Source organism: Athene noctua, chromosome 3 (genome assembly GCF_965140245.1).
Source record: "Athene noctua chromosome 3, bAthNoc1.hap1.1, whole genome shotgun sequence".
NCBI classification, from domain to species: Eukaryota; Metazoa; Chordata; class Aves; order Strigiformes; family Strigidae; genus Athene; species Athene noctua.
In genome coordinates this window covers 24059118-24119905 of record NC_134039.1, presented here as the reverse complement: position 1 = coordinate 24119905, position 60788 = coordinate 24059118, and the positions used below count along the sequence as shown (strand labels likewise).

Below are 60788 nucleotides of genomic sequence, written 5' to 3'. Positions count from 1 at the left end.
TAAGCGTAAGCATGTATTTGGTCCTACTGACTTAAGCAGGTTTTGTTAGGTTTTGTCTCTTCACTGCATTGAGATTAATTAATGTGCATGTTTTAGTGTTTTGCTTAGTTTGCTTAGGTTTCCTGCAGGATGTATAACTGGATAACTACTCACAGAAGTTCAGCCTACAGTTTATGGACTCAGAGCCAGGGACAGCACAGAGGGAAGGTAGCTGTGCATTCATCTGAAGGGGCTTTGGAGGTAACCAAGACTATGGCACAGATGTCTAGACTTCCACTAGAAACTTCTGTGGTTTCTAGTTGAAACCCTGAAAAGCTGAAAAGAGCTGGAAACCACCAGGCTACTTCACATGTAATCATATCTGTTATCACATTACATTATGCACTGCACCATTCCCATGTTGAAGAAAGTAGAGGTTAGATAGTCAGGAACTACATTATCACATGGAATGTGGCAAATGAGTATCACTAATTGGTAGCCTTCTAGTAAGAAGATTCAGCCATAAAACTGCAGTGAGCATTGAGGCTTTTATTCTGCTATAGTATGTAGTTTTCAAAATTTACTTGAAAAAGCTATAACCTATTACTCTCAAGCAACTGGCACAAGAAAAAGGTTTTTACCTTTCCAACAACATACCAAGCATTATCCATCTTAGAGAAATCTGTAAACTGTCAAGATTTTTATAAAATAATCCATTTCAAGCTAGTCTTCACCAAGATTAAAATGAAATCTGTTTATAGAGTACAATGAACATATGACAGAACTATCAACTTCATGTGTCGAGAGTTGTTGCTGGTAAATCAATATGGATGCTAGGGCACCAGGCACTTTAAAAATCAATATAATAAACAAATAAAAGAGTTGAATTATGGTTTAACACTGTGTGTACACAGATGTGATTCATCTTGACACAAATACTACATGCTGGATAATCAACAGAGATGGCATTCTTTAAAGCACTGAAGAAAGCCTGCGATCAAAGGACTGGAGTGGAAGTCAAAAATTATTTCCAGGCCAGCTGACTAACTGGTCTAATGGCAGGTTTAACCTTCTGATGACTCAGGTTTTTTGGTTGTGAGATTAGGACAAGAAAGTATTTTGAGACTCTCTGCTATGCAAAATGTTATTAAAATTAATTATGGCTAGAAGGGGTACATTTCCCATTTATAGTCACATTTATGCAATGAATTCTGAAGCATTTACTGACTTACTTGGTTTGGAAAGCAGCCAGGAGAACTGCACCTGGGAAGTTAAAACTAGTTCTGAGCCTGATGTTACTCTTTCCTTTGTGCCTTTTTTTTTTTTTTTTTTTTTTAAGAGTTTATAAAGCATCCAGCACTGACCTAAAGGCAAGGTGAAAAATGTAGGAATAAATGAAATGGCACAGCCAGGTTTCTGATTAGCAGAAGAAGGAAAAGAGAATGGTAGAACTGTGAGGATAAGCAGGTCACACAGGCTGTATGTAGTCAGTACCCAGAGCACAGGCCTAGGAAAGCAATAAAGCACCCTGTTTTCTTCAGTTCCATGTTGTGTACCATGTTAGAATGACTTCAGTTTAGCAGGGTGTACCTACAAAAATATCAGGCATTAAGAGAAAACACATTCTCTTTTTTCCTGAGCCCTTACTTCATGTAACATCAGATCCTTCTAAGAACAAGTCTACTGCTGACCCGAACACATTCTAGCCTGTGAAGAACCCACTAGAGTTCTTATTAATTAATTCATAGTTTGTAGAGTACAGGACAGGGGGAAAAGACAAATAAATTTTTCAAAAAGGGAAAAGATACTACTCTTCGAAACTTGAGAAAGATTCCCAGTCTTCAGAAGATGTTTTCTGGGGTTTGATCTGGACGCAGGAAACAAAAGATAAAAAGTAAACAGGGTGAGTAGCAAGTTATATCTTTTATTGAATTGTTTTAAAACAGAAATTAAGAATTCCCAATGCACCATGAGGGCAAGCAAATAGGATGTATGTGTCTTTATACCAGGGCCAGAAAAATGAAGGTGCTACTGTCTTAGTGTTCTTGGTTCTTTCACATATTTGATAAATATTTAGTAGGCAGAAGTTCAGTTCCTTTAATTCTTAAACAATGTAAGCACCATGACTTCTCCAACTTCCCCTCTTAATGTTTAAAATATACTCACAGCAAACTTCTGGAAATTTAGTCAGACCTGGGTAAGTTAGCAAGGCTTCTCAGAGTTAACAACTGAAAGCTTCTGGTGGGAGTATTATGTTCAGCATTAGCAAGATTGAATCTCTGTTTAGACCAGTTCTCATTGAAATTAACATACGGAAGCTGAAGCATTCAATCTTTGGTATTTTATTTCAGCAAAAATGTCACTTTGCCCTTAATCCATAAACAAGTCTTAGTTTATCATCTACCAAACTGCCTGAGCAGAAGCAGAGAGCATCATGTATCACATGCTTGATCAGATAGTGATATCATACTACTGTGGTAATACTAACTTACAGAACTGAAGAATGTATAAAGGTGAGTGTGTTTAAAGAAATTTTTCTAAATAAAAAAAAAAAAGTTTAACTTTCAAAATGTCCTTACTTTTAAAGAAGAAGTGGAGTGGGTTAATGGAAAAAATGGGTAGGTCCAATCAGGTGAGATGGAGAAAGAAGATTCTAAGAAAGTGATGAAATCAGTGTATATGGCAGATGCAAAATCACAGGAAGTAGGGTTATAAGACTTGAAACGGGGGGGGGGGGGGGGGGGGGGGGTAGGGGGGGTAGGGAACAGATAGCTAAAAGCACTGGAAATGTACTCAAGCTATAGATCTGTAAATTCTATGACATCTGAAATTTGATTCAGATACCTTACCCTTTTAATCCTCAATAGAAAAACGCTATTAATATAGAATAACATGTTTACACTAATAATACCAACCCATAAACATTACATTTTAGTTTAAAATACAACAGAAGGAAATTTTGTTTATTGAACTCTCACAAAGATAGATTCCTGGCTGTAAGGATTTTAAACACAGGGTCTGAACCAAAGTTTAGATGGAAGAGAATGCTAAGATTAATGTTCATGAGGAATGAGAGAAAAAAGACTTAAGGAAATTACTTGAAAAATTGTTGACAGACTATTCCAAATGTTTAATCCTGTCTGAGGGGAAAGGCATGCAGGTGAGTGAACAAAGAAGAAATACTGGGATGTGAGGTGTTCAAGAGAAAAAATAGCAATAAAAGTGATAATGCACATACATAGTGAGGTCTTGCAAAACCTTTCAGTGACAAGCTGACAGCAGTTCTTGGTAAAACACAGGACACGTTTACAAGTAGATGGTTGTGGATGACAGTGGAAAGGTTACTCATGCACTACACTTTTGGAGAGGAATGTGTATGAAATTAATGAAGACTAAGCCTGTAGAACTAGCTGTTTTCCTCATGGCATTGCTCGTTCTGAGTGTAAACTATGCCCCTTTCCCCTGAGCTGGGTCTAGTTAGAGTAACAACTTTCCAGGGGAGAGATTGGCCATAATTCTGTTTGTGTAGTTCTTGTGTCTCAGGCCAACTTGATAAACTTGCTTTATAACAGAGGAATTTCTTGAGTCTAAAGCATTTCCTGTGTGGGAAGATCGCAGACAGGAAGCATGTACTTGTAGGAATGTTGGAGGTAGCATCAAAATATTTCTAAAAAGAACCGGGTAATTTTTTTTTTCTTTTCTTTATTGGTAAAACGCTGTGATATAGTCTAAGTTGTTTGGGATTTTTTTTGTTGAAAGTAACTCCCAAGGCAGCAAGATTTTCAGGATAAAATAAGGAAAAAACCACCAACATAACTGCTCTGTTCTGTTCATGAGAAAGATGGTCTTTATGAAGACGTTTAAATTAGAGCGGGCGTGTAGTGTGATACTTTCTCCGTGCCCTAAGGGACCACAAAGGCTGAAACTGGGATGCGGAGCTAGGTGGTTAGCAGGTGTACACCGCGCGGGGGAACGGCGGAAACAAAAGGGGGTGTCACGAAGGCTGGCGCAGAAACTAAAGACAAAAATTAACCACAGCAGGTAACTCAAAGCTCGATTAAAGTCAGCCATCCTCCCGGCGACTGCCTAGAGGCCGCGCGGCAGCTGCCGGCTGCATTCCTTCACGCCCCGCTCGCCCGGGGAGCGGGCGGTGCCCGGGCATCACCCGCCCTCCGCAGCCGCGAGGAGCTTTTGTTGCTCACCCCGCCGGCTGCCGGGCGCGCAGGTGAGGGGAGGCGCCCCGCAGGCCCCGCCCTCTCCCAGGCTGCTCCGCGCCGCAGCCGGGGGAGGCGGAGCCGCTTTATCGAGAGCCCAAGTGGAAATTTCCCCCTCAGTTGCTGGCTCCGCCGCGGAGGAGACGGCAGCCAGGGCCGCCTGCCTTTGTCGCCTCCCGCCGCCATGTCCAACTACATTCACGTCCCGCCCGGCTCCCCGGAGGTGCCCAAGCTGGACATCACTGTCAGCGAGAGGGAGGGGCCCGGCTACCGCCCGGGCGCCCTGCAGCTGCTGCGCCGCCTGCGGCCCCACTGGAGACCCGAGGAGGTGACGCTGCAGGTACGGCGGAGGCCGGGTGTGGCGCGGGGCCTACGCGCGGGTCCCTGGCGGCGGATGCGGCGGCCCGAGCTTGGGGAGGGAGGGGGGAAGGCAGGGAGGAGGGAAGGGGGGAGGGCGAGCGGCCATTGTGCAGGGGAGCTGCCGCCTCGCTTCCTTCCCCTCCCCCTCGCTCTCCAGCGCAGCCCCCTGCGCTGAGCCCCATTTGCCGAGCAGGCTGCCGGCGGAGCGTGTCAGCGCGGCAGCATCCCCGGCCCCGCCCCGCGCCCCCCCCCCCCCCCCGCTCCTTCCACATCGCTCGTTTTCGTCTTCCTCCCTTCGCGCCCTCCCCGCTGAAGCTTGGCTCCCCCCCCGTTAGCGGAGGGGAGTAGCTCTTATACCCGCGCTGGGCCGGCGGCCCCGCGGCACCCGCTGCTGGCCCGGGGGCCGAGGGCTGGGGGGTCGGCGGGGCGAAGGGGAAGGTCCCCTGTGAGCTTCGCCCGCGTCGAGTCGGTGCTGAGCAGGGCGTGCTCGTTACATGTCGGGGAACTTCACCCCTCTACGGGGGAGAGGAAAGGCATCCGGCCCAGGGAGGAGGCGGCGGCCGGCTGCCGCCGGTGCGCGGAGCGGGGCGGGGCGAGCGCTGAGGTGGCGGCGGCCGAGGTAACGGCGCCGGGCCGCCCGCTCGCCCGGGCGCCAACGGCTGCCGGGCCCTTGGCGTGCCCCCCCCCCTTCCCACATAAATAAATAAATATAAATACGTGCTTTGGATTCGCTACGGGGATCAGTTTTAGGCCGACGGTATCTCGGTAAGTATCAGCCCCGTTAACGTCCTGGCTTGCATGTCTTGACTCGTCGGCACAAGTCTCGCCGCTTAGTCTCTGGTGTTCTCTAGGTGAGCGATCGTTCGTATTTATGACGAGTCATCTGCTGGAGGATTGGCTGCTTTTGTGCTTCTAGAATATACTTAGCTTGGCCCCGTACAAGCCTTCGGTCAATTTACCTAGCTCAATAGCAGTTCAGTTGCAGCCTGTGTTTAGTCGAGTGTTTTATTACATGCCGTTAAACTTTGATATTCAGCAGTTATTAATATGTGCAAATGACTTACGTTAGTGAAGCTCCTCTGAAGAGAGCTGCTGGAACTACTCTATATAGAAAAAATGAGCACATTGAGGTAGTAATACACAAATTGACTGAAATTTTCAGAAGTTTTTTGATAGAAAAAGAAACTTGGTGCATGCCAGTACAGTTAGTATGATAATAAAGCTAATGATGTTTTTCTAAGTAATTTATTTGACGGCTGTAGCTATAAGTTAAGCACAGCCCCAACATCTTGAGGTGCAATGAAAACAGCTTTACAACATGTAATACTAAACAGAGTTCATAAAATATCTCGAATAGGAAGGGACCCATAAGGATCATCGAAGTCCAGCTCCCTGCTCATTGCAGAACTACCTGAAGTTAAACATGTTTCTGTTCTTCTAGTTCTCTGATGAGGGTGATTCTCAACAGGTTATTTTTCTTCATGCAGGAATGTTCATAAATGAAATCAAAACGTTTTCTTAAGGTGGGATGACCCATTTTAAGAAAGTTCTAGTAGTTTTAAGGGAAAAAAAAATGCTCCTTCCTCCCTCTTCAGAAGAAGAAATTAACAGAATAAAACCCACCAGTACTGTTGGTGTGGAACGGGGACTCATTTGCCTGGTCATGCAATAGTAAACTAATAGACTACTGTCTGCGGCTTGAGGTTCTGTTTAGAAGTTGTCTTGAGTTTTGTTTCAACGAAGTTACTTTAAGACCAAAACTTTTCAACTCGCATTCTTTCCTTTTGCTTCTTTTGAACTGCAGGAGAACACCCTATTCATGAAGCTCTTCAGTGGCCTTTTATTTTTAACTCTTCAGTCTGTGTTTAAACTGCTGTGTATACAAAACAAGCAAGAATGCATGTGATTTGAAACTAGTTGTATTGCTATCATTGCTGCAGTCTGTTATACATGCATCGCATACAGTAAGATGCTGAAAGATGCCTGTTAATAAGAGGGAGTGAAGGTCTGCTTTGTAGTCCCCTCGTTAGAAGGGCATGTATTTGAGGGAGATGAAAATCGTGTATTGTATGGAAAATATGCTTGACAGCTATATGATAGCAAAGCACACAAACCATTGATAGGTCGAAGGAACTGCTACTTCCTCTGTTGAACTCTGCTGTTAGCTACCTTTGCTCTTTGTACTTCTTGGCTTAAAAAAATTAGCAGGAAGTTGAAGGGTTCAGAGTTTGACTTAATTTTTGCAAGAGAAGTTAACTAATTTTTTTTTTTGTTGTCAACTAAATTTTGAAACAATGTAGCTAGAAAATGTTAATGCATAATCCTCACTTTCTGTGAGATTTACAGGTATCTAAAATCATTAATATATTTTAACTTTATTTTGTATCATAGCATAGAACATAAGTGGTAGGACAGAGGATTAAAATAATTTAAATCTTCAGTGCTTAATTGCTTTTTTATTGCATTATTTAATTAGAAAGTCTATAGAATGCATAACCTTTCCAATTATTTGCTGAATCACAAGCAGCTCTACTGTTATGTATCTCCTCTATCTCATGTTATACATGAATGTTATCAGTACAGAACATAACAAATTTACATTGGTAAGGAGAAACAAAATTTTCCTGATCTTCATGTAGATCGTGCAGTTGTCATCTGAAGAATGTACTAGGAGCTGTCTAGAACTGGGTGTTGTATTTTCTAGCTCTTAAATTTCTGGGGTTTGCTTTCTCTGCTTTACAGTAATACAAAGCTGTGTCATTAAAGCAAATCTGCTTTTTTGCAGTAGTCATTTTTGATTCTGTAGGAGCTGATTTTTGTAATAAAACTGGAGAGTAGTTCAGGTTGAAAGGGCTCTCTGGAGACCTCTCTTCCAACTTCCTGCTGAAAAGCTCACTGCTTGCTAAATTCAGAAATTGGCTGTGGTGAACATGAGAAATGGGGGTTTTTATTTCAATGCTCTTCAAAACTCAATCACACCCTGTTTTGAGTTGGTAAGCAGCTTGAATTGTGACAGTGGGCATTTCAGTTTTTGTATTCCGGACAATTTATTAATGAAGTAGAGAAGCTTAATTGTTTTGAATCTTTTCTGTCTTAAAAAGGTTGTGTTACCCTTCCTAATGTAAAAATACAATTGCAGTTTGGAATCTGTTGTCCACCTTAAGAATTTTTTTGGCTTTCTTTTATGGAGATCCATTTGTGTTACTCTTTGAAGGAGGATCAGTGTTTGGTTACAGTACATTTCAGTAAGTGCAGATTTGGGATTCTTTTATCCTATGACCTACATTATCTGCATCTTACAGGTCTGGTCATAATGAAGGATTCAGCAGGTTAATACATAATTTCCTCTTTGCGTTGTAATGTTATGGTGCAGGAGAAAACAGTGTGTTTCTTTAAACTCTAATCCTTAACATTGATAATAAAGGCTGCTGGCTTTTACTGGTGAAAAGGCTAAATATCAATAGTGTTAATTTACACCATTTGGATAGATAAGCATGATATCTTGTGTGTTAAAAATTCAGCTGCAAAATCATTCCGAGAATGATAAAAATGATATGCTAGCAAACAGCGCTCTAGTCATGGTCCAAACCTGAGGAGAGATGAATAAAACAGTTTTGCAAAGGAGATCAAAGTCTTCAAGGCTACGCATGCCCGCTGCCTCCCCCCCCCCCCCCCCCCCCCCAATCATCTCCAAGTCAGCGTGATTAAGTCGGGGGGGGGGGGGTGGGGGGGGTATTCTCTGAAATAATCAGAGCTTGCTTGTTTTCTGCTACCGTGTCTTTGTCGGCATGATGTATGTGCCTTTGCATTTATCAACACTTTGCATGACTTTACTGCTGCAGCATTTTGTAAATCTTTCCAAAAATTGATTTCTGTGGCTATGAAATGTGAACATACAAGACAAAGCCATGCTTATAAAGAATTGTACTTTCACCAGCAAAGCAAAACCACCCCTCTTGGGTTTTTTTACATACCAGGTCAACTTTTCTCCCTGTGTCTGCTTTTTCTTACTGACTTGTGCTCAGTAGGTTTTGAGGCAGTATTTTCTGGCTGCTGTTCTAATTTCTTTGTGTTGTACTTGGTATTCTTTTTACAATTCTGATTGGGTTCAGATTTCTGAACAAGTTAAAATATCTCACAGTTTATTTAAACAGGTTGAGTGTGGGATGTAAAGCATTGAAATAATTGAATGGTAACAAAATATAGTATCTGTGAAGGAAAGTTAACTTTTAATTTTGTATCTCAGTGTCATTAAATTTTTCAAGAGTTTTTATTGCTTATCAGTTTTTAGGATGTGGTACTCGTCCTCAGTGTGAAAGTAGTTGCCTTGTAAAGAGGAGGGACTGAGTTCACAGATTAACATGAAGTGGTGAGATCTCTAAACGGAGAAGTGATGAGTGAAGGAAAGGATTAGAAAAGTTAAGAGTTGCAAATTGGGCTGCATTGCTAATGTGCTGTGGAAAAACTGTAATTTGAGGTGTGCCTTGAATGCAGTGTCACAGTAAGTAGGAAACATAGGCAGTATCCGGTGTTATTTGAGGCTGGGTTGGTTTCTCCATTCTTACTTCTCATGAAGCTTGATAATCTCAGTCCTTTGTTGTAAGGGTTTTTTTCTGCTATCGGTGGGGGAGCAATCCTCCTTGTGGTAATGTTTTATGTAATTGATGTGCCACATCACAGTGCATGATGTAGTCCAGTTGTACGTAATACAGGTGTGTTTGTATTGATCACTCCACTTCTAATTACAGAGACTCCATATTTGCTTATGCACAGCTTGGGTCTGGCTGTGTAATGGCCTATAATTTACGCTGTGAACTTGTAACATTGGAAAGGAAGGTAGCCATCTAAGATGTTTTAGTTGTCCCCTCCCCCAACAGTTAAAGTGGCCATTTCATGTTAAAATTTTCCAGGGGGAAGAGCAGGAATCTAATACTTCGAGTTTAAAAAGGAGTCTTAAGATTTTATTCTGTTAGATTTTTTTGTTGTTTATCAGTGTTTTCATCAGTATCACAAAATATGTAAAAATATCTAAAACAATTTACCCCTTTAAAAGTCTTAAGTTACCTGATGTTGACTGTTTTCAGGTAGGAAAATAGTCTTCAGATACAAGATGAAAAAGATGTAATTTCTCTTCGGGGTTTTCTTCTGACACAAACAAAAAAATGCTTTTTCATCTTGTCACGCATTTAGATCAGAACCAATCCTTGCAAGGGGTGACATAGTTGCAGCATTTTATAATAGACAATTGAATGTAATTTTAAATGGTGTTTATATTGAGAATATGGAGAATGTGAAACCTCAGTTCAGACCTTAAGAAATAAAAACCGAAACACACACCATGGAAAAAAAATCACTGAGTTCTTCCTTGGAACTGCAGAATTGGGTGTTTGGTAGCCAAAAAAGGCTTAAGTGATACTATATAGCATAGGTAGTGGTGGTATTGCTGTCTCTATGCTGCTGTCAAGGCAGAGCACTACAAGAGTTCAGTAGAAAACTCTTAGTTTGGCCTGTGGCCAAACTTGCTGTAGAGTGGTGCCATTAACTCAATGGCTCCCTGCTAACTTGGCTACTTTTTAACACCAAATGGTGTTCTTCGTGATCATGTAGCCACCAAAATCATGTAGACAGTGGCTTTTGACCTGCTGATCCTAATGATGTACAGGATATAGCTCCAGAGCCTGGAAACCTTTGAATGTTCTTTCTCATAAGCTATTCTGAATATCAGAATTTATTGAAGGTCTGCATTTTCCAGTAGTTGTACTTTGTCCTTTTATAAATAGCTACAGAAAGATGGAGAAATAACTCCCTTTGTTTCAAGAAATTAAATTCTTGAGAGATAGATACTTGTAGATGTGCCTGTATATACTTTTGCAGAAAAAATGAATTTACATCTTAAAATACAAACTTGAAGTTTTGTGAGGATTAAAGAAACATGTATTAAAAGTCTGTTATGTTCTGGAGATTTCGGTGTGCAATCCCTGCATATGCTGAAACTTCACATCACTGTTCTGTTTCTACAGCAGTACAATCCTGTTTTCTGTGTTTCTTCTCTTACAGATGTAATAAGTTTAGAAGGAAAAAAATCTGCTTGGTTTTACATCTCTTCTGTGAGTGATAAGTGCTTTCTACTTTGCCCAGTGATGCTGTTTCTGCCTGGCCATTCTTGTTAAATGTGATGGTAATTTTGTTCTCATTCTTTTGGACACCTGAAACAATAGGATCAGATAGAAGCTTTTCTTGAACTACCTGCTTATGAGGCGGGAACATCTCCATCACATGCCCTTTTTCAGGAATCTAATAACCTGATCATTGCTAATAAGAAAAGGGTAAACTGTCTTAAAGATGCTTCATGTCTTGGTTGAGTTTTCTCTGCTTTCCTGGACTCACTTGGCTTGTCGTATTTCTACCATGTGCTGTTTTCTGAGACTGCATTTGAGTAACTCAGGCTTATTTGTAGCTTTCTCACTTTCACTCTGCATTTCAGTAAACAGTTTCTGTTTGTTCCCAAGAGCTAGAAAGCCTTGACTTCAAGCTAGATTTCAGACTGGATATGTGGGCCAGTATAACTACTATTTCCAGAAATGTGATAAGCACATATTGCAATAAATAAATTTTTGCAGATCACCAGAGTATCGGAATCTTGCTGCTGAGTTTTTTTATGCGTTACATGTTCTTGACTTCTATTGGGTCTCTGTATTTTTTATTTATTTCCAGAATTGTTTACCTGTCATTCATAACATTCTGTAGATTATTCCATCTTCCTCCATTATGGTCTTGAGTTGACTGACTTATCTGTGTCATCAGAGTCCATTCTCTGTTTATGCTGTTCAACTGATGCTTTTGTTAAAGGACTCTTGCTCTGCTGCATCTCAGGTTACCTTTCAGACAAGGCATTCTAAGGTGGTTCTTTAAGCCTTACAGTAAAGGCTTTCTGAATAAAAGAATGAAGTGTTACTTTCTTTTACTGGTATAAAACATTAGATGTTTGCTCATGATGGAATATGGAAAATGTCTACTCTGAATAATATTACCAGAAAAGTAAGCAAACCCTTCTGCCTTTTAAAAGGCAATAACTAAAATGTTCCTTTGTGTAAATGATTACTTATAGCAGCATGTTACAAATAGGAATTTTTGTTAGCATCTAAATTATCGGTTGAAGGAGTCCAATTTCCCTGTTGTAGATTTTTTAAATTAACACTAATGAGACCTGTTTTAAGGGGATAGTAGACCTGGTTGGTATGGCAAAAGCTGTACAGTGACTAGAAGTTTCTGTTCAACAGCATAAGCAAGTCAAATTCTTACCATTTCTTTTCATCATCACTATTTAATGTCTTGGTTTTTGTCATATCTCTATTTCCAATTACTTTAGAGCTTTGTCTTTTTCATAGTACAATTTTGTATGGAGAGAAAGGCATGCTTCTTTAGATGATTACTTTTATAAGAAGTAAAAAATAGTAGCACAAATTCCAGTGATTTGAAGTAGTGTTCTTGCATGTTAGGAATTACTGCCTTATTCTGTTTGTCACCTTTGCCATTCGATAAAGACAATTTCCCTCAGAGGGAGTAGTGAATTTTATACTTACTGTTTTTGATCTTTCTTAGTTCAACAGAACCTTCACTTTTCTTTTGGCCCTGCAATGACAGGGTAAGAGCTTTTTCTGGTGCTACATGCCATTAGCTTTCATTTAAGTATGGTAGACAAGATAATTTTAAACTTGATTGACAGCTTAACACAAATATCTTCTGCAAAAGTGCTTTTTAAACTTCTAAATGAGTAAAATGTTTTTCAGTGTTAAAATGTATGAGAATCAGTACTTCTCTCTGTATTGATTCGCTATATTAGTCCTGTGTCCTGTTCTCTCCCCAGTATGATAAAGGTACATGCTTACTGGAGCAAGTCCAGCAAAGGGCCATGAAGATGACTGGAGTATCTTTCATATGAGGAGAGGCTAGCACTGTTTGGCCTGGAAAAAAGAGGTCTTGCAGCGATCTTATAAATACTTGTAAATACCTGATGGGAGGGAATGAAGAGGGAGCCAGACTCTTCTCAGTGCCCAGTGACAGGCAAGGCAATAGGTGCAAAATAAAACGTGTAATTCTACTTGAACCCAAGAAAACACTTTTTCTACTGTGAGGGTGGTCAAACACTGAAACAGGTTGCCCAGACAGGTTGTTAAGTCTCCAGAATTTCTGGAGATTTCACTAAATACAGTCCTGGGCAATTTGTTCTAGTTGGTCCTATTTGAGCAGAGAGATTGAATTTGATGGTCACAGGATGTCCCTTCTGATGTAAATAGTTCTCTGACAATACACTTACAAGGGGGGAAGGTAGTGAATGAATACATTATAATAAGGTGTAATTTGTAATTTATGGATCTTACTTGAAATGCATTTTAAGTACTGCATGTTCAAATTAGGTAACTGCTCAAGCACATCATCCTTCTCTTGATACAGCATGTGGATTGTTGCAACAATATGCTTATGTACACAGAGGAAACTTGTATCTATGTAAGTGTCAAGCAAAAGGATAGTATAGATGTATTCAATGTGAAAACCAGTGTCTACGGTGCTAAACGGTATAGTTCCTTTAGTTGCACTGATTAACTTTGTAACATTTAGTTGCTATGAAGACTATTTAAGATTCTTCATTACTTGTCACCTGTTCTGGATGATTACAATAATAGCTAGTAATAAGATATGTCCATAAATTTTGAAATTATAGTTTTGAGTCAATCAAGGATGCTTCATAAGCAGGTTTATTTGAATTTGTGGTTACATTGTGTATATGAGGTATACAATTTGCTGAACCCACTTCTGCAGATAGAGTTTGTAACTTTAAGAAAGTGGAGTAACTTTGTATCCTCTGCTATTCTTCATCTTTCCTTGGGAACTGAGCTATTGTTATTTGTGATAACTAAAGCTTCCCCTGTCCTTTTCTGTATTTATTGTAGTTTACCTCATTGCATAGGGGTGCTGAGGAAAGCAAAGTATAGTACCTAAAACACAGCATCTTCCACTGTGAAAGTCTAGTTTTTTTCTAAATGGGGAGATTTGACCCAACTTCAGAATTTTTTCTTCAGGAATTAAACTGCTCCTAAGGCTTGATTTCTGTAAAACCCTGGGAGTTGGAAATAAGCTGTCACTTGTGTTTGAATGATGCTACTTTTCAAAATAAAGACTGCCTCTTGGATGAGAAAAAAAAAAAATAGTCAAAGTTTCTGAAATGCATTTTACTTTTTTAAAAAAAACACCACCCCAAAGCCCACAACAAAATAAAAAAAACAACCCAACACCCAAACTGTATAAGGTTCTAAGGAATGATGATACCTGAAGAGAACTTGCCTGTTGATGATGTGTATTTTTAATAAAAGCACTTTTTTTAAAAAAAATTAAGCTTTAGTGTAATACCTGAAATGCAACAGACTGCTCCATTTGTCAGTATTTTTGTTCTGGATCTGACTAGGGCTTGAGGATGCATGAATGGACATCAGTAAATAATTCAAACTGTTGTCATTGAACACTATTCTAATTCTGATAAACAAGTTTAATTTTCCGAGTTCTATTACAGTTAGGAATTAAATGTCTATCCAGGGTCTTCAGGTTGCCTTTAAATAAAAGCTGCTTGCAGCTTCAAGGATCTGCATACTTTGGAAAAGTTCTAATAAGGATGATAACGCTGTACTTTTATTTGTTTCTTGTATGTATGGCAGAATGAGAATTAATGATGAAAGCACTTCCTGAAGAAACATGTTAGGTTAAACTTGAACGATGTCTACCCAAGGGAAAACTCTGTATGCTAACCAACTTGAAGCTACTTCTTGCTGCTTGCTTGTTTTAGTACAGGGTCCTGGAAGGAGGTTATGTGCTTTGTGGGAGAGTTTCTTCTTGTTTAGTTAAGTTTTAATGAGGGTTTTGGGGGCAACAGTGGGAAAAGAGGCATGACTGTAAACACTAAAAAAAAAAGTATACTTGAATATAATTTACAATTGCTGTATGAACCTTGACTTTAAATTTTTATGGTGAAGACTGCAGGAGACTATTCAGCAGTTATGAAAAAACATTGGTGTTCTTGCTTGTGATGTTGCTTGTCACCTGAGAATGTTAATGGTTTGTCCTTCAGTCAGTTGCCTAAGAGTTAGAGTTAATATGGGTAGTGTTCATCTAGCAAGTTCTTAAGCATTCAGTCTGACCTGGGAGTGCAAAGAGTTTGCAAGTGCTGAACATCTGTTTTCTGAGCTGTAAAACTCCTGGATTGTAGGAGGAAATTAAGAACTGTTGTGTTACTCTTGCAGGTATTGAACAGGATTTCAAATGCTTGACTACATACAACTGTGACAGGCAGCCCAGTAACTCAGGGTCTAGTCTGCTTGTTGGGTAGCATCAGTCAGAGTTCAGCCTGTATGGCTATTTTAGGTATCATCAAATCTGAAAGGAGAAGCAGCAGTTAAGGAGTGGGTGGTTTGGGTTTTTTTGTCCACCTCCCTCCCCCCCCCCCCCCCCCCCCTTCCATAGTATCCATACCTCTGTCATTTGAAATGCAGTGAGTAGGTTGTCATTAGAGGTAAACGGTAATGCTCAAATAATACTATGTTTTTTGTAGAAAGTTACTTGCTTCAGTTGAGGAATCAGTGACTAGGCTGGTCAAAATCTAGTAAAATGCAGGAATTAAAAATTGTGTTTCTATACATCTTAATAATAAGGACTTAGTATGTTTTTTAAATACTTAAAATGATATGTACCAGTTATGAAATAGAGGTTAGTGGGTCTTGTCAGAAACTTTAAAATTTGGAATGGTACTTGATGCTAAAAACCTAGGGTCTGGAATTTTATGTAGTCTCAAAGTTGCAGAAGAGCCAAAGTGACTTTAGGAATTTTTCTCAAATCAGTAAAACCTCAAGGCTAGTGGGAAGTGATAACCACCAAATGTGAACTGTTTCTGACCTCAGTTTTGCTTTTTAAAAGGAGTAGTTTGGAACTTCAGCAGTATCTTTTACTAGTTGTGTGCTGATCAGCAAATACTGAAATTCTGAAGTGCATCAGAATTGTTTTTGTGCTACCCATATTCATGGCTGGTTTTTTTATTAGTTTAGGATTGCTGCCTTGTTGGAGCTTTGATTTCAGCCATTTCAATCCATTTTTGGAGTGGTTATGTGGAAACTCATTTTATATTATTGAGTTTCCAGTTATTGCCACTTAAATGTAGTATTTCTGTAGTTCGCTGGAGCATGTTTTCATATTTTCTTTTTCATGTGTAACTGGTAAAAATCCCTGCAATTTTCTTGACGATTTTCCAGTATCTTAAAGATTTATTTTGTTAATGTTCAATCTAATAAACACTTGTGTATTGTGAACTAAAGAATAACCCTGCGTGCTTTCCCTGCACATTGAAAATGCAGATGCAAATCTGAGTTGTTTATGTATTTTTATTTTTCAGCTGTTCACCGATGGAATCACCAATAAATTAATTGGCTGCTATGTGGGTGACATAACAGATGATGTCGTTCTAGTTAGGATCTATGGGAATAAGACAGAGCTCTTGGTAGATAGAGATGAGGAAGTGAAGAGTTTCCGTGTGTTGCAGGCCCATGGCTGTGCACCTCAACTATACTGTACTTTCAATAATGGCCTGTGCTATGAGTTCATGCAGGGAGAAGCACTGGATCCAGAGCATGTATGCAATCCAGATATTTTCAGGTACGGTTTTTACTTTTTTACATTATTTCATTATTCAAGTTCTACGATGCATTTATGATTTTCTGTCAAGCACAAGGGATCTCAGGCTTAGTTTATGAGCAGGCAGAAAAGAAATATTTCTATAAGCCTGCAGTAAGTTGATGTTCACCCTCTTGACTGTCCTCTGAGTTACTAGAATATTTCAGTCTGAACAAATGATCCTTGTTGCCTCCCCAGAAGACTATATTTACTCATTAGAGGTCTGCTTATTGTGAGTATTTAATACTTGCACATTACCATTAGGAAGATCATTTAACATGATGGAGTTGGAGGGGGTGTTTTGCCAATTATTAGGCCTAGCATAAAGGATACAGCCAGCATAAAGATGAACCAGTAACCAAATTGTATTGGATACAAAAGGGGTCAGTACATGGGTGAGTGCAGGGGGTACAAACAAGTCAGATCATACATGATCAACATCAATTCCACTGACCCCAACAACACCACCACATGACCAAGAATGGGTGGAATAAATGGTGAAATGCAGTTTCCCATAGAAGAGACAGAAGACAACTGAGTCAACAAGCCAAATACATAAGACCAAGGAAGCCACATACTGAATCTCTACACAGCCCACGTTTACAAAAGCCAGACCTGACTGGAGCACCCAGCTCCAGGGAGGCAGGAGATCCTTCCCCAACAGGGAACTCTGCAAAGTGCACCCACCTCACAGACAGACACTGCCCCTTCCTGCAAGGGGTCCCAGCTTTTATCCCCAAGTGGGACACCTGACCTTTGTTTACTTCATGTGGGACACCTGGGGCTCATTTACCCAATGGCTCTCCCTGCAAGGCCGGCAGCACCCTGGAGGGAAGCTTAAAGGTAACTCACCCCCCTTTGTGAAGGGCTGTGGGAATCACCCCTATGTCAACCTTAATTTGGGGCTTGGGGTTGAAACCCCAGCATTTCAGGGGGCTGCACTTGACTAAAGCCAGTACTCCTGGGTCTGTTTCTATTACTTTTGTGAATAGATTCAAGGTGTAGTCTTCCTTTGAGACATATTTTTTTTTAAACTATTAGCAGTGAACAGAAAGTGCAGATGTCTTAAGACCTTAGTTTTTCATGTATGTACTGAAATGTATTTGCCTAACAGTGGCAGTTAATTTCAGTTAAGTCTTCTAAAGATAAGCAAGTTGAAGAGTAGACTGTAAATACTGGTGAAGTATACATGCTGTAACTGAACTCAAATCCCTCCCACCTCCCCTCTCAAGTAGTGCTGCTAATGACCTTTTGAGTCTTGAAAGATGCTACCCTATAGCTGTGCTGCTCTTGTTTAAGCCCTCTTTGGATTCCCTTACTGCATTTTTTATAGTTTTTTCTGTTAAATATATTGTACTTGTGTTCTCTTATTGCTAGGAGAAATGTAACAAACACTGTCAGATATACAGTAAATGTAACATTCATTTAAACTTTTTTTTAGACTTATTGCCAGACAGCTTGCTAAAATCCATACTATTCATGCACACAATGGATGGATCCCTAAATCTAATCTGTGGCTCAAGATGGGGAAATACTTCTCTCTTATACCCACAGAATTTGCAGATGAGGAAGTAAATAAAAGGTAGCTATTTCATTATGTGCTTTCCTGATTTCCCATTCTTTCTGCTAGAGCATTAGAAGAATATTTAAAATAATAGGTTTGCATTAGCACATACAGTTAAGTTAGTAAAATTTGTCATAGTCTTGTATACAGAAGTAGCTGTATATATGTCAAGTATGTTAAGGAGAGTCTTTCAATTAATTTGGTATATTGTGCATATATACATACAGCTCTTCGTTTGAACTCTTAAATGATGGTATTTTTCTTTACTGTTTTTAAAGAACTAAGGTCAAGTCATATTCTTCAGGTAGTTGCCTCAACAGTTTTTAAGAGAACCATCATTCTCAAACCAAGACCTATGTTCTGGGGTGAATACTGGGGTTGCAGGAGTACTGCTTGTTCATTCTAACTTGCATTTCTTAGGTGTCTTAAATTTATAAACTGAACAAATATGTCCAAAATTGGGTGATGTTAAGGTAATGAAAAGCTTTTTTGGGTGATGGGATGAGCTCCCAACGTGTTTTCTGGAGGAGGAATAAGTATGCACACAGTCATTCTAGACTTGTGCTATCATGGAGTATGCATAATGGTGTCATCTGGGTTTAAGGGTTTGATTACATTTTGTTTTCAGCATCCCAATATAGTTCTTGAGTTGTAAATAAAACTGTTTTTTTCTTAGGATCTTAACAAAATAAAGTATTTCCAAAGGGTTCTGGCAGGATGAGAGGAACAGCAAAACTAGGAGCAATGTTTAACCTAAATAAAATTTCTGTGTTGTAATTTAAAGCTTGAATTGAAGACAGTGTTTCTTGGAGTGGCGATCAAACTGTTAAGCTAGGAACTGTAATTTGGAAGCGTTTGTATTGTATCATCAATCTTTGTATCACTCAGGAAGCAGAAAAACATTCTTCATGGAACTTCTCTGAAATCATTCTCTGATGCCAACTGTGATTTCTTTTGCATTGTAATTAAAGAATGCTCTAGCAAAGTTGTTTGAATTTTTTTCTTCTACAACATAAAATTCTTGAGGAAAATGAGAACTTGAGTACTTAATTGTAAGTCTAGAAGATAAAATGGCTACTTAAACATTCACTTGTGACTAGAACTAGAAAGGGATGTTTCAGTTCCTCTGCGTAGATACATACAGTACATGGTACTTACTATAGTGTATTCTTGAAGGAAGTTAATGTGAACAAAAAGTGAATTAAACTCATGCTACAATCCTATTAATCTTTACTCCTTTAAAAATGTGCAGGATTGTATTCAAGTTCTACTCTTGATTTTTGGACTGGTACGTTTACAGCACAGATAATCTTCAGAGAATTGTTTTTTAGGGAGGACAAAAGGAAATAATTGTCATAATTTGACTGCTGTTGTGCTAGGGGAAAGAGTTGCCCTGGTTTGGGAGAAGGTCTGTTGAACTATTTGCAAATAAGAATCTAGAGGAAAATAAGTTATTACAAATGCTTAGTAGGAAACACACAGTACTAAATACTAACTTTCAGACTTCTTATACCTAAAAAGGTTTTTAAGTGACATTCCAAGTCCTCAAGTTCTTCAGGAAGAGATGGCATGGATGAAGGAAAGACTGTCAAATTTAGGATCACCAGTGGTACTCTGTCACAATGACCTGTTGTGTAAGAATATTATTTACAACAAGAAACGAGGTAGGTATTGAACTAAACAGTAAGTAGTGAGTGGATTTGTTTATGCTCTGATTGCATTTGCTATTATTAGTGGTGTCATTTATTGACTTGTTCAAGTGAATTCAGTTTGAGCTTTTAGGACACAATGTAATGGTAGTGATATCTGTGCAAATACAAAGTTGTTTAATTAGATAATTCTCAGCTGTATGTTACTGTAGAGAGGAGGATGTTGGCATTCCTTGCTTTTCTTTAATGAATTAATGAATTTGTTAAACCCTAGGCTGACTGTATAACTAGGCTTCAAAGTATGTAATTGTTAATGGTAATTCCATTCCAATTGTATAAAGCTTTTAGAATGGAGAAAAAAAAAAAATCACACAAGCATAGAAAATAACCTGATGACATTATTTCTTACATGGTTTGTGATTGTGGGAAGACACTTTCTTAATGAAGTATCTTTGTGATACTTAATACTACATTTAGTGACTATTTTCTGCATGACATACATAGGCATCTTAAAGATTTCTTTTGTAAATACATGGTTTATTTATACAGTTGTAGGCAATATACATCTTAGTAAAGATGAATTTTTAAATTTACCTTTAACTAAATTTGTGTTATTAAAGAATGCCTTTATTAAAATCTGTAAGGCTTCTGTATAAATCTGTTTTGTTTTATTTCTTGATAGTGGTTTGAGGTTCGGTTACTAAATTAATTAGTTAAACAGGATATTAAAAGACAAACTTGCAACACTAAAATGGCCAACTTTCCTCCTATTTCAAATATCTGAGCTCAGCTGAGCGCAACAAATTCATCAATCAGATGCAGATTTTCTCTTGAAGTGAGGATGGCACATTTCTTCTAGTAGCTTCTTACTTGTTTGTGACAGTTTGGTAGGATTGTTGGTACGTAAACCAAAAAGTGTTGTGAAGTAAATGACTGCGAATGTAACTGAAATCTTCTCCATTGGTTATCATTGATCTTTGACCTCTGAAGCTTATGTGCCTTAAGTTCTAAACAAAAACTGACAGAGACATGCTGGAGTTGGTTCTAGTATGAAAACTGGCTGTGTATGTATAACCAATTTCTGTATCAGATATGCACTGAATGCATGTGAATTGGGAAAACAGTCTTGGTGGTTTGTGTACAAGTTTCCCTCTGGGTAATACCAATTTTAAAGAGATTTGCTAGTACTTCTAGTTATATAGGTATTTACATATATATATGTATATATCTGTATAATGCTAGTAAGATAAATTCTAAATTCTAAGAACTCAGTATCAAACTTCAGTGTTTTACTTAGTTTCAAGGATGGGTTATAGTTCTGCTTAAAAAGGTGGGGGAAGTGTGTAAGGTATGCAGAAAATCAGCTTGTGGTCTTACACACATTAGAGTTGTGATATTGTAAAAATGTGTTTATTTTTGGTGTGTGTGTTCAGTGCTGAAATTGCCTTCAGTTTTAGCATTCCAGAACAGACCCATTGAAGTAAAAGTAATTTTTATAGTCACTTTTCATAGTAGAACCATGCTGGAAAAAAAAATTAATTGGAGGAATTCCTTTTAAAGGTCCACTATGGTGGTCAATAGGCTTGAAGTTCCTTACTTTTAAAACAAATGCTATATGCTTTTCTTTTTGTAAACAGAATGGCGGAACAAAACAATGCCAGCAGTGAATCACTTATGAGCAATCCTACAATAAAGAGTGTGTGAGTGCTTAGTGTTTGGGAACAGGGTGGGGAGGAGGGAGGTATGTGAAGTACTTTGGCTTCAAGCTAGCTGTAAATAGCTGGGAAGGGAAAGGACTTGGAAATACGAAGTAAATATATTTATTGCACTTATGTTTGAATGTTGCACGTGTAGTGTGTTGGAAAACTTCTTCAGGCTGAATACAGCAGGTACCATTTTTCACAGTAACCAAACCTCAATGCCATCTGTAGAAAGAATCTTTGTCTTTTGAAGGCTGTTTCTTAATAGTATACTTTTTACAAAGCAAAAACTATCAATCTGTCTGTTAGTACAATCTTAAGATGAGGAATGTGATTTTAGAAGTGGAAGCTCAGCTTTTAACTATAAAGAAATGTACTGCTGGAAAAATTTTGCAAGAGAACAGAATAGATAGAATTTTTAAAGATTCTTTAGGAATGAGATCAAACTGTATGAAGGTAGTTAACAGCTTTGGGTGATGCTGTACTCTAAATTTGTTCTTCCACCTAGAAAAGGCTCTGTGTATCAAGAGGATCATGATGGCCCTTCACTGGAATTAAAAGAGAATTGGTCTTCTAGATTAACTATTCTTATTTTTTGGTGCCAGCTTCTGAAAAGCCAGATAAACACTACGAGCTTTGCACAGACTTTACTGAGGAGAAAAGCACCTCCTTTATTGGTTTTAGCAATACTGTATTTATTACATTGTTTGTGAATGCTTAGTTTGCACATTTACTAGACACTGTATGTGTGTGTGTGTGTGTGTGTGTGTAAGCTACAGACTATCAGTAGCTACCAGGACTCCTGTCCAATGCAGTTAGAATGATTATGGCTTGTCCCAGTTGTTTTAGTTTAGATTTGTCCTCTACATTAAATTCATGTTAAGTTTTCAGAATTGAAAGAAAAATCACAGTTGTGCTGCATACTGCTTTTAAAAAGAATTAGGCTCATGTCCTTAAATTTTATTTGAGACTGGAATAACATGTTGAGTGCTAACTTCACTTAATGGAGTTTCACTCATCTCATTCGAATTCGTTCATGTTGTGGCTGTGAGAACTCTTGCCTCTTACTGTTTTGTAAATGTCCGTTTTTAATCACTCAGGATATGAAAATTTGCAAGTGTTACTTTACATAACTTATAATTATCAGTGTCATCTACTCCTTGAAGGCTGTAACTCAGCTTCATGTTGCTTTTAATTACAATTTGGGCATCAGTGTAGTCAAAGTATGCTTGATGCTTGGTACTGCTTATTTATAGACCTTGTGTTCTGATGCTCTTGAAGTTTGGGATTGTTTTTTTCCAACATGACCTGGGGGTTACAAAAAATACCTGGTGTTTTAAGAGTATTCAAATACTTGCTTTTTAATAAGACCAAGTATCAGTATTCTTTTGTCCGTATCTGTGTTCTTTATGAATGTATTAAAATCACCTGCCAGGGAGTTAAGTTTGTAGGTAGATGGCTGGTTTTGTTCTGTTTGTTCCCTCTGCCTACCCAATGTTTTCTATGATCTTTGGTAGGAGTCTGTGGGTGCTCAGTGCTTCTGAAGACTGAGGTATGTTTAAGGCTTATGGTTTTGATATAAAAACCTCTTTTGTTTTGCAAAGCTATATTGGGTATTTATAGCTAAAATTATTCTTTGGGTATAATACCCATTTGTGAATTTTCAAGTACGTTTATAGCATAGATCATTGTCTTTACTGAAGCTGCCTTCTAGGGCCTCAGTGGCTCACCTGATGAGCAAGATGGGACAAAACTCAGGAAACATCATTCTGCTGTGATAACTACAGCTAAGACTTGCACATTGAAAGTGCTTACCTTATTAAACCATTAAAAGTGAAGAGCAGCTAGAAAGAGAGAGGTCATCACCCTCCTACCTTTCAGTTCCCCAAGGAGATCTAGCAGATGCTCTATTGACTACTACTTGATCTATTTTAAAAAACTTATTTCTGGTGCATGGAACATGACATGTACTCCACTTTGTATCTTTATGTGTTTTTTGTAGATCACATTCCATATCGTCTACACTAGGAGACCCCTGAAAGAAAAGAATGTATTTCAACTTGAAATACTTAATACTCTTGATGTCTCTGTTCCTGGTGGTTAACAGTAGCTTCTCCAGAGAGATGGTAGAGATTAGTTTTAAATCATTTCTCATTTTAATATAATACAGATGTTCTTAGACTACTGTCTCCTGTTGGTCTGCCTGCTCCCAGTGATATCCCAGTGATATTACTAGAAACCTCATAGCAAACTAGCTTTTTAACTAGTAATGTAAGCCATATCTTTTAGAAGTGGCTTTCCCTATGAACTGCAGTAAATCTTAAAATGAACTTCTAATACTATGGATATTTAATTAATGCAAAGTTTCTTCTTCTGAAACAAGATAGGTGGGACATGTATGCATTATGTATTTATGAAGTGGCAAACATAAAGTTTTTGCTTGCTTTCAGTTTCACAGAAAGAACTGTGCATCTTTATTTTGAGCCTTCATGCAAAAATTAAAGTTAAATTCTACAGTAGCATGAGTCTGAAAGATTACTAAAACCAGTTTTTCTCTTTGAACTTTTGTCTTAACGGATGTGAGTTTGCCCAATCTTCATCTGCTACAGATTGGATATGCCATTGTTGCCGACTTGTGGAGCCTTGCACTGTGTTACTTGTGCGGTGACTGAAGGTTTATCACATCACTTGTTCACATGCAGTTCTCCACAGTAGGGTGTCTAGTAACAGCCTCACCCATATCTTGTTAGATTCAATTTTGTATGTAATATTATATATATATATCAGAAAGTAAGTTTTCAATATTAGCTGTACTTGATCCATAATAGCACATAGATCTGTTCAGAATTAAACTTGCACATAAAAAATGTTAAGTATTCCTTATGTTAATATTTTGCAAGCAGACTTTTACCTGCTGTGTTTGTATTTCATGTGAGGGAGGAAGAAAAAAACCATCTTAGATAGAAGCAAATTAAATGATTTGGGGGGGGGGGGGGAGGGGGAGAATCTGGAGATCAGTTGTGTAGCAGAATATTAACCAGGGTTGGGCTGTGCATTTTAACTGGCATGTAACTTACAGGTGTTTCTTTTAATTTAAAAGTAGTACTAAAGAACCAGTGGGGAGTGCAAGCATATGACCCTGCCAGTCAAACAGTGGCAGAAGTTAATCTGTGACAATATTATAAGATCTTGGCTGCAACTGCTGTAAAACTTCTTGTCCCTTCAGAGTTCTAGAGAACCTCAATTTTCCATTGCCACAAGATTTTCCTGGAAGGAGCTTGCCACTTTGCAGGCCGTTTTCATGTTGGTTTATTAGAGCCTAAAAGGTTGAACCTCATAATCTTGGTAAGCAGTCCTCTGTTCTGGTGAAAGTAAGGGTAAACTCAACCTTGGAGGATTGTGACTAAGCAATTTTGTGCTGTGGGATTGTTGTTCTTAGATGAGAAGATTTATCCACCTGGAAAAATATTAATGTATTAGTATTTCAAATATGGTAAAGATGAACTTCACAGAAAGGAACACTTCTAACAACAAAGTTGCTCTGTGATAACTTGGTCAGGACATTTATGTGACAAAACTGTTGTATTTCATGTGTGTGATATCCATAAAGCTTAAGGAGGCAATATATTAGACACTTAAAATCCTTAGTCTAGGAAATACATGACATACTTTAATGTTATTCTTAAATTATTTTTTTACTTGGAGTACTGATAATTAGCATTAGTGTCTGTAAGATGTTCTACATTGTAATAGAAGGAATATCTCTTTATTGAGTAAATATGCAGGTATTCATCAAAAGAATGGTATAGAAAAGAAGACTACAACTGAAAATTATCTATTTCAGCATAGCAGTGGATAATACAAGATTCTGCATTTTAATGTTCTAGTGTAAACAGCTCTTAAGTTAATCTGTTGCTCCCTTTCTGATGTTTTAAATAATTTTACTGGCTAGTTTCCCTTAAAATACAAAAGTTCTAGTTTTATCTCGTAATGTGTTGACTGTGGTGTAGACATTCTTGAGCAGCTTCAGTGCTGCATTACCTTGAGTGAAGCATTTTCCCCAGTTTCACTATAGGTAAATGTGATTTGGAAACATTTGGGGCTGTGGTTGCTGCTTTCAGTGCTTGTTTACATAGAGCTACATAGTTTCATAACTTTGAGGATTTAAGGATTGTCTGATGGTTTCTTGAGACTAGTTTAAGCCAGCTGAAAAAAGCAACAATTAAGAATAGTCTTGGTTTGTAAAGTGGGGTTGGGGGAAGCAGGAAGCATCAACTTTTTTAAGGAAAAGTCAGGGTGTTGCAACATGTTAGCCCACTGTGGTTTCACACTGACTGTTCTTTAAGTCAGGGAAAAATTGATCTGCTATTTCTACATAAAATTTAAATAAAGGATCATCTACTGTATTTGAAGGTAAGGGATGCCCTCATGTGGTAGAAGTTAAAATTGAAATTCTGCTATTCACAATTTAAAAATAGAGACTTGTAAGCTCTAAGTAATTATTTAAGAGCATTTTTTAATGAATATTTAAGGGAATCTCATATCATAAAAATCACAGCCTTACCCTGGAATGTCTGAGTGCACACAACTGGGCACAAGTAAGATGGGTGTGTGGTTTTGTTTTTTCCCCTAAACTTCCAAGGACACCAAAGGATTAGGACTGTGACTTCTTTTGATACTGACTTTAATGTTGCTGCTGTTGTGTCTCACATAGGTGATGTGCAGTTCATAGACTATGAGTACTCTGGATACAACTACCTGGCTTATGACATTGGAAATCACTTCAATGAATTCGCAGGTAAAAAATAGATTTCTGAGGTAAAGGGAAACTGGTTTTACAAAAACTCATTCTTTTTTCTTTGTTTATCTGCATACATGTATATAGCTGTTCACCTGATGGTATCAAAATGTGTGGATGTCTCATCTTGCAGACCAGTTATGTCCTTCCTTTTGCAGCTTGACTAACCCAGAAATGGGATGTCCTAAGTCTTGGTAGAGTTAGATAGATACCGAACTTAAAGCTTTCACAGTATCCTTCTGTGAAATGACACAGCAGAGACACCCCACTGTAATACTGCATGAATGAATCTTTTACAGCATAAGTATATATTGAGAATATGCTTTGTGGTTCCACAGTTCCAAATGTCAGGCTTATGTAATTTTTGGTGGCTTTGAATGTGTGTGCCAAGTACTTGCCCTTGACTCATATCCTAAAATGAGAAGTAAAGGCTGTGTGGTAGGAAAAAGGTGGATTTTGGGAATAAGGTGTTGGTAGATTCATTCGTTAACTAGTTAGATTTTTTTTTTTTCCCCAGTGAATGCCCATTCCATTTACTACATAAGAGAAATACCTTGAGTGTATGCTGTGTTATTTCAGAAGATGGGGCAACAAGAAAAACCTACATACTGATTAGTACAGATGGAAAAGCACAGTATGGTGAAATTAGGAGCCTTTATCTACTAGTCATTGGCTCATAAACTGAATGTTAACTCTAGGTAACTTCAAAAAATTTCAAGTGTGTACTTAGTAATTTCAATATTTGGAAAGCAAGTTAAATTCTTTACAAAATATTTCAGTCCTTTTGATTTTTCATCTGAGACTTGTCAGAGTCTGATTACATCTTTAAGGAGCTAAGAACAGTAAGAAGATGAAACACACTTTTTTTTTGCCTGTGAAGAACAGCTGTGTTTCACTTCTACTATTCTCTATCCATCCAGTAACAATATGATTTTTTTTTTAAAAGCTAAATTTGAGTGATCTGACACAGGGAAGAGTTTAGGTGCTGGGGGATTGCACTGGTCATAAAATAAGACTTAAGGAGTACTTCCAGATTATCTGGGAATTATAGCTAGTGGGAGTGAACTGTAATTTGGGTTTAGGACTCCTGGCAGACTCTGTATGGCCTGTGACTAAGCATCTCCGGTATAGGAAGAAAAATAGAACAAAAAGAGTGGTTATGGAGATAAGATTTCTAAGTCTGCTGATACTCTGTGGAGGAGAGGGCTAGACCTCTAATAAACTTTTCTCAAATATATGATCAGTTGGTGACAATATATATGCATCAGGATTCAGCTTTGGGTATGGCTGCAGACAAGTCCCTTTTCCTGTGCTATGTGTAATATTTGGTATGTTTGGGAGGGCTTTTGTTTCATAATGCACGTGATTAAGGCTTTTCTCAAAGCCAAACTTGTTGAATCTCAGAATAAGAGTAGAATATTTATGTGGCTGAAAACACAGACAGCATAAATCTTTTTGTGATGTTGAACATTCTGATTCATGTGTGAGAAGTTATTGCCAACATGTGACTGAAAGTCAGATCAAAGTAAAAACACTGATGTTTGTCCACATCAGTTTGTGTATGTGTCGGGGTGGGGAGGGGGGAATTAGTCCAGTAATGTGATTTTAATGGTTGTCTTGGACACTGTAAGTTTCTAATAGGTGGTTGTTTTTTTTTTTTTTTTTTCCTAGGAGTAAATGAGGTAGACTACAGCCTTTATCCTAACAGAAAATTGCAGGAACAATGGCTGAGATCTTACCTTGAGGCGTACAAAGAATATAAAGGATTTGGCACAGAAGTCAGTGAAAAAGAAGTTGAAGTTCTATATGTCCAAGTCAATCAGTTTGCACTGGTAAATAACAAACACTTAATTAGAATATATTAAGTGCCATAGAGCTATGGACAAATGTAACTGCCAGTTTCTTTGAGTGCTGTGGCATGGAAAGAAAAACTTCCTTAGCTTGTTCTATGGAAATTTTCTGTTATGTGTTAAATTCTCTGTAGAATATTCCTAGTGAAAAGAGGCAGTGAACATTCACAAAATGAGGAGGTGAGCTTTTAGCAAGTACTTCTACTGGCTATTTATTGGTCTGGCAAGTTCCTGAGTTGGCTGGAGCTTATGGTGGGTCTGTGTTGAACTTGTTCTTGTAAGAAGACAAAGCACTACCTTGCTTTATACAGACCTATAAATCTTCTGATTTTAGAAGCCCTTTTAAAATGAGATGATAAAATGTTGTTAGAGTAAATGTAGGCTACTTTGATTATTTTTTTTTACCTCACCCCCCTTCCTTACTCTATAGAGTCTTTCAGTACTACTTTAACTCTTTCTTTGCCTGCAGTGTCTCAACAAGCAGGTTGCTTTTGTATTTGGTTTTCGGTCACCTTAGTCATTTAAGCTGTAACAAAGTGCACACGTAGTCTCGTGTTGTTCCCCAGAATTTTTGCCTTCTTATAGAGTGTGAGGGCTGGCTGTGAGTCTGCTCATTGCTCTTCCTGTATCTTGTGCATTATAAGCTGTCTACTGTCTGTCAATCTGTCTTTCACAGAGTTTGAATGTAAAAGCTTCACTCCCTTGTTCTTATCCTTTGAAAGGATGGAGCATGTTCAGTTTTGATCTGGCTTTAATGCCTTGTCCTTCAGGAAAAAAACACCTCAAATGTAATTCCTGGAGGTAGAATAAGTAGTTAAATAGGTGTGACATTGAGTCTTTGAATGTCCTATTTATGTATACTGTTAGAAACAGTTTGAAGATGTCTTTTTTTCCCAAGCTTTATCTCTTAATTTCTGGAGATACTTTACAGGTTCACATTATTCTTGTTACATTTTCTGACTAGCTCTGGTCTTGTTTTGCCTGGAGGATGTGAGAGGAAATGTTACTGCAAAAGTGACTTTGACTTTTACCCAATAGCTAGATAACTTTAAGACCAAGAGACAAGTTTGTACATTCACATGTATATACAGTAGCTGCCATCTTAAGGTGTTTTCAGGCATGTGCACATGCATGTGTTGGCTACACTTCTGGTAAAGTGTAACATGCAAACTTCAGGAAGCAATTTAGGTAATTACTCTAAGATGTTATTTACTGGACAGAAGTCTGAAGTATATTGCTTATAACCTGGGTGGTCCAGAAATGTCTTTCACAAGGAGACTGTCAAGCTCATGGCCATTACATGTATTTTGTTCATTTGAAGTATACCAACAAACATCATTAATGTAATCCATAGTTTCAGTCTGAAACTGAACATAGCCTTCAGACTGATAATGTGGACTTGCAATGGAAGTAGGTTTGGAACAGATGAGAAATTTGTGTAAATGCTGATGAGTTAGAGGTTCTCTTCATAGCTAGAGATTGTAACTCTTTGTCCAAGTCAGTAGTGAAAGTGAGTTGTATTTATAATGGCCTAAGGGTTATAATCAAAGAATCAAAAGGAATTTTATATTTGCACTACAGTTGAATACTCTATGTAGAACAATACATATATATTTATTCAGTAGAATGAGATAGTTGTACTTCTGTGCATTTTTTAACATGATGTTGTATAGGGTTGTATAACAGACTGCTTAATAGATGACCTGTTTTATAAATGCAACATTATTTTTCTTGAAAGCAACACATGGAGAATCAGAAGGCCAATGGATTTATTCCTCCAATGGCCAGTAATTATTTCTATACTTGTTTACCAATCTCTTTACTAAAGAGATATGAAACAACTTTACAGAAGATTGTGTTTTGAGAGTTGTCTTGTATATAATTCTGTCTCAATGTAAGAATATGTTTACATGTTGGATTTTATATAATGTTAATCTTTCACTAAACATTTTTTTTCTTTCAGGCTTCACACTTCTTTTGGGGATTGTGGGCTCTAATTCAAGCCAAATATTCCACCATTGACTTTGATTTTCTAGGGTAAGTGCACTTGCTGCACATGATTATAAAATACTTGAGGCCGGAAAGGGACCTGTGGGGCCATCTAGTCCAGCACCCTGGCTATCAAACCGAGGTCTGAGCAACAGACCTGATGGATACGAGCATACTATAATATACTCTTAATTTTTAAGAGGAAACAAGACAGTAAAAGTTGTCTATACTTTTTCTTGCTGTAAGTTCTCTAAATTAGTATGTGCCCCTGGCTAAAACACATGGTATAACAAGGCAAGAAAGATAACTAGAGGAGTAAATGCTTTTGGGCATTAAGTTGTTTTGTGGAGAGACAAGGGCATAAAAGTCAAGTTGGTCTGTGTGGTGTACCATCTGTCAGAAGACTTACATTTCCAAACTGCAAGAGTCAAGAAATGGGACTCTTGTACAAAAGAGCTTGTTTACTTTGTTTATTCTTATTGAATGGAGTGTTGATCTTGGGAATTCCTAATCTTTTTTTTTAAGAGTTCTTGTAATGCCAGTGAATGTTAAGTTCTGTTGCTTGAGACACTGGCCAGTCACGTTCTGTTTTGGGTAGATATGATGTGTGTCTCTGACATTTTTTCAAATGGTCTTTCATGGCAACAAGCAGAGGAATTCATCTCTCCATAGGGGACTGGGCAAGGTGATAAATAATTTAGCTTGGTAAAAGGTCTCACTTTCGAATCTTTCTCAGTGACTAAGCCAGTTTACTAGGCTTTGTTGTGTCATTTTGTAAATGAGACAAGTGTGAATGAATTCCTTCTTGTGACTATTCTCAAGTAGAAGTACTTGTTAGTAACCGCTAGATGGCAGAAAAAAACAAGTTAAAGCATAGGTGATAGAACTCCAAACTTGTCAGTTTTGAATAAAACTTCATTCTTGCAATGATCAAGATCAGATTTCTCTGGAATTGTAGTTGTCAGTATTTCGACAGTCTATTAAGATCTATTAAACACAAACTCACCACCATGATAATCCTGGAACAGCATTTATTTATCTTGCAAGCTGGGGGGTGGTGGGAAGTACCATTATATGCTTGCTCTGTTATTAATTTCTTCCTTTGGCAGTTGTGAAGGGTCAGTGTTGGAAGTGGGGTACTGGGGGTAGGTGGACTTTCAACTAGTCATACTTGGCATGGCTGTTCTCATGTTAGTAGTTGCCAGCTCTTAACTTCAAATCTCTCTCTCCCTTTGAATAGGTATTCAATTGTTCGGTTTAACCAGTATTTCAAAATGAAGCTGGAGGTCATGACATTGACTCTTCCTGAGTAATGAAGAGGAAGAAACTTACCAAGTGGATAGACAACCCTAAATCTTTTCTAAGAACAGATACTGGAAAAAAGCTAAACATTTTTTGGAGTTCTATAATGCTCACTTGGTTCTTGCTTTATAAATAATGCCTCTAAACAGTCCTTCAATGTTAAATTTAATATGAAGAGCATATGTACTGCTGTTGATATAAAACAGATTAGAAACTTGCTAAATTTATAAGTTGTAGAAATGGCAATTTAATCCTTCTTTGTAATTTAACATATGTTGTATGTGAATTATTTATTGTAAGTTTAACATGATTCCATTGCTGCTTTCATCAGTTTTTGTAAAAGTTGGGTGCAAACAGTGAAGTTGTTCCAAAGGATTTGTTTAACAACTTATTTTATTGAAGTTGCATTAACTTATATTAAAGAAAACATGGTCAGAGAATATTAACCTTTTAGATGTATAGAAGCAAAATGAGTAATAATAGACTTGTAAGAACACCAGTATGGTGTAACTAAGGACAAAGGTTAGGATGATTTTTATTTTTTCCCTCTTTTTTAAAAAAAGAACAAGGTAGCTTTTCATATTATGGTACTTTGCTTTTGTATAAGAATCAGCCAGCTTGCTGAAAAGCTAATGTTTTGATTTTTTTTTTCTATACTGATGTGTTAATCTGTAGAAATGTGAAATTCTGTGGCCGTCAGATTCTTTGAGGGATATGTACCATCATCTCTAACTTCTGTGAGAAAGCTGCTTGTTTATTAAGTGTACTTTTAAAGCAAAAGACCACTATTCCAAATCTATATTCCTCTTTGAAACTTGATTCTAAATTTGAACACTATTCTGGTGTCTATTTGATGTGCTTCAGCAATATCTAGTGGAATGGACTATTGAACTGAAAATTAGTGAACAGAAATCCTGTTGCACTGGGGAGCAAGACACTTAGGTTTACAGTTAGCATATTTGTTGACATTTTTCTGCTTTGCCCTTGGGTTCTAGTCTTAAATGCTTGGTCCTGTAGTTGCAGATTCTGGTATGTCTGTCTTTTTTTTTTTCTGTGGCAGCAAATTACTTTTCAAAGTCTCCAGTTTGAAGGATAATATGGAAAAGTATATGACTTGAACAATGGGGCTTTGATCATCACACACGTTTTCTTAATTCTTAAAGCTGTTATACCAAGAATGGTCTGGATTAAAAAATGTGAATTGAAAAGAAAATGTTTACTTAAAACAATGTATAAGTTTGTATGGAAAAGAGGCTTTAAATATGAAAGGGGCTGGGGGTGGGATGGGGGAAGGGAAAAAAACCCCACAACAAAACTAAAAACCAACAATGCAGTGTGGAGTTGGGCAGGCATGTGCTCAACTCTGCTTATACTCTGAAAAACTTTGCACTTTGGTCACATAAGTGCCCACATGTACAAAGTCTGTGTGTGTGCATATACACATGTGAACACAAGCTTACCTGAAGAGTAAATATTATGGGGAGTCTGTTGTACAGACTCCAACAAAGATAATTATTCAAAATTGCTTTATGGCACACTGCTGTGTGTATGTGTGTATACATATGTACACATACATATACATATGTGCTTTACAAAAGCTTGGATTGATTCAGGACAAATTTATGTGAGAAATTTTCACCTTTGAAGACCATTTTGAATGGCATTCTGTTATTTTACAAAAGCAAGGCTTGGGATTTTTTCCCCCTTGTTTTTATTCATCTCTGAATGTTTCCAATTTTATTTTATTTCCTTTAGTGAAAACCTTAAAAATCTTAATACAAATGGGACAACTGGGATTTTTTTGTAATTTGAAACTAGGTATCCGTTTTTGTTAGCATTTCTTAGCTGGAGGCTATTATACTGGACAGATTTTCTTTGTAGTTAAATAGAAACAAGTAGCTGAAGTAGACATATTTTCCTTTGTAGCAGTTATCAAGGATGTTGCTAGAGCTCATGAAAGCACTGAAGACTTTAATTTTGCCTGTTTTCTCTCTGTTGACATTATTGACATATGTTGAATAATACCCTGCTGTCTTGGTGTAGTCCCTTTAAGTTCAGCAAGATCTGCTTGGAAGCAAGATTGATAAAATTTTTGAAATCTTACCACTATTTTCTTCAAGAGGTGTCTTTATTTCTGTCAGTGTTGCTTTTGTATTTGTGAAATATTTGAAAAATACTCTGAAGTTCACTTGGTCTTGGGAAATCTAACACTTGACAGATCCTAACTTTCCCAACAGTTAGCAAAAAACATTCTTTTTTCAGGTACCAGTATGGAGTTTGGAGTTAGTGTAATTTTTTTCAGTAGTATTTTTGTTTGTATAGCTCAAGTAGCAATAACTGTAGGAGTGGAAGTTTGCTTCTGCAGAACTGAAGCTCTTCATGAGCGCAGCTCAATCTCATTCTTGTGGAGTGAAGTTCCACTGAGTCTCGTAAAAGCACTTTGAAGCAGATAGTAAATACTGCAAGCTTTTCCTGAGCCACTTCGAAGAAGCACAAGGATTATCACAGGTTACAGTGGCTGACTTTGCAGTACTGGTAGAGGCTTTCATTTTGCATGTTGAAATCCATTTTACACACTTAAATGCTGCTTTGCATCAGCTTTCTTTCAAGACAAGTGCAGATTAAAACAAATCCTGATAAATTCTGAGGAAATACCGTAAAACACTTTCCAAAATAAAATGCCAGTTACCTTGAGCCTTGTTCCACATCCATTTGAGCCAGTGATGTTCTCACTTGCTAAGGAATATCTACAGATACGTTAAGTTTGAAGCAGTAATTTGCAATAGCATTCATTGCAGATTATAAGGGAGCTTGAAACTGTGAATACAGGACATTCTGAATGTAAGTTAGGTACTAGAGCACTGAAGTAGAGAACATGTACTTGTTTCAATTAATTTATCTCAGTCTCTACTGGCAATGTTAAGATGAAGGACAATAAATGAGCTCTAGAAACATCCTGTAGTAGTTTTGACTGTAACTTGCCAAGAAGATATTCTGTTGCCTTTATGTTAAGCTAAGGGCGTGAATGCCAAAATTAATAACTCTTTCTGTAGTTAAATCTATATTGTAAATATAAAGAGGGTTATTAGTAATGGCATTCTTGCATAAATAGCATCAAGTCAGTAGACCATAGTGGCCTGGTTGCTTTTGTAAAGCAGAATAGTCTGAATTTTTCTTCTCATTTCTGCGGTCAGATCTGGCTAATTCATGTCTAATTTCTTAGGTCACCTAAGCATTAGAGATTTCTGAATGATAATTATCTTTTGTCACATAATTTTAAATTCCTTCATTTATACTTCTTTAATTTGCATTTTAAAGGACTCACCCAATTTGCATTAACCAGGTCTGACTGTATATGTATATAAAACAGTGTAAATAACCATTTGTAAATTAGTGTGAATTGTACTGTATCTTGCATTTATGAACTTGTGTATTGCATTGTATTCTCTCCTATTTTGTAGAAACCTTGATGTAAAGAAGAAATCTAACTCTGTGTGCAGACTTCTTTTATTAAATTGACCTGTAACAGAGCATAATAGTTTTATGTTAAGGTACCCATTTATAGCCTTGGGCATCCAGCATCTTTTTCTCCCTTTAGCTTTTTTGGCATCTTGCTCTTGGGAATGATTCTGGGAATAAAGGAGTACTAAGATGAAGAGAAAATCTATACTAATAATAGGACTGTGTGTCAGAGGTACATGTACCTGTGGTATAGGAAAGCTGTTAAAATTGTTTACTTAAATTTCCAAAAATTTCCTATACATTCTTGAATGATGGTAACTCCTTAACATAAGCATGTTGAATTGAAGTACTCGTAACAGTGTGCGCTCCCATGGTGACACCAATTGAGTTAGTTGTGATAGAAGTCCCCCAACTTAAATGTTTTTTGTGTATATAGCCTTATACTAGGATTAGGTGATATCTTTTAAATGCCTATAATAAATGCCCAAAGCACTAAAATAGTTCTGCCAGTCATTTTCCTATTTGTAGCCCCTTTAGGCTATTTGAAACTTATCTGAGGTATTCTTCCTGTGTGTCATTCCCTCCACCTCCTCTCTGTGCCCACAACTGTACTTCATCAGGGGAAACATGAATATAAAAACTTCCTTTCCATATTTAATTATTACTATTTCCTGCGTTGTTTTGTCAGTATGTGACTTTTCAACAGAATTTTTGTGTGTAAGAAGTCCCTTTATGAAGAGGCCTTTAATCTTGGAAGCATAGATGTTTTCCCCAAATGCTCGACTATATTTCATTACTGTTGCCTTTCACTGTCTGTTTTGAACTCCTCCATAGTGTCCTTCAAGCTGTTAGCTTATTCTTGTCACTTCTGTATTTAACTGTTGGAAAGTACTGGTGTGCTAGTCTCATTGTCCATCTGACAAATCGATCTTGATACAGTTTGTACATCCTGTCAGCTTTACCTTCATCAGGTGAAAGGTATGCATGCTTATCAGCGTTGGCACTGAAGGTTACTGGGGTCCTGGGAATTGAGCTTATCAAAGAAGTATTAGTCAAAAGACTCAGTAAATAACAGTAAAAGGAAATAGTTCACATGGAAACTCAAGCTTCAGCTTTGGATATGCTTAGTTACTTGAATGGTTTAAGGACAAGAGCAGACTGTAAAGGGTAAAGTTTGTTTCAAAATGTAGTTCAGTGTTTTTTTTAAAGTCTTTGGTAGCTAATAAAAGCTTACAAAATATTCTTTTGTTACTCCTACTGAAAGAAAAATCAAATTTGGGTAACTTTCTGATTAAACAAAACTTTGTTCTATAACCCGATGGAATATAATCTGTTATTTGGGGGAGTCCTTACTGTAGCTTGCAGAGGAGATTGACCACATTTTACCTGTCTGCATTTAAGGTGGCTGTCTATTCTTGATTTGTTCTAATGTTTTTGTATTGTTTAGTGTTCTTGGATGCCTTCTAAAGTGTACTAGATTACTAAACTACTGAATTAGCTATTGTCTCCTGTCATCTCTTCCACACCATGCAGGTTGTTAATTATAGTAGAAGAGAATGCATTTGATCAGACCTTGAGGTAATGCAGGGCTGATGTTGAGCAGTCCTGCAGCTGATTGATTCTTTTTCCTTTTTATTACTGTGGGCTGCAAGCTCATTGTTTTCATTAGTTGTGAAAGACATAAGAAGCCATGACCTTTGATCTTCTGCAAGGCAGGTGTTCTCTTAGCCAACCACACAACTTTTAAGGAAGTGGCTTTCAGCCGTTAGAAAACCACACATCCAGATGGGACATGTCAGAAGAAGCCAAACTTTGTGGTGCTTAGACCTCCGGAGTGGAAAGGAACATATGTGAAACATTTGCATGTGCCAGTTGTACGGAGGTGCTCTGTCAAAATGATGTGCTGAGACACTAGCAAAAGCATTGTTTGGTTGGTTATTTAAGTGACTTTTTCAGTCATCTGATCCGTAGAAATTAAGTTCTTGTGATTAGGAAACAAGTCAGCCTGGGGGAAGAAGGAAGAAGCATTCCAAAAGATTATTAAAAAAACCTCTATGCAGTTGATTAATTTTCAACACTTAAGTGTGTGTTGGGCTTTTCTGTGTATTTAATAGTGTAGGTGGTAGTCTGTACTAAGTTCTCTTAATAAACTTTTATTATTGTGAAATGTCAAAAAACTGACTGGAATGGCCCTGAAGTCAATTATGATTATAGAACAGGTGACCAGATTTCACCAGATTACCAAACTTCTGGTTCAGGACTTTGCATTAGCTGTTCCTGTAGCCTTCCAAATTTGTGCTGATGTCTCAGGTTCCCTATGGTGTGGAACTTTATGGAGTTCCCAAATATGTTTGATTTGATTGTTTATAGAGGGCTCACACACAGAAAACTTGGTGAAAATTAGAATCTCTATAAACATTTAGAAAGCAAATTACTTGAACTCTTAACAAGCTTCAAAAATAAATGCTGAAATAACTTCAGATACTGCACCAGCCTATTTTTGAGGTATTGAAGCTGTGTTTTTTCTATGCTGTGGGTTTTTTCTCCACATAGAGATCCATTCAAAACACAAGATGAAAGAGACCATGGAAGAAAAACAAGAAAAATGTTAATATACAATGCCATAAAATGCAGTGTGAACTGGAAAAAAGTATGTGTTTGTAAGCTTTTGATAGTGGTAATTCTTAAGTGTTATCAAAAAATGGTAGGTGTCAAGTCTTCAGCTTATGAATTTTTTGGGGGGGAGAAATGTTCCTTTTAACATTTTGTATATCAGATGCAGTCTGTGGTAGTTAATAATGCTGCTTTGTACACAGGTGCTTTGAATAGTCTCAGCACTGCAAGTGTATCCAGTCTTTCTTAAATATGATTTAGATTCACTGGTTCTGTGTCAAGCCTCTCAACCCAGCTATCTAAAATCCTTTAAAATACCTGCAGAAACAGGGCCATAGCATATTAGGGATATATTCCATTTTGCGTGGGTTTTTTGTTGCTGCATATTTTTCAGTGTTCTTTTAAACACAAATCCAGTTATGTCCTGTGAATAAGTTCAATTTACAAATAAGCCTTTGTCACCTTCCAGCACTGTCATCCCTCAGAAAGTCCCCATGACCCTTCTTGTATGTTGTGGAGTTTAGATGCATCATTTATCCACTGGAGTGAATTGTAAATCTTTTCAAGTAAATGTTATTGGAGCTATTATAAGGCCTTCTACCCTTGATTAAATGAAGTAATGTACCTTTCAAAGAGATTTATATTGTGTAAATAATTTCAAACTCCAACAATAAAGTTTGTTTCTAACTGCACTGTTAGCATGTATTGTGATTATTTTACTTTCCCCAGGTTTGAAAGCACTGGATATGGAATACTTAAAGAATTCTTAAAGTCTTTTGACTTGTATTTACATGCATACCTCTTTCTGGGATTAACAACCTAGCTAAAAATAAATACTTTGAGCCAGTATTTGGCTTACACAAAGCAAATAAGCTTGCTCATTGACCACTAAAATTTCACATCTGGGAAGCTGGAATTAGATGGGACATGGCTGTCAGGAGGGGTCATTACTGTCAAGGAAATGGAGGAAAGCATGCAAAGTTTGTGCTGCTCTGAAGTTTAATTTATGCATAATAAGGGCTGTATTAACTACGGGGGACCCATTTTAGAGGCTCATCCATGATGCTGAAGAAAGGCTCTGCGTTCAGCACTAGTGGCACAAATTAGATGCTTGATTGGGGGTTGATGGGAATGTTTTGTTGTACATCAACAAAACCCTGTTTCTTCCATGTTGGTTATGCACCCTAAAGAATGATTTTGCCAAGATAGAGTTTTTATTTGGGCTTGAATTACTCTCTGCAGTTGCCAGCAGTGAATGCATTGAAGAAAAGATTCCTTGGGCCAAAGTCTGCACTCTTATGTGCCTGCTGTCCTTGTCACTGAAAAGGGGCTTTTCCTGCATGCACCAAATACAAAATTCTGGTCTTGTTCATAGTGGGCTTAAGGTGTTACCAGTTTGTGTACATGTAGTAAGGGACACAGAGAACAGCAAATAAAGCAAAATTGTAAAAAAGTTTTGGCTGAGTGCAAAAGTAGAGTAACCTTTAGGCTATGAAAAAGTGTTGACCCAACATTGTAGGAGACTGGAGATTTGAGACCCATGCATCTTTGCTTAAGTAGGCTTTTGTATGTAACAATTCCTTCTCAATGTGCAAGGCCTTCACCTTTAACTGTGATTGTTTTCTGGAAGTGTTAGGATCACAAAGTAATGCTCTATGTATGCAACTTATGCAGCCTGAGATTCTCAAACATGCTAAGTGTTGCTGGCTCTTGCTGACATAAATGTGGCTTAGTTCCATTCTGCTTTTTGCTGCTGAAGTACCACTACTACTACCCAATGGATGTGAAAGAATTATTTTTAATACAAAATACTCAGACTATGACTGGATATTCAGGGTTACTCAGCCCGACTGAACTGCTGCTTAGAGCCAAGAGACAGTGTTTTTCTGGTGTCCACTGCCCAAACCTTCAAAATGTTCTACAAGGCTAAGTTGTGGCTAGTCTTTGTTCACTGTCTTAACTGCAGTGAAAAGATCTGTTGTGCTGATGATTTAATTCATCATAACAAGGAATCTTTCTTTCCCTTCCCAAGTAAAAATCTTTAATTCATAACTTGGCCAGAAAACGGGGAGCAAGCTCTTTCTGAGCTAGAAGTTGTCCATGGGAAGTAATGAAGAGGTTTTTTGAGGCCATGTCAGAAAGTACAGTCCTGAATAGGTGTACTGGGTCTGGCTGAGCTGGAACTGGTTTTCCCCTATAGCAGCCCTCATGGTGCTGTGGTTTATGCTGGGAGCTGGCAGGGTGTTGATATCACACTGGTGGTGTGGCTACTGCTGAGCAGTGCTTACACAGCACCAAAGCTCTTTCCAACATTTTTCCCCTCAGTAGGATGGGGTGGGCAAGATCTTGGGAGGGCACACAACCAGGACAGCTGATCCGAACTGACCAAAGGGATATTCCAGACCATATGACCTCTGCTTGAGTATAAAGCTGTAAAAAATGAGGAAGGGGGTGGGGTCACCCTTGGTCCCCCAAGGCAACTACTATGTGTGTTGGAGCCCTGCTTCCTGAGAAGGCCCAACATCGCCTGTTAATGGGAAGTAGAGAATAAATCTGTTTTCTTTTTCTGCTTCTGCATGCAGACCTTGCTTTGCTTTTCTTTACTTACATTAAAACTGCTTTTGTTTTACCCACAAGGGTTGGTTTGGGGTTTTTTTTGTATCTTATTTTCTTTCCCCTCTTTGCCCTGTTGAGGAAAAAGGGGGAAGGGGGGGAAAGTGATAGGGTGACTTGGTGGGTACCTGGTATTTAGACAAGGTCAAACCGCCACAGCCTTTTTTGGTGCCCAATGTGGGGCATGACAACAGCAGTTTTATATTGTGTGCTATAGCAGTTATTAAACAACAAGTACTTGTGCTGGTCACGGGTTTGTTTGTTGAGCTGCTTATCTTTATTTTGCTAAGCTCAGGAACATGCTGGGAGAATGGCTGCAGAATGAAACCACCATCATGGGTGGTTTTATTCTTCAGGCTCCCGAGGTACTTATTCATCCTTATGTTAGCTCTTTGATACTGTTCATTAATGCTGTTTGCCTATTGTGGGTTGTGTGGAGCTCAATACGCTTTTGAGAAGGCAAATTTTGGATGAGTCAATACCAAAATGTGCCCTGAGGCAGCCTGTCCCTGGGTGGCAGGGGGAGTGGAAGGATTTGGGCAGATTTCTAGGACGGTTATCGCCTCCCATATCCTGGAATCTTACCCCTGAACAGGCAAGCAATCCCACAAAATTGACACACCACCTGATAGAAGGGTGCCTTGCCTATCCCAGTGAAAATCAGCAGCTTCTAGCCCTGTACTGGGGCCTGGCCTATGCTTATCGAGCTACAGTTCAGTACTCTCAAAGGACTGTGGTTGACATGGGGACTCAAACAACAACAGCAGAGATTGCCCCAGTAGTCAAAAAGAAACAGTGGACAAAGAGAACAACAGGCCCATACCCTCGATGAATAAGGGAGGAGAAAGAAGAGGAAGAAGCTGGTCCTCCAGCAAAGGGATTGGAAGAGGGAATAACAGAACTCAAACAGGAGGCAGAAACTACCCGATCCCTGACGTCATCAGAACTGTGACATCTGCGGAAAGACTATTGCCGCCAGCTGGGTGAGTGGATTGCTGCCTGGCTGCTGCGATGCTGGGATAATGGGGTGGATGCTCAACAGCTGGAAGGTAAGGAAGCCCAACAGCTGGGTTCCCTTGCTAGAAATCGAGGAATTGAAAGGGGAATTGGAAAAGATCCAGCAATTTGCAGTCTGTGGAGATGGCTCCTTTCAAGTGTTAGAGCAAGATATCCTTTCAAGGAAGATCTTATGGACAACTGCCCAGGGAAGTGGGCTACTGCAGAGGAAGGTGTCCAGTACCTGAGAGAATTAGCAGTGCTGGAAGTCAACTGTGGTGATCCAGATAATGATAAAGCCCCTGAAAATCCAGAGGATGTCCTGTGCACATGGGCCATGTGGAGGAAGGTGATTAAAGGTGCACCATCCTCATATTCTGCCAGCTTGGCTGCCATGTACTACCCAGAAATGGATGTGGGAGAAGGACTAAGATGTACACCAACTGTGGAGGCAGTCTCTTCCTGGCTTCAGAACTTTGATGAAAAGTCTTGGTACCTCCTCATTTCTATGGGCAAGCGCCCTGGGTGCCAGGAGCACCCCAAGAAATCATTTCTCTTCCACCCCAGTCAGGGGGAAAGGGAAACCCAGGCACGTGACATGTGGCAAATATTGGTTCTTCCTGCGTGACCAGGGTGGGGACATGAGGAAGTGGGATGGCCAACCCACCTTTAAGTTGGAAGCTCATGTACATGAATTGCAAGGAAAGACCCCTGCCAAGAAGAAGACATCCAAGAAGGTTGTTAATGTAGCTGGCATAAAACCACAAGAAAGTAATCAGCAATATCCCAGATACAGGAATACTGAGATCACCTCCCTTGACCCTGATGAAGGAATCTCCAGCCTGGCACGGCAAGGGTCAGACAGTGAATACTCCGACCAAGAAAGGGAATAGAGGGCCCCTGCCTGCAGCCAGGAGGAGGAAAGGGATGAATGAGTGTATTGGACAGTGTGGATTTGATGGCCTGGCACATCAAATCCACAGAAGTACCAAGCTTTGGTTGACACCAGGGCACAGTGTATGTTAATACCATCAGGTTATAGAGGGGCAGAACTTAGCTGGATCTCAGGAGTGACAGAGGGATGTCAAGAACTGTCAGTACTGGAGGCCAAGGTTAGCCTGACTGGGGATAAGTGGGGAAAACATCCCATTGTAACTGGCCCAGCAGCCCCTTGTATCCTGGGCGTTGACTACCTTAAGAGGGGGTACTTCAGAGACCCAAAAGGATACCAATAGGCTTTTGGTATGGCCAGTGTGAACATAGAGAAGGTCAGACAGTTGTCTAAAGGTTAGTTATTTTCCTCAAGATAAAGAGCAAACCACCGACATAAAATAGGAGAAAACAATGGCATATGTAGTGAATTCATATGTAATATATTTAAATGTCAACTTGTGTGTTCTTAGGAGTTTCCCTGAGTGAATTCAAAATAGCATGTTTATCCTTAATAACAATGGAAAGCTGATCTGTGTTGTGTAGGATGTATGTAGGCTCATAGGTTAATAGCTGTATTAAATAGAAGGCTTTATTCCCATTAGCACTGCAGAGTCAAGGTGCATGCAAGTGCACTGGAATGTCTCATGCACATTCATGGGTGTGCACCGCTGACATCCCCCTTTCAGAACTGGCAATTGGTACTGAACAAGTAGAGAAGGCTTTTTTTCAAAGCCCTACAGTATGCTTTATTGCTGACATGTAGCGACAAAAACATTTCTTTCATCAGGAACTGTCTTTGAGGCAAAGTGCAAACCTCGTTGCACATTCTTTTCCTTTTGGAAGCCTTCCTTGAGACTTCAGACTTAAGCTGCTAACCACAGCCTGCTTCCTTCCCATTCCCTGTTAATATTCCCTACAATTAATCTGCAGTTCATCTTCATCCTTGTCTCTTGCTGTGCTATTTAGAATAAAGCTGCTTGTCTTTTAGGAGTGTGAAAGGAGCAATACATAAAATTGTTCAAATAATAGCAGTCACCTGAGAGGCCAAAGGTGGTGTCTACTTCAAAAGACTTTATGACTGATTGGGACAAGTCAGAAGCACGGGTCTCTATTGCAGTTAATTTCTCTTGATACCGTTAGTTCTCTGTGCCCTGGGAAATAGAGTGGGATGACAGGCTCCAGCACTTACCCGCAGGTGGCAATGGAGCTGCAGGCTGTGCCTCATTGTTGAAGAAGCTTTTCAAGACAGATTATTTTTGTAGTACAGCATGTCATACATTGAGTTAAACAGGAAAAAGGGTATTCTTTTATCTCTCAATGAGTTGCGGCCAAGATCTGTAATTGCCTTGCTCTTAATGTTGCGTAACTGTTAGCAAGACTCAAGCCAAGCATTAATGAATTTCATCAGACTTCATTTTTTAATGAGCATCATTAATTGTTAGTCATGCATGCTACAACCTACACTTCTCTAAAGTGGGGTTTTGCCAGTTGTGTTGCGCTATAAAAACAGCAGCATATTTTCCCCAGATTTTATCTGTAAAATAACAACAAGAAAAGACCATGGAGGGAGCAATACTAAAAAACCTCATTTATTTGACCTTTTAAATACATAAGATGCTCTCTGAAAGTTGGTCTGAAGCTTCAGCTTGTGAGCAGTTGCTGTCCCACTTTTCTCTGGGCTGTGGTAATACTGTCAGAGCTCTTCTGAGACATGGTGAGGACTGAAATGGGTCTCACCTACCAAACTTGAGTTGCTCCAAGCTACAGTGTTGATCTGGCCTCTTAAGACGGACTCACTGGGCTTCCTCTGGCTCTTGTTACAAAATTCAGTTAAGCTTTTAAGGAAAAACTTATTTTCAGGCTTGGAAAAATGATGACTAGTGATCCACCACTCATCTTTACTCCTTTGGATTGTGCAACTGCATGTATCTAAAAGCTGGAGAAGGAGACTCAGATTCCTGGCTGTCCTGGTGCACTTGTCCAGATTTAGCAAGTCTGGTAACTAGTCAGTGGTGATGTTTTATCTGCACCAAAATGTCTTGCCGCTCATTCATACTTCCTCTATATAAAGTGGAGCTGACTAACTTGCAGAGATGGGCGAATTAAGTTGTTATGCAGGTGTCAGACCAGTAAAGCTTCGCAAGAAAGAAAAGCTTTTCCCTTTTGTGTGCACTAGAAATGCATGAGTACTCATCCCATCCGGACTACTTCAACCCAAATAGTGCAGTCTCTCACTGCAGATGCTGATGCATACCAAGATTTCAGAAGCAGGTTAAACCAAACAAAACTAATCTAATTGTGTGTATTAATACTGCACAACAATAAAAAAGTATTTTCCATATCTTATGCATTAGAATGAGAAAATGTTTTACCCTAAACTTAACTTATGTGAATATTGATGTTTGTGGTTAAAATGGAGGAATTGTGTAACGTAGTGGTGTATAGGGGGAGGAGTAAAAGGAGGGATCTTCATTTGCAGGGATTAGAAAGAGTGTGCCTCTGAGGAGGAGGAGGTAGCACCATGGAGGAGAAAGATAAGGAAAGAATATGGGAGAAGAGAATGGAAAAAAGAGTGATTAATGGAAAGATGTACTGACATGAGGGACAGTGGAGGGCTAACAAATGGGGACATGAATTAAAGGGAGCACCCAAGATGAGGGGGAGAAGAAGAATGTGGCAAGAATAAATCAGAGGTTTGCTGCAAATGATCACGTTGCAGTTGAGGAAAAAATGGAGATCTCCTTATGAAGGTGTCATAGTTAATTTACTTTATTGTTTCTCTGGCATATACTATCAACAGCAGTAGTGATTTTGGATATTTTTGTTTGAATGTCTAATTAGAGATCCAGCAGTGTTCAGGGCAGCTCACTACAGTGTCCCAAAACCAGGTCTACTTGCAAGTTCTGAGCTTCATGTTTTGGAAGTGTGTTTATTCATTTCAACTCCTTAGGGTTCTATAGGCAAAAAAATTGAGAGGATAAAAAAAAAAAAAAGCATGCAGGAGACAATTCTCCAGTGTGAGAACACATTTAGTCCCTAAACTCCTTGAATAAAACTCAACTGCTGCTATTTATGTTGTGCTAACATGAATCTGAAGATCTGTACCCAACCTTTACCTAGCCCAGCTGATTATACAATATTTTGAGGAGGAAAGAAATAGGCAAAAAGTAACCTCATAGGTCACCTCAAATAAGAATATTTGGGATAAAAGGGTTTCTCTCAGAGATGTAAATATTGCCTCTTACTTTGTATAACCTGCTCCTCAGCAAGTGAGGCTAAAGAAAACTGGCATGGGGAGATAGCTGAGAAATTCAGCTTATGAGAAATAATATATGGATTGCATCAACAAGTTGGTGAGATGAAGGCTATGGAGATCACTTCTTCATGCCATGGTTTTTTAAGTTATATCATTCAGTATCCTGATTTATGGCTGCTTCACTTGAGAAGTATGTGCTTGTGTTAGGATATTGCACGTGCAGTGGCAAAAATAAGTGGTATTTTAAACTTTGCCACTGAATAGTATTATTGTTGCTCTGTTACATTTCATAATGTTGGACCAAAGAGGGTATTACTGATGCTTCAGATCTTCCTTTGGGCTGTGAACAAGTATACGTATTAATAGCTGGGTTCACTAGCAGGAATGTGTATCTGTCTGAGCAACTGATTCAGTTTAATAGCTTGCTTTGCTACTAACCTATTAATTAACTTGATTTGGGCCAATCTTGTTTTCTTTAGTTCTGTTTTCCTGCCATATTTTGCATATTTAGATTGTCAAATTCCAAGATTTGTCCTAGATCTGATAAACAATGGCAGGAGTCTCCTGTGTCAGAGATACAAACAGCTACTACTGTTAGCAGTTAAAACAAATTCCTTTCTTAATATATAATTCTGTATAACAAAATTAATACAACCAATGTAAATTTAATATAGCTATAGATATGTTAAATATTAGTAAACCTATTACTATATGTCATAGAATATGTATTATTCTGTATGCCACATCATCATGTCTATTGCTATGCATTACTTTCTATATATTGTATAATGTGTTTAAAATTAAGTTCATTAAAAGCCATCCTACTTTAGAAGCAAAACAAAGACTTCTAAAATTGAAAAGCATGATTAGATTTTGAAAGCTGAAAATATCAGAAGCTGATACATGATTTTCTATGATTGTATCAGTTATTAGACTTAGCTGTGAACAACAATCTACTAAAAACATCAGTTCTAACCAGTATTTATCATGTGTACACTAAATGGAGCAAAAAAACCCCAGCTGGCTGCAAATATAATTTCCTTGCCATGGAAAATGATCTGAAATTGCAGAATGTTATCTTACTGTCATATTGTTCTGCAAAGAAACACATGGCATAAAATAATCCCATTCCTTCAAATAATTCAATATTTTATTTAAATATATAATATTCAAGTAATGGATGGCAGATAATATCTCTGAGTTGCACTTTCTAACTGTTGACTACGTTTTTTAAATAGAGCAGTAGAAGAACAAACATTATCTGTGCTACAAATGAATTTAGACACCCAAAGCTCTTTTGCTTTTTACTTTGTAAATATACACAAACAAGGAAAGAGACAGTCTTCTGCCCAAGGATCTTACAATAGAAATAAAGTTAGAAGAAGGTCATATTCCCATTTTGCAAGTAGAGAAGAACATAATAGAAATCTAAATTTCAAACCTAGCTTCATACAATGAGCTTTCTAGCATGAACAGGAATTAAACACAGATATTAAATTGATCAAGGCTTTGCAAATACATCTTCTTTTTCCTGAGAAAATGGTGCTCGCTGAGAATGAAATGTTTCTATAATTACGGTCCGTTTGCTGAAAATTTCCTGAGATCTTGCGCAATGTATGAGGCATCCATGAAGCTTTGAACTGGGAAGGAAAGTGGGTATCTCTCTCGCATCTGTGTGAGCCTCCCTGTCATCAGAGCAGTGATCCTAGACTGGCTCTCTTCTTCCTCACCTAAAATGAAGGTTAAAAACTCAGTCTTGTTAGAGTTAGTACCAAATTTTTTTAAGCTGGAAATGCTTTTGTGAAATAATGTCCAGGACAGTATTTTAAATCCAAACATCCACCTTCAACAACTGTTTAGAATGTTGATGATAAATGCATGATTTTCAGCACAGTTTATCCTGGTTGTCTTCAGATTATCTACCACATGCAAATAATCAGTGTGTAGATTCACATGGATTTCTAAATGTAGTGGATATTAACAGAATATTTACTCTGATATTTTCTGTAACTCAGATCATATAAATTTTTCCCTCCACCTGCTAGGCTGAACCAAAATAACTCATGCCTTCAGTGAACCAGCCAATCTTGACTTAAAGAGAGCCTGAAATGGCAAGTTTGCCAGTTTGACATGGTCGCTCAGACTCACCAGTAAAAACAGTTGCTTCATTTTTCCCCTAAATTTGTCTGCCTTCAATTCCTTTTTATAACTCTCTGCTTTAAAAAAGTGACCTTTTTACATAATTTTAATTCTTTCTGACAGGCAAAAGAATGAAGCACACTAACTCAGCTTATTAATGCTTTTGTCATCACTCTTTCGCATGCTTACAGTTTTACACACTGATGATACCAGAGTGGGATTCCATATTCCACTATTTGTCCCTTCTCAATACCTTGTTTCTCCCCTGCTTTCATTTACTGCTTAGTTATTTATTGAGTAAAACCCATTGATCCCTTCCTCCCAAGGCAGTTGCCGTCAGACAGCAGAATTGGCATCTTAGTTCATGGGGACAAGGTCTAGATTCTCCTGATTTAAAATGCATCATGTTTGAGTGACCAGTCTCCCAAGGTGATCCCCACCACCCTACAATGGTCCTGGCCACTCTGCGGAACTCCTTATTACCTAGAAACTTTTCAGAAGTGCGTTGATATTAATTTCAAGATCACAGATGGTAATATTAAATAGCACTGGGCTGTGAACTGATTCCTTTCAGCATATATCTGATGCACAGTAATAATTCACCACTGACAATTATTTTTTGAGATCTGTGAGTTAGCCAGTTTTTAATTAGAGCTCAGTGAAACAATTATTCTGTAAAAAAGAATTCTGTTTGTCAAAATCCAAATGTTTTGCAAGAATGTGTCAATTCTGACAAATATTTTTTAACAAGAAAAAGTCAAAACATTTCATTTTTACATTCTTGACTTCTTTTAATAATATCAAAACATTTTGTTTTGATATAAGATAAAATTGTTTTGACTTTATCATGTTTTCATTTCATTTTCTTTCTGTATTAAAATATCTTTAACATGCTTCATATTAAATATACCAGCTAACACATCATATTTAACATAAAAAGCAGCTCAAATGAAATGGATAAACATTATCCAAATGAATTATTGGAAATATGTTCGTTGTTCTAAATCAAATTGGTGGCAATTTTTAATCCACTGCCAATTTTGAAACTGCAAAATTTTTCTGTGATTTGGAAACCTTTTCAGCCCCTCTCCATAGCTCTGAATTTTCTGCGAGGTAAGTTTGTATTCTGGATCCATTTAACGTACCCACTATAAATGATAGGCAGTAACAGTGCTTTAATTATAATGGTAGTATCACTGCGTCACCTACTAGAGTAGATCCCATTTTGTCACTATCTATATATTTTAAAGGAGTTTTCTTTGAGTTTTAGCTATGCAAGCTGTCTTCTTATGGCTCTTGGTCTGGAAGGGTCATAGTTTAAGATGTTGGAGCTGGGGCCTCACACATTAGTACTACAGACCAAGTGTTGCAAAATTGGAACTGTTTAAATGAAACAGAGTAATAAGACTGGGCAGTTCTCTTCCAGATCTCCTGGCAAATGTATGAACAACTTGCAGCAAAAGCTAGAGCTCTGCTGCTCACAGTTTCTCCACCAACAGGAGCCCAGCAGCCAAAATCTGTTTACAGACAAGAGGCAGGAGACCCCAGTCTTGATGCAGCCCCAAGCGTGCAGCTGGATGCCTGAGGAAGGATCCTGGGCAGGAGTAGCCTGACCCCCAAAAGCTCCAAAGTCAACTTTTAGAAGTGCTTAATTTTCAGCCAGGGCATTTTCTTGGTCCAGCTTATGGTGTGGCTGTGGGACCCAACATGCAGGAAAGGCACAGGGTTGAGAGTAGCATCCAAAACGAGACTATGCTTTTGAGCAGCAGCCCATAGCTAGGTTGGGCTTTAAGTCTTGGCGGTGTCTGCTGCACTGCAGCAGCTTTCTGGACACCAAACACTGCAGGGAGGCAAGAGCAGTTATCCACACTGCTACCCAGCTGAGTGGAGGCTGGCCTGTTGCAGACTTTTGCCCTGATGGGTAGCTGGGTATGGTTAGAGCAATTGTGGGCTAAAGACATCGCTGGCAGAAATTCCCATTGTGATTCACCCCACGCTGCTCAGGTCAGGAAGAGGGATTTCATTTTTAGTGAAAGTCCTGTGAGAAGGAGTGGAGATACTAATTTATCTAAGTTGTCAGTTTTCCTAGAAACTACTGAGGCTTATTTTGTAAAATATCTAAATATTCTAAGAATAACCTCTGTTTGCATTAGTAAATAGCAGTAGCTAGAACCAAGCTGTTGCTGTCTCTTGGTCCATCTATCCAGATCTATAGCTATGGCTGGTCCATTACACAGCCATCATGGGCAGGGTACGGGAATATTGAAGTGCCACTGACATCCTGAAGTACCTCACCTCTCTAAATATCTGTGTATGTGTCAAAGGAAAAAATGAAAGTTTTCCAAACTAACAGGGATGCTAAAAGCTACAGGCTTCCCTTGACCTGGAGGTTAGATGATGTTTATAATTTTGCAGTTCATATATGGGTAAAGTGAGGCACAAAATGTAGGTGGTTAGCTAAAGCTCACTCCATGAAGGAGTACAAATTAAAAGACAAATTATGGCATAATGGGGAGCTTGTGGCAAGACTCCAGATGATGTTAGATAGCCTGGATTGCCTGACATCCCCTTGCAACCCTCGCTCCTCTTTGGATGTCTTCCCTCCTGTTAGATCTAAGAGAGCACAAAAATTTTTATAATGAAGGGCCAGGTCTTCAGCTTGTGTTCAGCCACTGAGCTGCAGGGAAATCACTGGAGATTGGCAGACTTTATACCAGCTGAAACTTTGATATCTGTCATTTCAGGCCCAGTGCTCCAGGCTTCTTGCAGCAGCTGGAGACCAGCGTTTCTGGTTGGGAGTCTGAGCAGAATAGATGAATAGAAGCAAAATACGGGCATTTGCACTGTTCTTCCCATCCCACAACTGGCTCTACTTATAAGTCGGCACAGTATTCTTACCAAACATCACACTGGGTTTTTGTCAGCCAATTTAAAAATAGACCATCAGGCACAATCCTGCCTTTTCTTGCAGTTTCTGGCTTGCAGTGTAGGTTCTTTATTTCTTTTCCCCCTGTCTTTTCTCTTTTGCTCCCCTTCTCCTGTCCCCGCTGCAGTATGGCTGAATATCTGTCCATGTGCAAGTGAATAATCCCATTGTTCAGTCTGTATAGGATGGCAGCATCCGAACCCGAACCCGTCCCTGCACAGCTGGCTCTGGCAGGCAGCCACCCCCCAGCCTCCCCGGCACAGTCGTTGCTGCAGGAGCCCAAGCTGCCTCTTCTCCTACCACTCCTCAACATTGCAAGGGATGGCTGTCAAAAATCACATTAAGCCTCTTGCAGATAGCTGACTTTCCACGTAAGGCCCCACTGCTGCAGAAAAGCACGGAGAAGAGAGGAGAGCCAGTCCAGTACCTGCCTTTCTAGAGTAAATGGCATTTTAAATGACTGAGTGGCATTAGGAATTGAGTGAAGATTTTGCTCGTGCAGAGGAGCTGAAGGTGTCTGCTCTCTAATAAATGTGTGAAGGAAACAATCGCTTTTATCAAGCTGTGGTGGAAGAGAGCTCACTTTAAAACCAGTGTCATAAATAACCTTTGAGTGAAGTCTTTTGTTCCCAGCAACTAGCTGGCAGGTGCCTAAACCCAGTGGGGTGGGGGCAGCCAGGAGCGCTGTAACCCCAGCCCAAGGTGCGCATAATATAAAGAGTAAGAAATGATAATAGAGCTAACAGAAAAATGGTCATAAAATTCCTTCTCCACCTTGTGTGTTGAAAAACAACTGCTTGGTCAAAATGGAAAAATTGATGAAATGGACATTCCTAGGGGAAATACCTGTTTTCAATTCTGCATCACGCAAAAAGACTTAAATCTGATACTGTTTTGGTTTTCTCAAGAAAAAATATTTTTTTTAAGAAAGTGCCTTTTTTAACAAAACTATTTCTTTCCAAAGTACAGCTAAACTTTAAAACTTTTTAATAATAGCCATTAAATATCCAAGCTGGTGAAATATTTGGCTAAAAAATGCACGTGCTATTTTTGGCTTCAATGTTTCAGTTTGTACATGTCCAAACCTTTATGGTTTGTGCTTCTGAACAAAAGAAAACCTTTCCTTTTTAAAGAAAAAATGTTGAAATAAGATTGTCTTCCCTGTCAACATTTTTCAGGAAAAAAAAAACAACAACAAAAAAACAAAACACAAAAACCCCTGCATCTATGCAACTGCAGTCCTTGTGTAGCAGGAAGAAATTATACCCAAAAATATACTTTCCTTACTGTACAGTGGTGATGTTACTGGCAATGACCAATCTCACTAGAACTTAAAGTCCTTTCTCCATCTATAAAACTGAGATGTCACCTCTTAAGGAGAAATAATCTTAACCCAGACTACTTTTGAAATACAAACACTTACAATATTCCTAACCTCTTTGAGGCTTAGATACTTAGATGTAAGTGTCATTTTACTTCATTAAGTAATTACTTAATTAAATGAACACCACCACCCCCTTTCCTCATCAGTAGATTTTCTGTCTCTTATTCTGAGTGACAAAAATTTATTGCTTTTTCCCTCATTAACACTGCAGAGAAATAGTAGCAATGACTGACCTAGATGCTTTTTTGCATCAGGAAGAAAATGTTACTAAACTTTATTCTATTTCTCCCATGCAAATTCAGTACAGCACATCTTTAATAGAGAAACTAATTTTGCTTGAAGAACCTTTAATGCTAGTGATGCGTAAGGAAGATGCTTTGCTTACAGCACTCAGTAAAGAACACTGATAGGACAGGATAAGTGGTCAGATTTTGATTCAGGTTGCCTGAATTCTTGGTTCTTTATGTTCAAAATAATATCTTTATGGCTGGTAGCAGTATGCATGAGCTTACCGACAAACTCAGTGCAGTTTATAAATACACAACACTATTTCTTTCTTTGATTGCTTTACAGAAGAGAAATATACTTTTAGTACAAATTATAAAAAAGACAAAGGTTTTGCAAAAGTGTTCATCTGGGGTACATATGTGGAAAATATATAGTATGGATATACAGAAAAAGTTGTATGCATGTATACTATAGCATGCATAGCACAGGTTTTATGCAAACAGAACCATAGAGTGCCTCAAATTGAAAAGGATGCATAAAGATCATTGAGTCCAACTCCATGCTCCTTGCAGAATTACCTAAAACTAAGCCGTATGACTAAGTGTTGTCCAGATGCTCCTTGAACTCTGACAGGCTTGGTGCCATGATCACTTCCCTGGGGAGCCTGTTCCAGTGACCGAACACTCTCTCAGTGAAGAACCTTTTCCTAATGTCCAGTCTGAATCTCCCCTGATGCAGTTTCATTCCATTTCCTCATGTCCTGTTTTTGGTCACCAGAGAGAAGAGACCACCACCTCCCCCCCTGCTGCTCTCTCCCTGCCATGGGGAAGTTGCAGACTGTGATGAGGTCACCCCTCAGCCTTTTATTCTCCAGGCTGAACAAACCAAGTCACCTCAGCCACTCCTAGAAAGTCTTGTCCTTGAGGCCTTTCACCATCTTGATTGTTCTCCTATGGACACAGTCTAATAATTTGATGTCCTTCTTATACTGAGGTGACCAAAACTGCACACAGTACTCGAGGTGGGGCTGCACCAGTGCAGTGTAGAGTGGGACAATCACCCTTCCTTGACTGGCCAGCTATGCTGTGCTTGATGCACCCCAGGACACCGTTGGCCGTTTTAGCTGCCAGGGCACACTGTTGACTTGTATTCAACTTGCCTGCAACCCAAAGCCCCAGATCTCTTTCTGTGGGGCTGCTCTCCAGCTTGTCATCCCTAATTTGTACGTATAACCATAGGATGATTAATCTCTATAAAATCTTCACAACTCATCTTTGGGGTTTTTTGTTTTGTTTGTTTTATTTTTTTTTTCTGGTAGATATTTTATGTCCTGCCTGGAAGTACTTTTCTGGTTTGTATTCAGGTTCAATAAAATGTTCAGTGAAAGTTTTTCATTCCTTTGATCCTAGGATTCTCCAGATCTTGGAGTTTTTTAAAAAGTAGCTCCTATATCTGAAGAGGGTACAAGCTCTACTTTTCAAACTACATTTTACAGAAATAGACAAAAGGATACCTCACATTATTTCCTGCTTAATTTGTGTTCCATAAAGCAATGCTTAGAAAAGAAGTGAAGACTGAAAGAGAATTTTAAAAAAAATCCAACCTAAACACAACAAGCTGCTCAGGTAACAATAGATACTGAAGAAATATATAAGAAAAGAAATGCAAACAGCATGACATAACTTCTGGAAGCATTACATGTATGAAACTCATGTGCATTATTCAGTTTGTGATTTATCCTCACTATAACATGAGCACATAGATACCATTTTCTTCTTTTACTCAGGAAAAGCATCTAAAGAGGGTGCTGTTGTAGAGTGAGGCCTTCACAGGTGGCCATAATACCCTTCAGTTCATTACTGCATCAAACGAGACGCAACAGGCAGCCTGTAGTGACCACTGTTATCTATCAGTTTCATTTTTGGGAAAAGTGCTTCTGCTGCCTTTAAGGCTGTTGAGCCTGTCCTAGGAGAGCAAAAAAATGTGAAACTAATATAAAATTAATTCTAAACAGAAACTCTACTGCATGCTCCCTTAGGTCTCTGAGCAGTTTAAGAGCAGAACTGGTATTTTCAGATGGACACAGAAGAGATGAGTTACAAATCAGAGAACATTATCAGTTCAGTCACTCAAATGTTGACTACAGCTGTATATAGGATCCTGTGACTGTGCAAGACGTGAATACTTATGGAGAGCTGGGTGGGCATAGCAGCTCATTTCAGAAAGAGTGTGTTTGCATATGCCAAGGGCTGCATGCAGGAACTGGGGCTTTTTGGCTTGGGCTTGGTGTGTTGTGTGCTGCATTACTAACATTGTGCTGACCTCACCTCAGTCCAGCAATACTGACCAGGTGTAAGAGAGATCAGTATCAGCAGTCTTAATGTCCTGGTTCAGCTAGGATAGGGTTAAGTTTCCCCAGCAGAGAGAGAGAGGGAAGGGATCTCCAGCTGAGTTATTCATACCATGCTGGCGTCAGGTCCAGGGGCGGAACCTTTTTACTTTTTCCTTGGTGGCTTCTGGTGGCGGGAGCACACGTTGGGTTTGTTCTATGACCATTGCGGTATTTCGCTGTATATCTTCTGTCTTGTTCACAGTTATTGATGTTTATTGTTGTTCTCATTGCTACTGTTGTTGTTCGGATTGTTTAGCACACTGTTGTATTAAATTTCTTCTTATTTTACCCCGGGGTTTGTGCCTCACTTCCAGCCTGACCGGCTGCGGGTGGGGGAGGGGCAACGGCAATGTCGTCTCCGGTCCCGGCAGGGCCTAAACCACCACTCTTAACAAAGGAAATAGTCATTTGCTGTACAGTATGTCCACCTCTCTTGTTAGCCTTCACTGAAAATGACTTGCCAATGTATTGGTTGGTGTCCACCAGATAAAAGTGGTTTGACCCTTGAATGAGAAGACTGGTTGTATCTGCCTGAGGTAGGGTTGAAAATCTGGTTTAATCTATAATCCCCTTGTTTCAAATGTCTCTAACTTTCTTAAACTTTCACCATTTGGACTGGAATTTTCCATGCCAGCTCTCATCCACAAGTGATTGTGTATTTTTAAAGATTGTTACAATCAAAGAAAGGAGGAGGTTTTTCTGTTTATTTGGTTGGTTTTTGGTTTTTTTTTAAGAGAGGCTGGATTACTTTTACTTTTTGAGTGGATAGCTCTGCTCTCTGGAAGATAACACTGCGTTTTTCCTCCTCTCTGTACAGACTTTTTTGGAGTTAGGTTTTTCACAGTTGCTCACTGCTAAAGCTCGCTCAATGAGATGATCAATGTGCTCTAGGAGAAAATAGGACTAAAACCTGAGGCAGACTGGCTGCCACCCCCAAAATTCTGCAACATTTAGACAGGAATTTTTCTTTCTACCTAATTTAGGATGTTACTCTGAATGGGCTTTTCAAACTAATCTTTTATTCTACTCTACATATTACCTAATAATGGTTTGTGCCCTGCAGTATCTTTAACAGCATGTAAGAGGACTGTGCTGGGCTAATATTACACTGTATTCATTGCTCATGTGGCTTATTCACATTTCTTACCTATCATCCACATGTCTTTTAACTGCAAGCCTCCAGGGCAGGCTGAGCTTGTGTATGTATAGCAAGCTGCACAGTAAGATCCCTTCCCAATTATTCCGTTGCATCTTAGCTGTTGTGGTTGAAAGTTATATGCAAACACAACCAGAAATATAATGGTCCAATGTTTTTCTGTACTAACTTGTGCTAGGTGTTAACTAATTGCTGTTGTCATGGATGCTTTTTTTTGGTAAGTCCATTTCCTCTATGAGTTTGACTGCAGCCACATCGGTGGCTTTTTGACCAGTGTCACAATACTGATAGTAGATTTGCTCATGACACAGACATGTATGTGTAGCTCCTCCCCTTCGGTTACTGTGCTTTTTAATAATTATATTCTTCCTCTGAGCTATCGAGCTCTCTGCTAGATTGCTTCAGAGTGGGGCTAATTTTTTTTTTAAGTCCTTTAGATAGCTATGGCAAAAATCTATTTATTAAGACTGTCAAATTAAAAATTAAAATATAAGTCTGATTTAAAAAATTTATTACATATTTTCTGAAAAAATATTTTCTGATTAAAACCCCCTTAAAATTAGAAAAATATTAATATTGCAAAAGAGATTGAAATGCAAATTTGTGAAGTGTTCCATATTTTTAATATGTTGACCAGACCCATACCATAGAGAGGTCTGCTGCCTCCCTGGGGCTTGGGTCAGAGATATCAAAAGGAAGGTCACTGCTCTGGTGCAGCCCTGTGATTACTACCCCTTATTGGTTATCCAGGCAGGTAACAATGAGATGGTAGAGAGAAGTCTAAAGTCACTCAAAAAGGACTTCAAGGCACTGGGGTGGCTAATTGAAGGCTCAGGAGCTCAGGTCGTGTTTTCGTCAATCCCTCAAGTGGAAGGGAAAACCACTGATAGAGAGTGAAAGACATATCTGATTAACACATGGCTCATGGCATGGACCTGCTTCTTGTGAACAGGGCAGAGCTTGTGGGGGAAGTAAATTGGAGGCCGTCTAAGGTACAGTGATCATGAGATGATTGAATTTTCGATCCATCAAGAAACAGAGAGGGATAGTAAAACTGCCACCTTAGACTTCTGGAGGGCAAACTTTGACCTGTTCAAAAGACTGATTAACAAAATCCCTTGGGAGGCTGCCTTGAAGGAAATGGGACCCCAGGAAGTCTGGACGTACTTCCAGAGTGAAGTCTTAAAGGCACAGGAGCAGGCTGTTCCCGTGTACCGAAAAACAAGCAGACGGGGAAGGAGACTGGCCTGGCTAAACAGGGACCTTTGGCTGGATCTCAAGAACAAAAGGAGAAACTATCGCCTTTGGAAGAGAGGCCAGGTCTCTTATGAAGACTTTAAAGATGCAGTGAAGTTATGCAGGAAGAACATGAGGAGAGCCAAAGCACAGCTAGAGCTCAACCTGACTACAGCAGTTAAGGATAACAAAAAATGTTTCTATAAATTCTTTAACAGCAAAAGGAGGATTAGGGAAATTCTCCCTCCTTTACTGGATGCAGAGGGAAACATGGTAACTAAGGATGAGGAAAAGGCTGAGGTGCTCAATGCCTACTTTGCCTCAGTCTTTAGCAGTGGAACTGTCTGTTCCCTGGACACCCAGCCTCATGAGCTGGGAGATGGGGAGGGGAAGCAGATTGAGGTCAGCAAAGTTGAAGAGGAGGTGGTCAGAGACCTGCTACACCACTTGGATGCACACAAGTCTGTGGGACCGGATGGGTTACACCCAAGGGTGCTGAGGGAGTTAGCAGATGTGCTCGCCAAGTCGCTTTCCATGATTTACAAGAAATCATGGCTAACTGGAGAGGTCCCACTGGACTGGAGGGTAGCAAATGTGACACCCATCTACAAGAAAGGCAGAAAGGATGATCCAGGAAACTATAGACCTGTCAGTCTGACCTCGGTGCCAGGGAAGGTTGTGGAGCAGGTGATCTCGGGTGCCATTAAAAGACATATAATGGAGAACCAGGGGATCAGGCCCAGTCAGCATGGGTTTATGAAAGGCAGGTCCTGCTTGACAAACCTGATCTCCTTCTAGGACAGACGACCTGCTTATTGGATGAGGGAAGGCTGTGGATGTTGTTGCCTTGACTTTAGGAAGGCCTTTGACACCGTTTCCCACAGCATTCTCCTGGCAAAACTGACTGCTCATGGCTTGGATGGTCACACGCTTCACTGGGTAAAAAACTGGCTGGATGGCCGGGCACAAAATGTTGTGGTGAATAAAGTTAAACCCGGTTGGCGGCAGGTCACAGGTGGTGTCCCCCAGGGCTCGGTTTTGGGGCCACTCCTGTTTAACATCTTCATTGATGACCTAGACGAGATCAAGTGCACCCTCAGTCAGTTTGCAGATGACACCAAGTTGGGTGGGAGTGTTGATCTGCTCGAGGGTAGGGAGGCTCTGCAGAGAGACCTGGACAGGCTGGAGCCATGGGCTGAGGCCAACTGGAGGAGTTTCCATAAGGCCAAATGCCGGGGGCTGCCCTTGGGCCACAACAACCCCCAGCAGCGCTACAGGCTTGGGGAGGAGTGGTTGGAGAGCTGCCAGTCAGAGAGGGACCTGGGGGTGCTGATTGACAGCTGGCTGAACAGGAGCCAGCAGTGTGCCCAGGTCGCCAAGAAGGCCAGTGGCATCCTGGCTTGTGTCAGCAATAGCGTGGCCAGCAGGGACAGGGAAGGGATCTTACCCCTGGACTCAGCACTGGTGAGGCCGCCCCTCGATTCCTGTGTTCAGTTTTGGGCCCCTCACTACAAAAAGGACATTGAATGACTCGAGCGTGTCCAGAGAAGGGCAACGAAGCTGGTGCAGGGTCTGGAGGACAGGTCGTACGGGGAGTGGCTGAGGTAACTGGGGTTGTTTAGTCTGGAGAAGAGGAGGCTGAGGGGAGACCTCATCACCCTCTACAGCTACCTGAAAGGAGAGTGCAGAGAGCTGGGTTTGAGCCTCTTTAACCAAGTAGTAAGTGATAGGACAAGAGGGAATGGCCTCAAATTGCACCAGGAAAGGTTTAGACTAGATATTAGGAAGCATTTCTTTACAGAACGGGTTGTTGGGTGTTGGAATGTGCTGCCCAGGGAGGTGGTGGAGTCCCCATCCCTGGTGATGTTTAAGAGTTGGGTCAACATAGCTGTCCTGGTTCAACTAGGACAGGGTTAGGTTTCCCCAGCAGAGAGAGAGGGGGAAGGGATCTCCAGCCGGGTTATTCATACCATGCTGACGTCAGGTCCAGGGGTGGAACAATTTTACTTGCTCTTTGGTGGGCTTGGTGGCGGGAAGCTGTTCCGTGACCATTTTGCAGTATTTCTCTGTATATCGTTTGTCTTGTTCACTATTATTGCTGTTTATTTTTATCATTGCTACTGTTGTTGTTCAGATTGTTTTATCACACTGTTGTATTAAATTTCTTCTTATTTTACCCCGGGGTTTGTGCCTCACTGCCAGCCTGACCGGCTGAGGGTGGGGGAGGGGCAACGGCAACGTGCTCTCCGGTCCCGGCAGGGCCTAAACCACCACAATAGCGCTGAGAGATATGGTGTAGTTGGGAACTGTCAATGTTGAGCAAATGGACTGGATGATCTTCAAGGTCTTTTCCAATTAGACAATTCTGTGATTCTGTGACAAAATCAAAATATAGTTTTAGCTGATTTGATCCAAGTGGAAATAGTTAATGTATAATGTTTCAAAGGACATTTAATTTTTCATCCTGCAATAAACCACTAAACTACATTTCTCTTTCAGCACATCATTTTACTGAGATATTTGGACTCTTCTATTCTATGAGCAAGGCTCCCTCAAGGACCACATCTCCCACAACATCATGAATACTTTTCTGTGACCAAGCCAGCTGCTACATGACAAACAGGTAAATCCCACAAGGAAAACAGAGGCACTGGGCTCTAGAACAACTCTCATGAAGACACTGTGCCAAAGAAGACGAGTACTGAATACCCCAATCTGTTTCAAAAGGACATGTTACAGATCAGCTTAACACACTGAAATGAAACAATTCATTTGGAGAATAGCAGAACAGCTATGATTTGTTTCTGAAGACATACAAAACCGCTGGAATTTTCTTGGGTGTATTCATTCTGTGTAACCATCAGCTCTGCTCTGATGCATTTTCTTTGGACTCAGGTCCTAAGAAGTGCAACACACTCAGTGTTGTTTGATCCATCTCCCCAATTCCTTTGCTCTGACAGACATGTTCCCAGTAGCCTTTATTCTTGAACTTCATGTAACTACTTTCATGGGTTTGATAGACATGATTTTTCCTGTGTTTTCCCTTGTGTCGCTTCAGACCATGAGTCAGAGTTTTCAATAGGGATTTGAATCTGTTTTTACTGCAAAGCACCTCTTTTTCTCACAGTAATTTCTTGTTTGCTATTCTCTGTAACAGTGTGAGCAACCTTCCTCGTGAAATAACTTACAAAAATCTTTGTATACCTGAGACATAAAAGACACACAGCATACCCTAAAAAGTAATGAGGAGAGGTAGTTCTGGGAGTGAGTTGCAAATAGGAGCCACAAAATTTTCCCCAACAGGTCCCACAGGGTACAGCCAGCCATACAGCTGTGTCTTAGGACAGTCCAGCAATGGCAGCCTGAGGAACACTGAGATAGCAGTATAGTGTCAAATCAGATGGTGCTTTCTGCTTTTTAAAAAAAGAGTGCGGGAAAGGGTCTAATGTGTTGTGAAACTTTTCCGTCCTCTGTTGCTCAGGGGATTTCTGACCTGGCTTTATGTTTGATAGATTTTCCTCCATAAAGTTGTCAAAGTGCCTTTTAAACCAATTTATACTTCTGGCTTCCAGAGTTATCTGTACTTGAGCTTAATTATGTGCCACATGGAAAAGTGCTTCCTCTGCTCATTCCAGTTCTGTTGCAAGATAATTCATTTCATGTCCTTAGATCTTAGATGCTAAGAAGCAGCCACAGATCTTCCCTTCCTGCCCTTTGCTGCAGCCACAAGCACTTTGAAGACAAAGTTATCTCTTCTCCAGGCTGGAGAGTCCCCGGGTACCTCTCTGTTCCCTGCATAGATGCTGCTCTGTAACTGTGATTGTGGCTGTTGTCTTATTGATTCTATATCCTTTGTGTCATTTTTGAGAGGAACTTTGAGAGGAACAACACGGACTTGAAGCAGATGCGGGCGTGGTGTGAGATTCTCCTTTCTGTTGTGTTTGCTCTTCCTTCCCTCACAGTTCCTAGTGTCCTACTCACCTTTTTGATCATCATGAAGCATGAACTCAACATTCCTATGGCACTATCCACAGTGATGCCAAGCTCTTTGCTAAGTGATGATTAGTGACTCCATGCCTGAGCACAGTTCTTTGCTTTTCTTGGTGTTTATGTGCTTTTCCTGGCTACCTTATCACCTGTTCACCCAATAACTTTCTCCCACAGATGGACATTTGTATTTCTGAGATGTTTGCCTGTGCCAAATAGTTGTGCTGCTGGCTTGTGTCATAGTCCCAGCGTGGGAGTTGCACTTGAGATGTTTGAGAGTTCAACTTGGCAACTGCTGCCCTACAAGAAGTTTCCACTCTGTTTTTACTCTTAGTTTTGTAATGATTTTC

The 60788-nt window shown here is 39.3% G+C and overlaps 1 protein-coding gene across 1 annotated transcript; it reads left to right on the top strand.

The window, feature by feature from the left end:
* The first annotated feature begins 4275 nt into the window (after positions 1-4275).
* ETNK1 (ethanolamine kinase 1) lies at positions 4276-34610 on the top strand. The gene is made up of 8 exons (XM_074902284.1): positions 4276-4533; positions 15988-16247; positions 17707-17847; positions 19351-19493; positions 25893-25976; positions 27648-27808; positions 29790-29863; positions 31056-34610. Exons 1-8 carry the CDS (start codon positions 4378-4380, stop codon positions 31126-31128), a joined length of 1092 nt encoding a protein of 363 aa, XP_074758385.1. The 5' UTR covers positions 4276-4377; the 3' UTR covers positions 31129-34610.
* The last annotated feature ends 26178 nt before the right edge of the window (positions 34611-60788 follow it).

Bases quoted from the DNA above. Each gene is read 5' to 3' on its own strand.
- ETNK1 (XM_074902284.1), top strand. From the start codon at position 4,378: ATGTCCAACTACATTCACGTCCCGCCCGGCTCCCCGGAGGTGCCCAAG. The intron at 19,494-25,892 runs GTAGGTATTGAA...TGTCTCACATAG, and splicing joins TATTTACAACAAGAAACGAG to GTGATGTGCAGTTCATAGAC. The intron at 25,977-27,647 runs GTAAAAAATAGA...TTTTTTTCCTAG, and splicing joins TCACTTCAATGAATTCGCAG to GAGTAAATGAGGTAGACTAC.